This window comes from Camellia sinensis, chromosome 7, assembly GCF_055761805.1.
Source record: "Camellia sinensis isolate YWXY chromosome 7, ASM5576180v1, whole genome shotgun sequence".
NCBI lineage: Eukaryota > Viridiplantae > Streptophyta > Magnoliopsida > Ericales > Theaceae > Camellia > Camellia sinensis.
In genome coordinates this window covers 177,733,929-177,803,679 of record NC_138967.1, presented here as the reverse complement: position 1 = coordinate 177,803,679, position 69,751 = coordinate 177,733,929, and the positions used below count along the sequence as shown (strand labels likewise).

Below are 69,751 nucleotides of genomic sequence, written 5' to 3'. Positions count from 1 at the left end.
GTTACGGTATGTATGGATTTTCAGAATACGGTTTTTGATTTATCGTTGTAAGTACTATTTTTTTATTAAAAATATTATCCAATACATAGTACTTTTAACACAATTCAAGGAGAGTTAAAATGCAATCAAAAGATTAATAAACTAACAATGACCCAATACAAAAAAAAAAAAAAAACAATGAGTACCTAATGTGAACATGTTTCCGTAAATAAGGATCATTTCTTCCGTAGTAAGTAGAATAAAAATGTTATGGACCATGAAAACTTATTTCGAATTTTATCCCAAAGGAGTATGTGTGGTGTAGATTTAAAGTTAGTGGGATGTGGCTCACATTCACAATGAATGTAGACCATTGATTGCTTTTTCTAGGTTTGTAATATTGCTGGTAAGTAGAATATAGTCATCAAAATATAAGAGAGTACTCAAGTGATGCATAATTCAGCAACATCACAAGAAAGCCCAGCCACCTTGTGACATTTTATTGAGTATTTGGAAGACACGAAGGGCATATAGCAGGATTCCCCTTTGGCAGAAGCTAAAAAAACACAAGAAAAGAAAAGAAAAGAAAAGAAAAACAGAGATTCAGAGATACATTTTGCAAGCTTGTATTCCATCCCAAACAGATAAGGGCAAAAGCACATATGAAGAGGAAAAACAAGATGCAACTGAGATTTCATATATCTGTACTTATTCATAAAAAAAGTACCCAAACAGATAGAGAAACGAATTGATGAACGTTGAATGATGTACCCAAACAGATAGAGAACTTAACAGAATGAAATCAAGTTGTCTTTTTATAAAGAAATTTTCTGCAGGTCGTGTACAATAGGATACCATGGAATTCCAGTTTTCTGCTGGTTTTTTCTGGTATGAACGAAACTCACCAGAACAAAGCGAGATTTGCACCGAAACAAAAATGGACTCTGTGTGCCCTATTTTTCTTTTGGTACGGTACGTGCTGTCCAGTACAGAATGGGATTGACAATTTTGCCATGGAGAGTTAAAAAAAAAAAAAAAGAAATGGTCAGATAAGTTAAGTTCAAAACAGAAGAGAAAAGATTCCCTCTTGTTTGAATAAGTAGGAGAGAAAAGAAGAAAAAAGTGGATGATTTCACTCCCCTGTCTTGTTTTGTTTGGTTAATAAAATTATTCATGTTATGTTACCAAAAAACAGTTTACAAGTATCCAATTTTTGTTTTTCTATATATATCTAAAGGGGCAATTTTGATATTATGACAAGATAGTAATGTTTTGATTTTTTTCCCCTCTCCCAATCTTTCTGCTTGCAAGAGATTCAAAATGAGAGTTGTAAGAGAAATGGATTTGTCTCAATTTCTTTCTATTTCACCTCATTTCTCTCCACTTTACTAATCAAAACAAGTGAGATGAACCAAGAGAAATGCATTTTCTTTTTTCTTTTTTTTCCAAATCACGCAGGTACTCTGGCTCGAATAGCTCATGTACTTAAGACTGCTTTTAAGAATTTTACATATTATTTTCAGTTGCCTGATTGCTTGTTTTGTTTTTGTCTTGACTTATAGATGAACTGGGTAAGCAGGTCAGAAGTGCTGTTAGGATTAAGAACACTAGCAGGTCTCATGTTGCTTTCAAGGTATAGATTTTGATTCTTTATTTGGTGTACTCATTTTGTTTATAGATTGTCTACCCATTTTGAATGTGCGTAGCATTTGAATGTTGTGTAAATTTCATTCGTATAACCGTTTTAATTTCTTTTATCGAGAAACATGGATATTTTAATGCAACAGGGCTCATTTCTCATAACTGTATGTTAGATTGCAGATTTTTTTTTTTTTTTTTTCTTTTTAATCCCAATCACAGTGATTTTGCCGTGATAAACTATCAACATGTGTAGTTAGATTTAATTGAAAGCACAACATATTCAGTGAGAAACTGTAAAGTTTGATACCCTGTGTGTCATTGTTCTATTTGTGACCATAAAGCTTTATCATTGAAATTCCTATTCTAATTTGTTTGTCATGTTTTAGTTTCAAACTACTGCGCCAAAGAGCTGTTACATGCGACCACCTGGAGGTATCCTTGCTCCTGGTGAAAGCCTTATTGCAACCGGTAACAGTCTCTTGTTTGATTATCTTTTTCTTCGAAATTTTAACTTTTGTTTCAATGGGTGCTGTATTGGATCTCGATTGAGTTGTCACAGGTGTTTTGCTTTAACATTTGCTGTTACTTAGCGTAGTTAGCACTTAAGAAGCACATATACGGGCACGGACACGTTGACAAATTGACCTGCAGGACACACACAAAATATATAATTTTATATTTTTATTACAATATATATGAATATATTTCATTGAAAGATAGTAATAAAAAAAATGCAACATGACATTAATTTCTATAGTTTAAAGGAGGAGAGAATAATAAGTATGCGTTATTTTTTTCAAACTTTTAATGTATTTAATGTGTGTCTAAGCAATGAACATGTGTGTCCATCGCACTTCCAAGTTTGTTCGAACTTCAAATGGTATTTTGTTCAAACTTCTATGTATTTAACGTGTCAAAACTTTTTGTTCAAACTTTTAAGTTTAAAGGAAGTGTCCGAAGAATGTTCTGGTCTAATTTTTATTTGTTTTTTAAAATAATGACATGTTTAGACATGTGTCTAACACATGTCGGGAAGTGTCCGTTAAGAGTTGGTGTGAGTCTGTCAGACAATTGTTGAACATAGACACACACCTTCTTAGAAGTTTCCATGTTGCACTTTCTCTAGTGAAGAAGAAAATTTTGAAGACATAGTTGTTAAAGGCTCAAGGAGCACCAAGGTCCCAAGATCTTCTAAAGCCAACAGCAATCTTATCGTAAATGGAAGATTTACGAGTATATTCATAACTTTCTATATGTAGTTAGCTGATGAATATTTGACTTCCTTTCTGTATTGGAATTTGATTGGCAGTGTTCAAGTTCATGGAACATCCAGAAAAAAATGAGAAACAAATAGATCAGACGAGCAAGGTCAAGTTTAAAATCATGAGTTTGAAAGTGAAAAAAGGGATGGATTATGTATCTGAATTGGTGAGTCATATGGCCCCTACAGTATTTTACCTATCTGATGAACTTGGATATTTGATATCTATCTAATTGTAGAAATCCCTATGTTGTGTTTAGTTTGTGATGCAAATTATCACAAGAGGCCGATTGACTTGCACATCTTTTAAACGACTAAGAGGCTGATTGTTTCCTTGGGTAGTAGTTAGGGATAACAATGCATGTAGTGCCTTACTAGTCAGTATGCGGCCTAGTTAAGCATGGTCAAACTGTAGAAGTAGAACCAATTCTCTAATTTCATAATTTTGTCGATATGTGGTGTTGTTTACCAAATTCCTTTCTACTTGCAATTGTAAATCGTTGGCCTAATGGATGCCCAAGGCACAAAACGGGCTTAGCATCTAAGTAATCCCTCTTTTTTTGGATGTTAATGAAGCCAGCTTTCTCTGAAAGTGATTATAATTGTGAACTACATTTAATTTGTAGGTTTTCTGCCAAAGTAATATGCTTGACTTCTTAACTAAAGTCATTTATTAAATTTTAATGGTAGTGGATGTATTTTTCTAGTTTTGAGAGTCACAAACCAGTGCTGAATTTGAATTTACTGCTTGATATTTTTTCCATACAGTTCGATGAGAGAAAGGATCAAGTAACTGTTGAGCAAGTTCTGCATGCTGTGTTTTTGGATGTGGAACAGTCTAGTCCTGTAAGTTTAAATCAAATAATTTTAAATTTTTTTGTGGTTGTGTGAGTTCATTGTGTTCCCATGATGTTTACTAATGTCCATTAACTGCATTGTGGTTCTTTATACCAAGGCATTGGAAAAACTGAAGCGTCAGTTAGCTGAAGCTGAGGCTGCGCAGGAAGGACACAAGAAACCTCTAGCAGACACTGGTCCACGAGTTGTCGGTGAAGGTCTTGTTATAGATGAATGGGTAAGTATGCGTTGATTTTTAAGCAAATGGTTGATTTTATGAATTTTCTGAACTTTGTTCCCTCTAATAATATTCATATATATATATATATTGTTTGTAGAAAGAGCGAAGGGAGAAATACCTTGCTCGGCAACAGGTTGAAGCTGTAGATTCGGTGTAAACTGCAGTTTGCTTTTCTTGTAAGTCCTCCTTTCGTCCAGAGAAGGGTTTCAACCCCTTGTATGTGGGTTCCTTGTGAAAGGTAGAGGGGACGTGTTCATCCAATGCTTAATGTAGAGAACAATAATGTGATTTAATGTTATCATCGCTCATGAGATAAATGTATGTTGACAAGGTTTCGTGTTTGGGCTATGCCTTCATGCTTTGTATATAATGGATTTTTTTCCTATGATAAGAATGTGTTGTCCCTTTTTGGTGAATAATATTTTTCTCTAATACATCTGCTTGCCACATATGCTCTGGAGTAAACTTTTATGTTTTTTGTTATTTAGAAGGAATTGTTATACTCTGGAGTTTTCATTTATTGCTTAAGTTGTGTGAAATTTTCTGTTCGTAAACACTGGTTCATTGTGGAACTTAACATGACTATTCCTTTTGAGTTTAATCGTAAGATTGAAGCGTCATCAATAATCTAGTATTCATAACGTTCCCAATAAGAGAAAGTAACTTCAATTTAGTTGTTCATTGTCTAGATGGTAAAGGAATTGGGAGTGTAGGACTTTTGTTGATCATCTATTGCTAAAATCTTCAGCTTTGTTTAAGAAATTCTAGTTCTCAGACATGATCTATCTTGGATGTTAGAACTCCTCTCTCTGAGGTTGTGTTTGGATCATCTTGGATTTGAGCAGGGATGTGCCACTCTTCCCTTCCCTTTGCCTTTTCCTCCACAAAACCCTATTGTCTTAATCCTAGTTATGAAAAGGTGAACACATGATACCCTGTTTAATATGAGATGATATATTAGTACTCTAAAAACATCAAGATATTAAAAGTTAAAACTGAAAAATTAGAGTACAAATTGTCCATCCTCAACTTTCCACCACCTGAAAATAAATCCAAAGGAAAAATTTAAATCCAGCAAATGCTAGTTTTGCAATCTGATATTCGTGATGAGGAGGAAGAGTGGCTGGGCTGCAACATCGACTCTGGAATTGGGATGGAATGTGGTGCAACAGCAGGTTGATGGGTTGATGAGGGCAAAAATTTGCTCTGGTTCTGCTACTATTGGCGATGGAAAGAGTGGAGTCCGATGCCGTAGAGGTTGGGACTAACAGAAAGACAACGGAAACTGGTTTTGAAGGAGATGAGCCTCCAGGTCCGGGAGAGGTGTCTACTTGGGTGTTGTCACAGATGAAGGAGGTAAGTTCTTTACTTTGGGTGTCATTTGTTAGGCATGAGAAAGAAGCAATGAGGCTGTTTTCGGCCATAGAGGCATCGTGGAGGGGAGTGCTCTTGTAGGGAAATAGATATAAGTTGTTGGGCAGAAGGGAAAGGGTGCTAGAGAGTTGCGGAACTTACAGTGCATTGTTAATTATGATAGGCGGTCATAAGAAGGCGGTAGGGTCGTGAGGAATAAGCGTGCTAGCCATTCACTATTGCCATGCAATTAAAAATCTTTTCTTGGAATGTGTGTAGATTGAATGACAGGGGAAAGAGCGTGACAGTCCGAGCAATATTGAGGAAGGCAAAAGCGGATGTTGTATGTTTTCAGGAGACTAAAATGGAACACATAGATCGAGAGGTGGTTAAGGAAGTGTGGGTTGGTCGTTTTGTGGATTGGACATACTTGCCAGTTATTAGGGTGGTCGAGGGGATTTTAGCATGCTGGGATTGGAGGGTGGTGGAAAGAGAGGACGAGGAGATGGGTGGTTTTTCGTTGTCATGTCTTTTTTGCTACATTGGGGATGAGAGCGGGCTTTCTTTTGGGAAGAATTACAGAGTATTGCTTTTCGGTGGTCGGCACCATGGTGTGTAGGGGGGATTTCAATGTGATGCGTCATTCAGAGGAGAAATTGGGTTTGGGCCCAACAGAGGGATCTATGCGGGATTTCTCTTCGTTGATTGATGACCTGGAGTTGATTGATTTACCGATGCAGGGAGGTAGCTTCACTTGGTTTGGAGGCCAGGTGTTTTTGCGTCTAATCGTTTTTTGATTTCTAGAGATTGGAAGGAGCACTTTTCTCAAGTGGGTCAAGAAAGATTGGAGTGTCCTGTTTCTGATCATTGGCCAGTGTTGTTGGATAGTGGTGGGATTCGGAGTGGTCAGGTGCCATTTCGGTTTGAAAATATATGGTTGCAGTCAGCAAGGTTTGTGGATACAGTTTAGTCGTGGTGGGAAGGTTATGACGTGATGGGAAATCCCAGCAACAGGTTGGCTCAAAAATTAAAGCTTCTAAAGGCGAACTTACGGAGGTGGAATAAGGAGGTGTTTGGTCAGTTGAAAACTTAGAAGACTAATCTTTTGGCGGTATTGCAAGGATTGGATGAAAAGGAAGTTGAAGGAAGCTTGACTGACGAGAATTTGGCGGCCCGTGAGGGGGTGAGAAAGGAGTATGGCCAGGTGGCTCACATAGAGGAGGTTAGCTATCGACAGAGATGGAGATGTTTGTGGTTGAAAGATGGGGATCGGAATACTACCGTATGGCAAGTGCTCATCATCGGGTGAATCAAATTGGGAAGATACGGGTTAACAGTGTGTTGTTATCATCAATGGAGGAGGTGAGGGAGGGCATAGTGAGCTTCTATCAGCACCTGTTTCGGGGAGAAGATGAGACTTGGAGACCGAGTTGGATGGTGTTCAGTTTTATGCTATTTCAGAGGCGGATAGGCAGATGCTGAATGGGCTATTTTCAGAGGATGAGGTTTTAGGGGCCTTGTAGAAAATGTCTGGGGACAAGGCACCAGGTTCGGATGGTTTTACTATGCTTTTCTTCCAGCAATGTTGGGAAGTGGTAAAGACAGATGTGTTAGCTTTGTTTACTCAATTTTATCAGACAGGGCAGTTTGAAAGAAGTCTTAATGCCACTTTCATAGCTTTAATTCCAAAGACAGGAGGGGCGGAGGATATTAGGGATTTTCGATCCATCAGCTTGTTGGGGAGTGTGTACAAGCTTTGGGCAAAAGTTTTGGCTAACAGATTGCAAGATGTTTTGGAGGGGTTGGTATCAGAGTCCCAGAATGCCTTTGTGGGTGGGCGTCAGATTTTGGATGCTATGTTGGTAGCAAATGAGTGTGTTGACTCGCGGATTCGGCTAGGACAAGCTGGCATTATTTGCAAGTTAGACATTGAGAAGGCGTATGATAATGTAAACTGGCGGTTTTTGATGTATATGTTGGAGAGAATGGGGTTTGGGGAATTGTGGAGGCAGTGGATTCAGTTTTGTACATCGATGGCTAGGATGTCTATCCTAGTGAGTGAGAAACCAGTAGGATTTTTCCTGACTGACAGGGGTTTGCGGCAGGGAGATCTTTTGTCTCCATTATTGTTTATTTTGATTATGGAGGCTTTGGGGCATTTGTTATCCAATGCGGTTCAGAGGGATTTGTTAACAAGTTTGTTAACAAGCTTAGTGGTGTCTCATTTGTTTTATGCAGATAATGCTCTTATTTTTTGCGGAGCAGAGGATGGTCAAGTTGGATATTTGAGGTGTGTTATTCTCTGTTTTGAGGCGGTCACGAGGCTTCGGGTGAATTTGGGGACGTCAAAGATGATTTCAGTTGGTGAAGTGGCACGTCTATCAATATTGGCTGCTATTTTGAGGTGCAAGATGGTGGTTTTGCCCATAACTTATTTGGGGTTACCTTTGGGTGCTTCTTTCAAGGCAAAAGAGGCGTGGGATGGGGTGGTGGACAGGGTGTAGCGTCATTTGGCAAAATGGAAGCAGCAATATATATCGAAAGGAGGGGGCGAGTCACACTGATTAAAAGTTTCCTCTCGAGCATTCCGACTTATTTTATGTCAGTTCATGTCATTCATGTGTCTTTTGCAAAGAGGATAGAGAATCTACAGAGGGATTTCTTATGAGGTGGAGGATCTGAGTCTTTTCATTATCATCTTATAGCTTGTGATCAAATTTGTTCTCCTAAGGTGATTTTTTTTTTTGGGAGGGGGGGTTGGGGATTCAGAGTTTGGTTTCATTTAATCTAGCTCTTTTGGGGAAATGGTTATGGCGATTTGGGGTAAAGAGAGAGGTTGTGGGGTGGGTTGGATGGGGGGGATTAGAGTACAGAGGAGGTTAGACAATCGTATGGGTGCAGTTTGTGGAAAGGTATTTGGTTGGGTCAGGAGGAGTTTTGGAAGAGAGTAAGTTTTACGGAAGGGGTGGGGGACTGGGTTCGGTTTTGGCAGGATAAGTGGTGTAGCGAGTCCCTATTGGAGGTGATGTTCCCATTGATTTTTCGTATTGTGATTGATTGGGAGGCGGCAGTGGATTGTTATGCACAAATGCAAGGCTAAGTAGTGGTGTGGAATGTTGGGTTACGTCGTGAAGTGCGGGATTGGGAGGTGGGACAATTGTTGGATCTGTTGGGCTTTTTGTATAGTTTTCGGTTTGGAGGGGTTGGAGAGGATTTTATGAGATGGGAATGCCCGAAGTCTGAAGGGGTATTTTCTGTTTCTTTTTATCATAGGCTTACAGAAGGGGATGGGGTGCCATTCCCATGGAAGAGTATTTGGGTGGTGGGTTGTCCGTCCAAAATCGCTTTCTTTGTGTAGACAGCAACGTTAGGACGTATTTTGATGATTGATAACTTGATTCGTCGTGGGCATATTTTGTTGAATTGGTGTTGCATGTGTTATGGAGTTGCAGAGACGGTGGACCATTTGCTTATTTGTTGTCCAGTTGCTTCACGCTTTTGGATGTCTATAGTTGCTATCTTTAATTTGGCTTGGATTCAACCGGGGACAGTGAGGGCGGTGTTACAAAGTTGGGTTGGAGGGAGGGTTGGGAAGAGAAGGCGGAAGGCATGGATGATGGCTGGTCATTGTCTTATGTGGCTAGTTTGGTTGGGGAGTAATAGGAGGGTATTCTTAGGGGAGTTGCGCACAGTAACTTGGTTGGAACGGCGTTTGTTCATTGTGTTGCACTGTTGGATATCGTTGACAGTGGACCGAGATGTTTTGTCTTTTGTTGATTTTGTAGGGGACTTGATTCAGTACTAGTCTTCATTGCTCTTTGCCTTGATGTTTAGTGCAATTTTGGTTTTTGTTGCTTCTAGCTGTGAGGCTAGTTTTTGTATTCTTTGCGTCGTCTTGATGCCCTCTCAATAAAAAGTTTGCTTATTTATTAACCAAAAAAAAAAAAATTCCAAGTCACATGAAGAAATTTCTTAACATTAAAAACTCTCTCCTCCTAAAAATCAGAAAGATCATAAAATAAATGAAAAAATGCCATTAACCTAATCCTGAAAACATTATGTACATAACAGCTTGAAAGCTTGGCTGCAATATCATCATATTAAAAACAATCAAGCTATTCAAACCTTTTTTTTTCTTTTCTTTTTTTTCTTTTTTTTTGGTGGGGATCAACAACAAAGATTAATTTTATTGATTAATCAAAAGTAAGAAATGAGGAGAAGACATCCTCTAAAAGTAAGAACAAAACAAAGTAAAAATACAAAACCCAAACACAAGAGTGCACCAAAAAAACTCTCTATGTCACACCGATAACCAATCTTTAGCTAACAAAAACAGTGGAATCCCCCTAAAGAGAGGAGTCACCGAAGCCCAAAATGAAGGTAACTGACAAACTTTTTCTCACAGAAAATCCATATCTCGAGATTTATCTTCGAAAACCCACGCATTCCTTTCCAACCATAAAAACCCAAAAAGTTGCAAAGACGACACAATATCAAAGTACTTTGGCCCTCTTCGATCCTCCCAAAGCGCAAAAGTCAATTAATAGCATGTGCCCACCACCTTTTGGGGCTACCCACATAACATTTCTCAAAAGAAACAATCTTTGCCATAAGCTCAAAACAACTAGAAAATACAAAACTAAGTGATCCAAGGATTCACCATCCTTACAATACATAATGCACCATTGAGGATTCAGAAATCGATTGTCAAAATACCTTCGTGAACCAAGGACCACATGAACACCTTCACCTTAAGAGGAACACAAGCTTTCTAAATTCTTTTACAAAAAGAAAACTAAGAACTTGAGGATTATTAATGATTTTATCAAAAAAGGACTTTCAAGAAAAGATACCCGATGAATGAAGAGCCTAAATGCTCTTATCTTCCAAAAGAAGAACCAAAGAAAAAAGATCAAGTCTTGACAAGAGAGATGTCAATTCAACTGTCTCCCTATCATTGAGATTTCTAGAAAAGTTGAAATTCCAAGAAATTGGAGCAAAAAATGAACAAGCCATGGAAGCAGCGAAACAATTGTGAGATCGAGCCATTCTATATAAATGTTGAAAATCTGAGGCAAAAGAAGAGGATCCCACCCAAACATCTTCCTAGAATCGAACAAGCTCCCCATTACCCACCCTCATTGAAAGATAAGAAGACCAAAGTGGATAGATGTGAGAAATTGACTTCCAAGGAGCACGACAAGTACCCCTCATAACCATTTGTGAATCCTTATCAGTATCATGAATCCCATACTTGCTTCTACTAACAGAATACCATAGTGAATCATTCTCAGTTAGAAATCTCCATAACCACTTGCCAATTAAGGCCAGGTTCCTAGTCGAAATATTATCAATCGCCAAACCCCTCTTCTCTTTTGTTAATAAAACTATCTTCCAATTCACTAAATGATCCTTCTTCCGTTCATCCTTACCTTCCCAAAGGAAATCCCTCAACAACTTTTCTACTAACCATGCCCAGAATTTTAATCATTAGAACACAACCTAGTAAACCTTATAAACCCTCCGGCAGTTGAAAGTTCTGAGCTCCGAGAATATGATGAGAACCGTTCTGTTGAATGAAGACAGCGACGCCACATTTGTTGCTGTTGAAACCTTCCCATAGAAAGCAATTAACAGTTCCTGAAACTGTTTTCTTGGCAGAGATGTCTTTAACAGAGCAGAGCTTTTCAAGCTTGCGAACAACGAAGTCGTTGGGTAGGACTTTGCCTTTGTTCTCCCCCTTGGTACAGTCAGTAACCAGACCGTTCTCATACAGAGCCACCATGACATTGGCGCCATTGCTGTCCACCTTGGACCTTAAAGCCCCTGTTACAGAGACTTGCAGGGTCTCTGCTGAAGGCCTCTGGAATGTTGCCTGTTCATATCATATCCATACAAAGGTTTGTTTTCCAACTTAGGTTTACAAGTTTTTTTGTTTTTGTTTTTGGTTTAAATGCAGGGCATGAGAATAGCTAAAAATAATAATACTAACCTGTAGCGTGGGAGCGGGGAATGGAGATACGGACGCGATGGTGGAGAGAATGGCTTCCTGATCGTTGGCAACGCATTGGGCCGCACCTTGAACCACAACTTGAGGTGTGAAAATAGTGTCAAGCTTCAAGGCCTCTACGTAAGCCTTTTGCCTAACCGTCCATAGGCTGGACCCAAATGGGTCCTTCCACCCCACATGATCCCAATAGTCCACATGGTAGGCCAACACGATCACTGGCACCTCGAGGTTGAAGTTCCCTTTCCCAAGCCTCGACAGCACCCGTTCTGCCTCCGGGGAGGTGCCACAGCCCTGTGACGAGAAGAGCTCCACCACCACTGCACCTCTCCTTCCCTCATCCGCCGGGGTCATATCCGTAGTGGGGTTCTCCAAGGCTTCCTTCTTTGAGGAAGAGGTCTTTCTGCCAAAGCAAGAGAAGAGGTGGCACGGCATTGCGTCATGCGACGTCGTCTCAGGCCTCAAAGTTGGGAGTTGTGGTGGTGGGTTGGCTCGCTGGAAGGGAGAGGATGTGTCAGTGTTTTCTTTGTTTTTTGATTGAAATGGAGACAAAAATGAAATAAAGATTTTTGGAAGAAAGAGAAGTCCGATATGATGAGAGAGGGATTGGGGCGGTGGTTGTGGTGGTGGGGAGAGAAAGGTGGCAAAGGAAATGCCGAGAAAGGCTTTGAATATTTCTTACTCGATGTGTAATGCAAGTCTCTCTCTGTTTGTATATATATATATATATATATTAAAAAAAATTAACTTATTGATTAAAAAAATTATACTCTTGGGGACTGACTATTTTAGCCAAAAAATCAACTAAAACTAGTTACATCACCTCTCTACTTTTCTGCACATCTTTTCGTAAAAAGCCAAAAAGTTACTAAAATAGCATGCTCCCAAATGAGGCCTTAATCTGGAAAATTCATTTCTCACAAAAAAAAATCCACTTCAACCACTCTAAAAAGATATTAGGAAAATTAAAAAGTTAGGGATGTGCCAATAAACTAATTTTTTTAGCAGTAGTGTTTTTATAGAGTTATTTTTAGTCAATAAGTTAGTTTTTTTTATCTAATTCAAAAAGAAGCCTTGTATTATATATATATATATATATATATATATATATATATATATATTTATTTATTTATTTATTTATTTATCACAAATAATTTTTAAAAAGATGATGGATCAAATTGTTTATGTTACGTATAGATTTAATTAAATTGAAAATTTACTTGTTATTTCATTACATATCAATAATCAATGACTGATTTATCTGGTACTGTTAGATTTAAGAAAGGAAAGTAGTATGACATATAAGTTATAAAAAAAAAAATTAGAATTATGAGAACAACATATATGTAGAAACTCCCAAACAAAATAATAATAATAAACTATGGTAATAATAGTAATAAATAAAATAAAATAAAGAAAAAAAAAAAAGAAGATAAACTTTGATATCTTACCAACCAACAACACATCGCATATAGTCCACTACAGATTAAGGATAAATTTGGGACCAGAAAATCCTCCAAATACAATCATATTCTGTGTTTTATCCCAACAATATAACATATTTAGACCAAAAAAATAATTCAAAAAAATACCTATGGTTTAAAATTTATCAACATGATTCATTCAAGGTTTGACCCCACAATATGAAATTTAAATGTACACCATAAATTTAAAATTATTTTTTGAGTAAATTTTTTGTAGTGCATAGGGTTTTCCTGTTTTACCCTCATCATGCAACAGTTGGCTGCTTCACCACAGCCATGGAAAAGCCCTGAGCCCACTTGACTTGTCTGTACTATTAGATGGTCATGGTCCATCAGTTTCTGAACCTGTGATGATGAACCACAAACAAGACACCCACTAGCACCAACCCTTCCTCTACTAGTTCCAACCAATCATCCTCTCTTTCTCAAATCTTTTTGTGAGTTATCAAAATCAAGAATTTCAAGACACACAAATCTTGAAACATAATTTCAATTTCACAGCTATGAGTATCTTAAAAAAAGAAGAATATTCTCAAGTCAAGACACATAACAGTTATTATATCATTGAGAATCTCATAATAGCACATGAATCTTGAAGCATAATATAAAGCATATAATATATTAACCCCTTAGAACAACTATTTGATTCATATCCACAGCTTGACCATCTCAATTCCATATCCACAGCTTATTCTATATTTGATCTCTTCATTCTTGACTCCCCATATATATATAGTCACCAACACAAGAACTACTACATACAGTTTCTTCTCATATACATAGTCAAGTCACCATGCTTGAAGGCAAGGCAGTCATAGGTGAGACTGACATGCTTCAGACCATGCAACTAGTGGCACTTGAGTTAGCAGCAAAAGCACTTGACTTCTTTGATGTCACTGAGCCCACTCAGATAGCCGCTTCATAAAGCAGGTATAGTACACTTCTACCAAAAACAAATACTTGCTGTAGTGTAGTCTCTGTAGCCAAGTTTGTAGCAGTCTAGGAAAGCTGACCTATCAGCAATGATTGGTAGCTCTAAAAGTAGAGCTCTACTGATCTAGCAATTTCAAAAAAACAAAAAAGTTAAGCCAAAATATCACATCAAGGTGAGATCCACATAGTTGTCACATCATTAGAGCAACTCTAGAGCTCTGAAACATTTTTCATGAAGGTATATATATAATTAACATGTTGAATTGTGTTGATATGCAACTTAGGGAAATTATATGTTGAATATTCGATCAATGGTGAGCTATTTCTCAGACTCCTATAAACACCAACATTTTTTAACTGCCTTTTACAAAGGTTGGGGATGTTTTTGACACTAGCTTTTGTTGGGATTTGTGATACACCAGGAAAAATACTAGGAAGGCTTAAAACCCCAAGGGTTGGCCTGGTGGTAAGGTCTTGATTCTTGGAGATGTACTCCTTCCAAGGTGCTAACAATTTTTTGGGCTGTTAGATTGGGAGAAAACTTTTTAATTAACTATGGTACACTTACAGAAAATTTCTTGTCGATGGCCTGTGCACTTCTGGAGATTAGTCGGGTTTTAATTTGGATACCCCAGTGCCAATCAAAAAAAATATATATATATATATATATATTGTGAAGGCTTATTGTTGAATTTTTTTTTTTTTTTTTTTTTTTTTAACTTTCTTCTAGAATTTTAAAAGGGGAGGCTTTGCTCAAATCCATGAAAATGGACAAAACCGTTCAGTTTACTTTTTGTGAGTCTATCTCGGTAATTTGATCCGTTTATTTTGTATGATTTGCCATCTAAATTTATTATTTATTTTTTTGCATGATTTTGTGATTGAATTATGTAGATATTGATGTCCAACCAACTTCATGTTTTGCACTGATAATTTATTTAGCAGACACTATAAAATGAACGATTTATATTATCAAAGTGAGTCATCCACAGAAAATAAATTGCACCGTCCAGTCCATTTTGATGGATTGAATAGAAGCATTACTTATTTTGAAAATGCCAGGAAGGTCCCTTTTTTTTTTTTCAATGCAATTCAACCATAGAAAAGTAATACACAAAACACTTACAAAACATGTGAGTATTCTGTGTACCTGAGTGTTGTGTGTATTTTCGCTTTAGCTTTTGTGATTGAATTCTCTACATGAGAATTGCTATAGCGTATGGCTTCTTATTAATCTGTGGCCAGGTGTTTGATGCAGGAATTTGATACGACATATGGATCAGGATGGCAATGCATCGTGGGGACAGACTTTGGTTCGTTTGTGACTCACTGCTATGGTTCTATCATCTATTTTTGCATTGGCAGCCTTGCCATTTTGCTCTTCAGGGGCTCGGCAGTGAAAGCATGAAGCTTCTTGTCAATTTTTTTTTTATTTTGCTTTGTTTGCTTTTTACCAGTGTAGACTTGAAAATGAGAAAATTCCAAGTTTCATCTTCTTCCAACATTCCAAGTCTCTAACATTCTTCTTCTTCCAATGTTTTCTACACTTTGCTTGTTTGATCTGTGCTTATATGGGATTGTTCTCATCTATTATTGCATACAAGAATAAAAATGAGTTGAGAAGTTGATGAAAACGAGATGAAAACGAGAAATGTAAATCATGTTATATTATTACATTTTGATGATGATGACCAACAGAGAGACGATAAAGCAGCAACCTAGAGTGCAAAAACACGAGTGCAAGTAGAGGGATTATCATGGACAAAGGGGGAGGAGGAGGTTAGAAGTTGTAGCTTGCTTTTCGTGCTCCTCTCGGATACGATTAGCCGTACAGTTCGGACTCCCGTGATTCTAAATCTGGTTTCACAAATACAATGTGAAATAAATAAACACAAATGAGTCCAAATCTAGCAAATCTTTTGAAAAATCAATTTTGATTCAAAAAGACCAAAAATTGACCGCTTTGCCAGATTTTAGAGTCACCACCTAAATATTTTTGAAAAATTTAGAAAACACGTGACTCGTGCCAAAGGCCATTAGTCCGTCATCACCAAAGTGTCTCAGCTCGAGACCTTAGGTATGAGAGGGGAAGGTAATGAATTGACCACCCCACTTACCCAATCAAAGATCGGCCTTTACTAATCATGATATGATTTTTATTTACATTACATGCTCTTGTTCCGGTTATAGACCAATTTACAAAATTTAGAATGTATGAATTTTATGTTTGTTTTGAAAAAGTGTTTTGCATACGTGTCACTTGAAAAAGTGAGCTCGTATTTACGTTAGTCAAATTATTCTAACTTAAGTAAAAAGGCCTTCATCCACCAGCATTCAAACAGGTATATCACTTAAGCACTTAGTCTCACGAAAAGCATACTCGATATGGCAACATAAACATACATGCAATATGCTAGGGCAATAAATGTTCACCTAGTACTCCAAGACAAGCCAAAAGAAATAAAATGGTTAGAAAAAATGTATGATTCTAACGATGTAAAATGACTAATGCAACGCACATATTATGCAAATAATGAGCTTGGCTACTAACATGGCATGTAATTCAATTCAAGGCATGCAAAAGAGCACGTATTCGAGAAAAAAATTCGAAATTGATATCGGTTAGTATGATGAGCCGAACCCGTATGCATGCAAAACAAATGAATGCAAGCTATGAAAAATGCTAAGTAAACATGATGCTCTATGCTACCCATCATAAGCAAGTAAATAAAAAGGAGAAAGAAACGGAGGTTGGAAAACATACACAATTATTACATATTTTGCTCTTATGCAATAAGGTCCGAATGTCCTAGTGTCCGAATAAACTACCTATTACAAGTCCGACCGACTGAATAATAAATAACTAACTAATTTATTACAACAAAGATATTACAATAATCCAAGAAATAAACCAATGATTGCGCACAATGTTCCTTAGAAACGACTCTGTCTTTCTTGCTGGGAAACTGCCCTATGTTCACCCTCAGCCACTGCTCTGTATTTCTTAAAACTGCTCTGTGTACCACACATTGGAGCCCGGTTGGCCCCTAATGAGACCCGGCTAGGCCCAAACAGATCCGGTCGTGCCTTATTTTGTTGCAAAAAAATATTTTTTGCGCTCTGAGATGAAAATAGTGCAGACATAGCATTTCTAAGCCATGTTTGTCTTTTCTGCTCTTCTCTATCATAGAGAAACTCAAGAGAAGAGCAGATTCGATTCCGAAACCATCAATGGTTGCAAGTTGATTGCGTGATGGCTTTGGACACGATAGAACATAAATTAATGAATACAATGAGAGACACACCACTCCTCCCTCCTATCATGAAGTTAGTTCAAGGAGAGAAGTAGACACGACTCAAAATTCATCAAAATATCATGAATTAATATATGATGACTCTTGACACGATGGACTCGACTTAACATCTGGCCAAATCCAACTAATTTTATTCATCTTCTTTATGTCGGTTTCATTGATTTTAAGCCAATTTTATTAGTCCTTTTTTACTTACCTTTCCATTCTTTAATTATTTTGTCCCAAAGTGATATTTAAGTCCACTAAATGAAGAAAAATGTCAAACGAGAAGTGATCCTTAGCATGAAAGAGAGACTATGCCTTGACAATGAACCTCCGAAGAAATTAAGCTATTAAGCATAGGAGGTCTCTTTCTGATACCTTGAATAACAATCAATCGCTTAAAACAACTCTCAAATAAAGAAAACTAAGAAAGGAGGGAGGGCGCAGAAATGATTATGTGAAGTTGATTATTACCAAAAAATGGAACTCTTTACATGAAATTAAGAAAGAAAAGCTATCAACTCGAATGACTCTATGTCTAAGGCCTAAACAACTGAAGCCATGAGGACTTACAACACTACAAGCATAACATTCAAATCATAAATTTAAAAGACATTAAAACAGCCCACAAATACCAAAAAAAATAGTGGTAAAAGTAAGAGAAGGTAAGTAAAAAAGAGTAGAGAAAAAGTTATGGAACAAAGCCTAAGAAGGGGTGGCTAACCCCTCCACTTTTTGCAATTTTAAATCACATATTTCATCCCCAAAACAGTGGCTAAAACCATGTTAAAAGAGCAGAAAAGATAGGCAAAAACAAAGAGATACAAAACTAGTAAGCAAGACTAAGAAAGGGTGGCTAACCCCTCCACTTTTGGGACATCTAAATCATGTTTTCCAACCTTTTCAAGCTCTAAAAATCAGAATGAAAACCAAAGAAAAGAGTGCAAAAACAAAGTGTATGAGCTATGTGATAAGGCGCAAGAAAGGGTGTTAAGTCTCTTTACCTTTGGTAGCTCTTCAACCCCAAGTTCCAACACTTAGAATAGATCCAAAATAGTAGGACAACAGAAGAAAAAAATTGAAATGAAAGCAAGGAAAAAGGTGACAAGCTTATACCTCTTGAAGAGAGCAAGCGTTAGTTGTTGATCAAACTTGATTCCAAACACCTTCAAGTTTATGAAATATGGTTTGAAACTTCAACAAAAAGTTTCAAGAACAAGCTCTAATGGAGTATGTATTGTGTATGTATAGCTAAAGAAAGTTTGAAGATGAAGAAAAGTGTTGAAGATGGAGGGAGGTCTTTTTAGCTCGTCAAAGCTTTTGAAAAATTTGCTAACCCTCAATTCTGAATGTAGGGGGTCTATTTATAGAATTTGAGCCAAATTGGTCAAAAATATTTTCAAAAAACAATAGCTGGCGAATTCCCGCCAGCTCTCTTGTTTCTCACTAATGAGACCTAATCGGGCCCAAAAACACATGGCTAGGACCAAAAAACCAAAGGTCGGGCCTAATAATGCAAGGCCAGGTCTAAAAAGGCACTCTTGAGAAGTTTTCATTGAAACCCAGCTAAGTCTAAATGGGCCACAGCCAGGTCTAAACAAACCTGGTTAGGTCCAAAAATTTACATTTTAGACCTGGCTTCAAACGAGCATATCTCCTTCATCCGGACTCAGTTTTAGGTGATTCTTGAGTCTAAATTGAAGTCTCGAAAGTCTACATTTCAATGGTGGTGGCCTCACATCTAAATTCTAAGTGTACAAAAAGATATGTCTAATTTAGTGAAGGCTGCTCATTTATTTCGTAACAGTTTGATGCTCAACCTTTCCTAAACTAGTTTTCTTCCGTCCACTCCTATTTACTTCAACCCCAAACCTATAACTAAGATGTTTTTAAAGAGTTTTCAAAGTGTTCACCTCTCTTCCATTTATTTCCACATTGTCTTTACTCGATTTACCGAAAAGTGCAATAGTTTAATCGAAATGCGAGCCTCGGAATATCATAGAAACAATTGGAAAAATATTTTGAAAAAAAGAGTTTTAAGGTCTAAAATATTTTGGCCAAAATGGGGTGTAAGGTTTGGGATTAGAGCTTGAATCCAAATTTCTTCGCTGAGAATTCAAACGATTGCATAGTGTAACTTTTGTCATCGGGTGCTTAGAATAAAACGCCCAAGTCTTACAGGGTGGTAAAAAATGAGGTGTTTACAGAAGTCGATGCTAAGGAAGAGAGGGGGAGGTGGATTGCAGAGGGCATCATTGGCAAGTGGGTTAGTAACGATATTTGTTGATGATATCCCCAAGATGATGAATCCAAAGGGTTTGTTCAATCTCTTCAGCAATTTTGGTGTGGTAAAGGATGTGTTCATTCCGGCAAAAAGAAGGAAAGCAACAGGTTCAAGGTTTGTGGTCATCCGGTACAACTGTCCAGTATCAGCAGAAGTGGCAGTTCAAAATACAAATGGACCCTGGTCCGAGGATAAGAGCTTAAAAGTGAAAATGACAGAATTTAACAGAAATGTGCAGTGGGAGAAGAGAAATGAGGAGGAAGTTAAGATGACTATGCAGATGGATCATCAGGGACTGAACCCATATTTGGCACTTGGGAAAGAGATGTGTCCTACACACCCAAGGAATGAGTCAAAAATCATATGCCGAGGTAATATCAGAAAGAGAGGCACTGGAGATGGATGCTATCATAGTTATGGTGAAAGAAGAAGGAAATATGTGGTTGCGCGATAGTGTAATTGTGAAGCTTAAAACCTTCTTCTCATTTCATGATTTTAAGAAGGAGGTTAGTAGAAGAGGAATGAAAGAGGTCCTTGTTCGTAAAGGAGACGGAAGATTAGCAGTCTTGACATTTAGCTCAGGATGTGCACTTAACGAAGGGACTGTAAACTTACAAGAATGGGTGTATGAGTGGTGTGATTCAATTTCAGAATGGAGACGTAGGTTGTATGAAGATCAGGAGAGATGTGTTTGGATTTACTGTTTTGGTGTCCCATTCAATTTATGGAATGTAAATACATTTAAAAGTATTGGTGGTGTATAGGGTAAAGTTGTGTAGTTAGATGATGGCACCACAAGGATGAATTCTTTTCAGTATGGGAGAGTTAGAGTGGTTACAAAGTCCATGGAGAATATTAATAAGGTCATTTATCTGAGATGCAATGAAAGCTTGGTTCCAGTTCGGGTTTGTAAGGCAATGAAAATTCCACTGCATGATTTGAGCTGTAGTAGTATGAGCAGAGACACTAAGGATAGCACTATTGAGGAGGTGGATCAGCTCTCTAACAATAGAGGCTGTCGGAGAGGTGGTGGTACAGAAGAAAAGGTAAGGAAGGTGGCACAGCTCGTTGGTGGGGTAGGTGTGGAGGCCCAGGTGACAAGCAAGGACATGGACATAGGGGTAAAACATACTAGTGAGATGGGAAAAAGTTTTAGGGATCTGCATGGTGCAGGAAAATGTAACGACAGTATGTTGGAATCAGTGGTTAAGAATACTAACATGGAGTTGGGCATCTCAACTGGTGGTGGTTGTAGTAAAGAGATGGAAGTGAAGGGGGTGAAAAAATTGTGGGTGAAAGACAGGTGTAATATGCCTGAGCTGGATGATACCGTTGTCACTAAAGGTTTCTTAAGAAGTGTTAGTGGACCTGATAAGGATAGGCCTAGTATCAATTTAGAGGTAGTGCTTAGTGGGGCCCAAATGAGGGTTTTGTTGGGACAAGAAGCATGTAGTCCACTAGTATAGCGATCCCGGTTTTGCCCCAACCTTCATTGTGTTCCAGACTTGGGTTCCGTGATTGAATATTGTATCCATGTCTTATTTTTTCCTTTTGACCCTTTGTATTTGAGTTTTTAGAACTTGTTGGGTGAGTTTGGAGTAGGTTGGTTGTTAGTTGGGTTAGATTGTTGTTGCCCAGATTTTGGCCTCTTCGCTCGAGCGAGGCTTCCTGCGCTCGAGCGAGCTTTTTGTAATTTGCTCCTTCACTCGAACAAGGTTTCTTGCACTCGAGCGAGCTTCGTGTTATTTGTTTCTTCACTCGAGCAAGGCTTCTTGCGCTCGAGCCTGTGTGTGCATCTATAGCAGACCTGAAGCTTTGTATTCTACACTTGAGCGACGCTTCTTGCGCTCGAGCAAGTTCACTTGTTATGTCTGGTCACTTGACCGACAACTCCTTCGCTCGAGCGAAGACCGCGTATATCAGTTCGCAGCAGAGATATTTTATATCACTTTTGATCTTCTTTTTCCCTAAGAACCCTAAATCGTCTCCCTCTCTCTCTAAAACTCTCTTTCTCTCTACAAATACTCATTGATCTAAGCATCTCCCAACCTTAGTCCCTTCGTTAAAAAGGTAGAGCGCCTTGAGGGGCTTTGTGCTGATCTGAATGGATCGTGGTTTCTGCTTGTTTGAAGTGTCTCCATCTTCTCTTTTGGTCTCCTAACGTTGAGGTAGGAATATTCTACACTTTGTTATGAATTTTAACCTAATTATTTGTTGTTATGAATATATGGTGAGATTTGGGATGTTTAGAGGAAATCTAGGGTTTACATTCAAATTTATAAAGAGGGGTTTTCATGTGTTGTTGCATATTTGATCATGGGGTTGGGTTACAAGGTTGTTTGGTGTTAAAATGGTGGAATTCAGCTATTTGGCAGAATTTGAGAAAATGGTGAGAATTGCCCTAATTTGAGTTAAATAAATTATTTTGTATAAATGATGAAATTGATATGGGAAATATGAAATTGGGAGGGTGCATGAGTGAATGGTGTAGTTGGATTTGTTAAATCACTCACCTATGGAAATTTGATAAATTATTTGTTTAAAAGATTGTATACCTGTTTAGAAATATCTATTTTGGGCTATCGGTTGAGGATAGCTATGATTGTTGTAGAAACTGCATGTGGATTAGGTGAATTGAAACCTATCATTTAATTTACCTCATTGAATGTGATGGTATCATTGAGATATTGAATATGTGTTGTAGATAGTCATTGTATATAACGATACTTTTAATACATTGTATATAAATCATTGTTTGGGAAAAGATAGGGGGTGTACTCCATTGTTTGGGAGGAGATAGGGGATGGACTCCATTTAAAATTAAGTTGGTCGGAGTGTCCAGGGTGAAAGTCCCGAAATCTTGTTTATACATGGGTGCCGATCCCGCGGACGAAATTTCTGTAAAATGGCAAAATTGAAGTGCTTGTGTATAAATGGGTGCCGATTCCCTCGGATGAGAATTTCATAAAATGGCTAAATTGAAGTATTTGAACAATAGTTGTATTGAGTTGTGAATCACTAAGTTGTGGTCTCATTCGGATTGTTTAGATAACAATGAACTTGTCTCATGAATTGACTCAGAATTAGTTGAACTAATGTGAATTGAACAGATGGAAATGGATTATGATATGGGTATCAGTATTGAATAATCATGGAAAGAATGCAAGTTGGTTATGAGTGTGGAACTTTTGTCTGACACTTATATCTTAGTTAAACTTCATATATTGTGTTAATATATCTCTACTGGGCTTTGGCTCACCCTACTTGGGAAACCATTTTCAAGTACCAGTGACATGTCACCTCCAAGGATGCAGCTTGGGAGGATTTAGGAGCTGAAGGCTCTCTTTTGTTATTTGTTGTTTAGATGTTTAAATAATTATTCGAGCCAAGGGCTTTATATTTAATGAGCTTGTGACTCTCTTTTGTTGTAATCAAATAATGTCTTGGAAAGATGTAAGCCCGAAGGGCATTTGCTTATGTTAAACCCTCTTGTATTATCAACATCATGTAATGAAAGGATTACTGACATTTTGATTTATGCAATTGTTGTTTATGCTTGGGTTATATCTATGGTATTATTTTGGGGGCGTTATAACTGGATAGGTGTATTGGGCCAGGTTCTAAACAGTTGGTGTATAGTAAAAAGAGTAAAGATGTATTAGCAAGGAGGAGAAAAGTGGGCAGAGAGATATTTGAGTGAAGAAGTCTACGCAGAGAAAAATAAACCATAGGGGACTGTTGCGTTCGAGCTATTTTTCCAGAGGGGCCATCTATAAAGCTGCAGCACTTGCAGCTTCATTATCATTACCTCAGACGAGTGGTCCTAGCAGAAGAGATGCGTTGCTGAAGGAAGTTCATGATACAGTTCAGCTGGGTAAGTTGTTGGGGATAAATTGCAAGGGGAAGGAGGAGGAAGTTGTGAATCGGATTGTGGAAATGGAGATTCACGATAAGAAAAAGATTTGAGGAGTGCTAAGGAAAGCTCCTGTTTGAGATTGATGACAAAAGGGTCTTTAGAGTAGCTTCAAGTTTTCCAATGAAGATTATGTCATGGAATGTAAGGGGGTTGGAGAGGAAAGATAAAAGGGGCAAAATTTTGAAGTTGGTTAAAGATAGAAAGTTGGATATGTTGATGCTACAAGAAACTAAGAAAATTAATACCGATGAAATATTTGTGAAGTCAATGTGGCCTCTTGATTCTATGCAGTTTTTGGCAATGGATTTAGTGGGTAGTGCAGGGGGGCTTGCTATGTGATTGGAATCCTATTGCCTTCAAGATTTCAGAGTGCTACAGTATGAGAAATTTTTTACTTCTATCAGGTGTTTTTAAGCAATCATTTGAGTTTGTAATTGTTAACATCTATGCTCCTAATGATGTGAGGAGTAGGGGTCGATTTTTGGAAGTATTGGTCAAGTTGAAGTCATCTTTTCACAAACCTTGGTGTATTGGAGGGGATTTTAATGAAATTCGATTTTTGAATGAAAGAAGGGGTTGCTTGAGGAGGGACAAAGGAATAATTGACTTTGATGAGTTTATTGAGATTATGGAGCTAGTAGATTTGCCATTGCTTATGAGGGGCTTTACATGGTGTAATTCATTAGAAGGTGATAGATGGAGTAGAATTGATAGGTTTTATTGGATTCCTTGTGGTTGGCAAAGTTTAGCCTCAAGCAGTGGGGCCTTCCAAGAGTATTTCTGACCACTGTCCTTTGGTGCTGACGGAGAATGAAAGAAACTGGGGTCCTAGACCTTTTCGGTTCTTAAATGCTTGGAGTTTGCACCCTAATTTTATGTCTATGGTTAAGAAATCTTGGTCGGAGACAGAGACTTATGGATAGGCTAGCTTTAGGCTGAAGAACAAGTTAGCAAATCTGAAGATGGCATTGAAAAAATGGAATGTGGAGGTCTTCGGAAATGTTAAACATCAGCTAAAATCTGCAAAAGAGAAACTTCATGAGATCGACTTAAAAGCTGAAGATGGGACACTTCTGGATACCGAAATTGGTAGAAGAAGAAAGTTAAGAAGCTTAGTATGGTAGTTGAACAAAAGATTAGAGTGGATATGGCAGCAAAAGTCTAGAGTTAAATGGGCTCAAGATAAGAATAAGAATACGAGATTCTTTCATGTCATGGTTAAGGGGAGACAAGGAAAGAATTTAATAGATACAGTTGTTGAGAATGAGGAAGTTATTGGGGAACCAACAAAGATGAAACAAGTAGCGGTAGGGCATTTTAGAAAACTGTATTCTGAGTTGTGGAAAAGTAGACCAAAGTTGGATGGACCTTTTATTACGATTGGGGATGATAGGGTAAAGAGGGAGTTAGAAGCAGAGTTTACAATGGAAAAAGTGTGGGCTACTGTGAAGGACTATAATGGGAATAAAGCTCCAGGGCCTGGTGGATTCAATCTTTACTGTATTCAGAAGAGTTTGAAGGTGATAAAATGTGAGATCCTCCAGTTCATGCATGAATTCCACAGCAATGGTAAGTTGGCCAAAGGGATTGATAGTTCATTTATAATGTTGATTCCTAAGAAGGACAGTCCAGTATATTTGGTGGATTACAGGCCAATTAGTTTGGTGGGTTCAATTTACAAAATTCTAGCTAAAGTTCTATCTCACAGAATGAAGAAGGTCTTGCCTAGGCTGGTTAGTGAGGTTCAGACAGCATTTATTGGAGGAAGGTCTTACCAATGAGGTCATTGAGTGGTGGAAATCAACAAAGCAAAAAAGGGTGATACTTAAGCTTGACTTCGAAAAGGCGTATGATTTGGTGAATTGGGAGTTCTTGTTTTCAATGATGTCTAATTTTGGGTTTGGAGAAAAATGGTTGGGGTGGATTAAGGAATGTCTATCCTCATCTAGAATATCAGTTTTGGTAAATGGGTCACCCACTGAAGAGTTTTCACAGCAAAAAGGGTTAAGGCAAGGTGATCCACTCTCACCTTTTTTATTTAATCTGGTGGCTGAGGGGTTAAATTTGCTGCTAAATAGAGCTAAGATGTTGAGATTAGTTAAAGGAGCCTCGATAGGGTCTAATGGTATGAATATCTCACATTTGCAGTTTGCGGACAACACAATAATTTTCTGCGAGGTAGATAGAGAGAAGTTTCTATTAATCAAAAGGATATTAAGGTGATTTGAAGTGATGTTTGGCTTAAAAATAAACTTTCACAAAAGTGTAGTGTGTGGAGTGAGCATCTCTGATAGTGAGGTGCAGGCTTTTGCAGATGAGTTAAATTGCCACAGTATTTGGGCTTGCCTTTAGGAGCCAATCCTAGTAGGAAATCCACATGGCAGCTTGTGGTTGATAAAGTAAGGAAGAGGTTGTCTCTTTGAAAGAGGAAGGTGTTGTCTTTTGCAGGAAGACTAACGTTGATTAAGTCGGTTGTGGCTCGTTTACCTTCCTATTATATATCTATATTTAAGATGCCTAAGGGAGTAGTGAAGACAATTGACAAATTGCAGGCTATGTTTCTCTAGGGCAGCAGTGATGTTTGGAAGAAAGTACATTTGGTGAGATGATAGGAATTGACTGAGCCTAAAATTCAATGAGGGTTAAGGGATAGAAGTATAAGTGAAATGAATGTTTGTTTATTACTAAAATGGTGGTGGAGATATAGTGTTGAAGACAAAGTCTTGTGAAAGGCTATAATCTGCAGCAAATATGGGAGATATGGTGGTGGGTAGTGGCCTGATGTTGGTGATGCACGCAATTTGTCTCCAATTTGGCAGGGCATTCTCAATATTGTGAAGGACAACCCTCAGGTGCTTGACTTTTATTTCGAAAATGCAAATATAAAGGTTGTGAATGGAGAACGAATTCACTTCTGGACTGATCTGTAGTGGAATAGTTGTAGGCTCAGTGAGAAGTTTCCAAGATTGTTTAGTCTCTCTATAGAAAAGAAAGGCTCTTTGATGCACTACAATTTGAGTTAGGCGAAGACAGGGAAATGGAATCTGGTATTTAGAAGAGGGCTGGGAGCATGGGAAGAAGTGGAGGTTAACAGGTTATGTGAGTGGCTGAGTGTAGTACCTATAATCAGGGGGAATCTAGCTGACTATTTGAGGTGGGAGCTAGATCCATTAGGTCAGTTTTCAGTGGCATTTGTGTGGAAATGGTTCCAAGTAGCTAAGGGATCGAAGTTGCGTGTTATGAATAAGCTGTGGCAAACTCTAACTCCTCCTAAAATCCAATTCTTTGGCTAGTTAACATAGAGGGGAATGGTGAAAACTTCTGATTTCTTGCAGAGAATTGGGGTGTTGGGTGTAAATGCTACCACACAGTGTGTTACAGGAAATTGAAAGTGTAAACCATGTTCTATTAAATTGCCCACTGATTTCGAGAGTTTGGTTTAGAATTGTAAGATGTTGTGTAAAAATTTATGTATTATTGATTGATGTTTATTGATTTATTACAATGATTCATGATTCCTATATATAGAAGAGGGTGAGTGTGTAGTAGGTAAGGAGTAGGTGAAGTGGAGGTGGTAGTGGTGTAGTGGGTTAGGTTTAGTGGAGTAGGTGAGGTGGTAGTGGTGTAGTGGGTTAGGTTTGGTTTAGTGGAGTAGGTTTAAGTGGGTGAAGTAGGTGATAGGTTTTAACAGCCCCCCGCAAACTCAAGGGGGATAGGAACTAACCAACTTGAGTTTGGAGAGAGTTACAAAACAAGAAAATACATAAAAATAAAAGAGGATAGGTGACACTGTATGGTCGTGTCAGACCATTGGTGAAGACACTGGATGGTGGTGTCATAACGTTGTAGAGGACACGGTATGGGGGTGTCATAACGTTGTAGAGGATACTGTATGGGGGTGTCATAACGTTGTAGAGGACACTAGGGGTGGGCGCGGGTCGGTTGCGGCCACGGAACCTCCAATCCGCCATCCGTCCGCTAAATTGGCGGATTGGAGAAAATCAATCCGCATCCGTCCGCCAATCCGGCGGATGTGGATTGAGTGGTTTGGCGGTTTGGCAGATGGATGCGAATCGGTTTGGCGGTTTAAGATTTTATAAATTTTTAACATAATTCAACTTGTGCACTTCCTCAAAAAAAAAAAAAAAAAAGAGAAAGTATTTCAGTCAATGACTTAAAAAACTATTATAATTACTGTATGTCTCATCCAAAAAAAGAAAGTTTGAAACTTTAGAATATCACAATTACTGCATTGCTCATCCACATATTACAATCACAACATGATTCATTCACATAAAGTATTACAATTTTTGGTTCTTAAAATATAATAACAATTCAAACCACCAAAACCATGAACAGGACAGTAGTAGAGATTGTATGTCTCTGTATTGTTACATCTATATATGTTTTTGAAAACAAAAACCAACTAACATATATCATATTTTCTATTTATTATTTTTAGAGTTAAATTTAAAAACCAAAAAATATAGATAAATATTATTTTTTTCAATTCAAAAAATATATTCAAGTTGAAAATTTTTTTCAATAGAATATTTAAACTCTTTTTCAATTGAAAACACAAACAAAATATTTAAACAAATTGAAAACTTAAAGTCTTATAAATTATTACGGGTGCTCGCGGTTAGGCGGTTCGGTTGCGGCCAAAGGAATCTCAAATCTGCCATCCGTCCGGCAAATTGGCGGATTGGAGAAAATCAATCCGCAACCGTCCGCTCGTCATCACGCATCCGTCCAAAATGCGGCGGATCGGTTCGGTTCAGTCGGTTTTGGCGGATCGGTGTATCCGCTGCTCACCCCTAGAGGACACTGTATGGTGGTGTCAGACCGATGTAGAAGACAGTTTATGGGGTCATGTCGGACCGTTGTAGCAGACAATGTTGTGACAGTTGTTGTGACAGTTTACAGAGTCTTGCTGGACCCTTGTAGAAACTAATCGGAATCAATGTCGGGACAGTTTACAGAGTCTTGTCGGACCCATAAAGGAGCTAACCGGAATCAATGTCGAGATAGTTTACAGAGTCTTGTCGGACCCATGAAGGAGCTAACCGGAATCAATGTCGGGACAGTTTACAGAGTCTTGTCGGACCCCTAAAAAGTCGCACCCTCAAAAGGTGTGCCCAATCTTTCAAAAAGCGTGCCATCAAAATGCGTGCCCAATCCATAAAAAGACGTGCCATCAAAATGCATGCCCAATCCATAAAAAGACGTGCCATCAAAAGTTGCGCCCTCAAAAGGCGCGCCCACTTCATCAAAAGTCGTGCCCGACAGAAAGCGTCGAGCCATCAAAAGGTGAGCCGGAGACGCGGCGAGGCACGTGAGCGACAGAGTGGCGTGTCGGCCGCGTCGTCAGTGTCGATATAAACCAATGCGGAGGCTGTGCTTGAGGCAGAAGCGAAGACAAAAAAACCTGGGAAAAAACTTCTGAAAAACTCTTCATTTTTTGAGAGAGATATTCGTTTTTCTGAGAGATTGCCTCTAAGAGCTGCAAATCTTGAAACACTCCCCTTCCGAACATTATCAGTCTGAAATTGCTATTTCGCTGAAACACTCAGCAACCCAAAAAACATGGCCTCTTCTTCCCGTTCAGCTACCCAGAATATGGCCTCTTCATCCCGTGGTCTACTCACTCTCTTTCCCGACCTCAACGAGTCAACAAGAGAGATAACTGGTGCGGAGGCCCGTGAACCTCAACCAAACACCTCTGGTTTTGCTCCGTTGAACTTTCCGATGCGGTCGGTGGAGCAAAGAATGGCAGTGCAGTCGGATGTGGAGGCCAATCAGTATACATTGAAGTCATGTGTGGAAACCATGACTGCGGTTACAAATTTGTCGAACCGGCTGCAGAGTAGGACAAATGAGGTGCAGCAGTTAAACGCCCAACTGGCTCTGCTCCAACGCATGTATAAGGATGCGCGAGCAGAGTTAAGTGTGCTAAAGGCGGAAAATAAGGAGCTGAAGCGGAAGGCCACCGTGATGTTCCGATTTGGAGGTCCACCGTATGCTGTAGTGGAGGAGCAGGGAGGAGGCAACTTGCTTGGTGGTCTAGGAAGCACGGAGGCAACACCGGCAAGGACCACCCAGGACGGAGGCAAGAAGAAAAGACCGGCGGCTGAGTAGAGAAGAAAAATCCCACTGTGGGTGTGGTAGTTTTGTTTTTGTTTGTGTGGTTTTTTTTTTTTTTTTTTTTTTTGTTTTTGATGTAAAAGTGTGATCGGGGTTGATCCCCTGATATGAATAAAATGACAAGGTTGTGGAATGTTGTTGGTGTTATTTTGTGGTGTTGTTTTGTTTAATAAGAAAAATAAAATAAAAGAAAATAATGGATAAAGAAAATAGAGAAAAATATTTGTGGATGGGTGATAAGAAAAACAGCAGTGTGATTTTTTTTTTTTTGGTGGAATATAAAATAAATAATAATAAGAGAATGGAAAACGGGTGATGCTTACTAACAAGGGATAGGGAAAATATATTATAATAAAATATATATATATATATATATATATTAAAATAAAAGAAAATGGTGAAAGAACGTGGATGAAATAAATTAAGAGAAAGGAGAGATATGATTAAAGTGGGTTTGAAAGTGGGAAAAGATGAGAGAGAGGGAGATAGAGTGGGTGCATGATGATGATGTTGGGTCCATGGAGAGAGAGAGAGAGAGGGATGTCCAAGAAGCTTGTGCTTTTGATAGTTACACATTACCCAAGCTGTATGTGAAGATGCATGTTACTGTCTTACACTTCTGCAGGCTTGGTATTCTTTGTGGGGCACTTGCAACACGTGACATTGAAAATTGTATTCGAAAATGATGACATCTCCAACATGAAACGTCTTGGAAGCAGCCCAGGCCTTGTAATCAATATTCCCAATGATGGTTCAACCAGCGGAGTCCCCAACCTTGTACACTGCTGCCATTGAAACCTTCAAGCCAGCAAACATGGCTACCAACAACAGAGCCACAGCTCTACACCCCACACCCAAATCCATGGCTAAGAGAGAGAGAGCAAATCGGGAAAAAAAAAACAGCAGTGATGAGCAGAAAAGCAGCGCCAGAAACGCCAACGACGACGACGAGTAAGAGTACAACCACGGATATGTGAGAGGCGAGGTGAACGGCGATAGAGGCTAGACGATGATGCGGGTGCCGCCGCCGACATAGCGGAGGAGGGGTGTAAGAAAATGTTGAAGAAGTCAAGGTATGTGTAGAAAATAAGCGGAATAGGTTGAGGTCCGGCGGGCGGCCAAGGCGAGGTTGCCGCCCGCCGGTGAAGCGAGAAATACTAAGGTCTTAACCTTGCTCTGATACCATGTAAAAATTTATGTATTATTGATTGATGTTTATTGATTTATTACAATGATTCATGATTCCTATATATAGAAGAGGGTGAGTGTGTAGTAGGTAAGGAGTAGGTGAAGTGGAGGTGGTAGTGGTGTAGTGGGTTAGGTTTAGTGGAGTAGGTGAGGTGGTAGTGGTGTAGTGGGTTAGGTTTGGTTTAGTGGAGTAGGTTTAAGTGGGTGAAGTAGGTGATAGGTTTTAACATGTTGGGATATGTGGCGGGTAATCCCTAGGTTGGTTGAGGCTTTGTTACATTGGTGGGCAGGGGCATCGATTAAGAAAAAAGAGGTGAAGGTGTGGAAACTTGTGCCACTAGTATTATTTTGGTCGATTTGGAAGTTAAGGAATGATATATTGTTTAATGGTGGCCATCCTAATTTTGATGATTTGGAGGATATTGTGAAGACAAGGATAGCATTTTGGGGTAAGAGCAGTTTACCAAGTGTGCATTATACAGTGCATGACTTTGTTCATAATCTTCAACAGGTTAGAAATTTGCTTGAAGTGAAAGGTGCATGAATTTCTTATTGATGTGGCACTGTGGTGGCATTGTTCTGGGAAGCTCTGTGCTGGCTTTTGGTGTCATGAACTGTTGCTGCTGTATGTAGTCATGATGCTGTGTGCTGGTGTTTGCTGTCATGTGTAATAGCAGTGTGCTACTATTGCTGTGTGCTAGGTGCATTTTTCAGTTTGTTTAGCCGCCCTGTTTTGGTTGGTGCCTTATCAACCTTGGTTTTGTGCTAGCTCATAATGGAGCTCGTGTATGGGTGCCAATCTAATTGGGATTAACACATTGGGTTTGACGCTTCAACACTAACCACTTTCTTTATTTATGTATCACTTTGTATCACCTTATATTATTTTGTGGTTATCAATAAAGTTTTTTTGCTGTTCAAAAAAAAAAAATGAGAAATGTATGTGACAATGAAAAATAAGGTAATTGAATTTATAAAAACGAAAAAGGAACCACCATTCAGAATTTGAATAAAAATTATCACAAATTAGAATAATAGGTAAATATTAAAAAAAAAAAAGAAGTAATAAAATAATAACATTTACTACTATTGAATTATCATATATCACAAGAGCAAACAAAGAGATTAGCAAAGGACAAATTTGCCACTCACATTTTTTTACCAAGTTTTCATCTCGTACACTAAACGTTTTTTCTAACCTTCTAATACTTTGGTTTCGTTTGGGGAGTGGGTTGATTTTTTGATATTTTGGCTATTTTAATTTTAGCTAAAAACTTCATTTGAGTTGGACTTTTTGATTTTTTTGACTTTTGTGAGAAAAAAGTGAAATAATTATAATTTGGATGTGACATTTTATTTTATTAATTTTTTTACCTATTTTGTCTTTTTGTGATTATTTTAGTCAAAAAGCCTCCCAACCTAACATGCCAAACGAAGGCTTTACTAACATATAAAGGATTTAGCACTTTGAATTGTATCGAACTGGTAAATTACACTTTGCACCTTTGTATTTTACACCAAATCTGACTTTGACCCTTACGCATGAAATTATGACAATCAACTCTTTACACTTCTAGTCAAATTCCACTTTGGTCCTTGCACATGAAATTGTGACAGTTAACCCTCTATTCTTTTGGTCAAATCTCACTTTGATCTCTATATAAGTGTCAATGTTCATTTTTGTTACTCAATTGTTTAATCTTTAATAGAATTTAGTCATATAATAAGAATATGACTACAATATGAGGATAATAAAGGAAAATCATCTAAATTTTCACCAAAACACACTTTATTCCAAAATTTACATCAAAACATGATTGTATTAGGCTAAAACAAAACGCAGATTGTGAACAATTAAGAAGATGAACTAGGGTTTTGCATAAATTGGAATCACAAAACATTATTTTTTACGGTAACACAGTCTTTTATATATTCATCTTTCTTTCTCTTTGATTTTTTTGTCGCATTTTTTTTATATTTTATTTCAAAACCTCTACCTCTTGCCTTTTCGTATCAATTTTTACCATACATATATATATATATATATATATATATATATATTAGATAACTCTCACATGCTTATCATATAGAACAAAGTGTATTGGTGGTAAATATGAATGATTTTCTCTCTTACCTTTATTTCATAGTCATATTTTGTCACATGACTAGATTTTGTTAAGAATTTAAAAATAAAGTAACAAAAAAGGGGACATTAATACTTGTGTAGGATCCAAAGTGAGATTTGAGTAAAAGTATAAGTGGTTGGCTGTCATGATTTCATATGAAGAAACCAAAGTGGGATTTGACTATAACTGTAGGGGGTTAACTGTCATAATTTTATGTATAGAGGCCAAAGTAAAATTTGGTGCAAAGTACAAGCAATGTGTAATTTACCATGTATCGAACATTTGTAAGGGATAATGTTATGATACACACCTTTAAGACTATGGCCCTGCTTGGTAGGATTTATTTCCAGCTTATTTCAGCTTTTAGCTTAATTTAAGCTATTTTGATGTGTTTGGTTCAACTTAACAATACAGCTTATAGCTTTTTGTAAGTCAAAAATCAACTTATTCTTTGAGTAGGGGAAAAGAAACTTAATTTATAAGTCAAAAATCAGCTTATGTTCATAGTTATAAGCTAGAAGCTGTTAAGGTATAAACTATAATCACTTTCCCACAACTCTACCAAACGGGGCCTATGTATTATATGCAACTAATGACATTTGTAGTATTGCTAACTATAAATGTTATAATTAAATCTTTTTAGTCATAATTAAAAAAATATTTTTATATATATAACCAAAGGTATAACTAAAGATCTTTTAAATCATAAATAAAATAATATGGGTGTTTAGGAAATTGGTTAGTAGATTATTTAGTTTTAGCTATTTTAGTAGGTTAAATTTTTTGTATTTGAAAAAATAATTGATTTTTTTTTTAATTAGATGTAATGTTTGTGAGAAAAATATCACAATAAATTATTGTAACATAGAATACTTTCATTTGTAGACATAATTTCACTGTGCCAAACACCCCCAATATCATAATTAACATTAAAATAAATTATAACTAATATTGCAATTAATCATAACTAATATCATAATATGTCATAACAAAATATCACAAAAATCATAACATAGAATGCTTTCATTTGTAGATATACTTTTTTTTTAATATTTTATTGTATGTAATTTAAAGTTGATTTATAGTGGCCTCGTTTGGGAAGTGACTTTTTTAATAGGCTATTTTAGTTTTTGGCTATTTTAAGTAGGCTAAAATTTTTGTGTTTGGGAAGATGATTGGATTTTTTTGTGGTTGGATGTAATGTTTGTAAGAGAAAAAGTGAAATGATTATGGGTTTGATGTGATATTTTGTCTTATTAGCTATTTTAGCCTATTCTGTTTTTTTGTGATTTTTAGCCTAAATTTGGCTATTTTTTTTCTGCCCAAACACCCCCACTGTATAATTGAGATTTGGCTTCATTTGGCTATATGGGTTGAGTTGGATTGGGATTGAGGCCTTATTTGGCAAGTAATAATTTTAGATTAAAAGTTAAAAAGTTATTAAAAAAATCAAAAAATCTATAATCGATATTAAAAAGTTAAAGATTTTATTTTATCTCTATTTTTTGCACATCTTTTTCATAAAAAATCAAAAATTCATTATAAACATACAAGTTTTTTTTACTTTTTATTTTAGCCAAAAAGTTAATAAAATAGTATGTTTTCAAACGAAACCTAAATTATCTACTAAAAAATAAAATACATTAAAAAATTAATAAGATAAAATGTCATATTTAAATTATAATTATTTAATTTTTTTCATAAAAGTCAAAAAAATAAAAAATAGTCCAAACGAACTTTTTAATCACAAATTAAAAAAATTTAAACTCAAAAAAGCCAACTAAATTTTTAGTTGATTTTTTTGAATTGAGACTTTTTTAACTTGATAGTAAAAAGTTTGTTTGGATTCTTTTTTTTGACTTTTATAAAGAAATGAACTGATTATAATTTGAAAGTGATATTTTATTTTATTTATCTATTTAATCTATTTTATTTTTTATGTTTTTTTAATTTCAAAAACCTTTAGCAAAGTGAAGCCTAAAAGAATTTTGGCCAAACAAGAATTTATTTACCAAAAAAAAAAAAAATTAAAAACCCACCCGTTGCAGAGTAAAAGACGAAGCTATTTTTCGTCTTCTGATTCTGACCCTATAATGCTCTTTTGAATTCCGCGCCACCATTTCGGCTTCGTCTCCACTGGTCTGCTCTCTCTCTTCTCCACTAGATTCTGCAGACAAAGGTAACCCTATTCTCTCCAATTCTCTACATACCCTTCACTTGTGTTGTGCATGTGTTTGGTCTCCGAGAAAATTACTGAAAAATTCGGATTCAGTGCTGTATTTTGGTTGTTAGTGGCCGTACTGATGTTTCAAATTTCCATTTACTCTTGCGATTTCACACCGATCAAACCGAGTATACTGCGAACTTGTACTCATCTATCTTGCTTACCCCTTGCTATGTCTTTCACTTTTGTGCATATCTTTTTCTAGGGTTTTTTTCCCTTCTTATTATTATCTAAAACCCTTCACTTCTGTTATTTTATCTCTCCTTGTTACTTCAAACTCCTGAAATTTTCCGAATTCAAGATTAATGAATTCAGCAGATAATTGCATGTTTGGAACTGTCTAACTCCAGTCTGGAGACAAAAAATACAAAGAAAAAAAGGGCTTCTGAGCTGCGTCTAATGATTTTTTTTTTTTTTTTTTTTTTGATGTGTTATTGTAGGTTAATTGAAGTGAAACTTTGTTGGCATGGCTGATTCGTCAAGGTAAAACATGTTCTGTAAATATATGCACACACATTATGTTGTAGACGTTTGCTGTCGAGCTGGCTATTGCCAGGGGGAAAAAAAAAAAAAACACTGCACCCAGTTTAGTCCCCGTTTGATGGGAGTCTGGGAGGAGTAGATTGGGTATAGACCTAACCTTTGGCTATTGCAGAAGAAAACTAATGTTGCACTTCATTTTTTGTGGTCATTTCAACCTCTGAAACATCCCATTTGTTAAATAAACGCTTGCTATTGCGTTAATGTAGTGTGTTATACTTTCGCACATGCAAGTGACATGACTGGAAGCAATTTTTCCTTATCTGGGTTTCTCTGGATAATGAACGGACAGTTGACATCGGGTCAAATATTCTTTTTGGCACATTAAATTAAAAGATTACTGTGGTGTGGCCTTTTAGTGATCTGTGTACTATATGTAGTCCAGTGAATGATAAGTTAGTAGATCTGTCCTATTTTCCCTGCAATAGCTCTTGTACCTCCGTCTCTTATGTATGTCTCTTTTTTCAGTTAGTACATACAAGGGAATGATGCCATGCCATACCAGGAAATTTTTATATGCTTGTTTTTTATCGACCACTTTTGTTTCAGATGGTACCTAGGAAAGAGTTCTTACATCATATGGCATGTTTCATATGTTGCACCAAAAATATTGATTGTCTAAAATAATGAAAAAAAATCAGGGATGATTTCGGAAATACACTTCGAGTACTTGTTGCCACGGACTGCCATCTGGGCTATATGGAGAAGGATGAAATACGTCGGCATGATTCATTTCAGGCATTTGAAGAGATATGCTCAATAGCAGAGCAAAAGCAGGTGATGGATTTTTCTTTTTATTTTTGCTTTGATATGGTGGTAGTATCTTTCATGTGTATTTATATTTCCAATCTTATGTTTTCCTACTGCTAGTTATTCTCATTCTTCTCTGCATGCATCTCCTTGCCCACAGTTGCAGCCCGTAGCTGTTAGATGAAATCCGCCTAAAATGCCTGATTCTATTAATTCTGTGCTTTCCCCTTATTTCTTCTTCATTCCGACAAGCTTGTTCTTATACTCTAGGTGCATGTTCTGATGTACCTAAATCTAAGTTCAATGAGTTTTCTCGGCACGACTTGTTTCATTTGAACAAGCTTGTTCTTATGTTCTTAGTGAGGACAGGTTCTTATGTGTCTAAATCTAAGTTCAATGAGTATGAAGAGCGTTGAAATGATTTCTACTTCATTTTCCAAGCTAATTATACATAGAACTTGCTGATTATCCACACATTGTGAATATTGCATGGTGCTGTACACTGACTCAAACCTGGCACCAGGTGGATTTCTTGCTCCTTGGCGGTGACCTTTTCCACGAGAATAAGCCCTCAAGGTCAACATTAGTGAAAGCCATTGAGATTCTGCGTCGTCATTGTCTTAGCGATCGACCGGTGCAGTTCCAAGTTGTCAGTGACCAGACAATGAACTTTGCAAACTTGTAATGACTTATTTTGCACTTGATAGAATTTTTGCTTACCATTTTTTTTTTTTTGCTCCTTTTATGTCAGGTTGAAATTGATATTCTGATATGGGGTTGCTAAATATTTTTTTGACTTTTTTTTTTTTTTTAATAAATTTTTTAAAATTATTCTCAGACAGTTTCCCAATCTGTTTAACCCTGCCATGCTGTAACTCATGCAAGAATTTCATCATCCCGGATAGAGTGCCTGGATTTATGATTGTGTAACTATTTTATTTAGAGTATATTCCATGGTTACTTTTTTTTCAACTGCTCCATTTGAATTTGGGGAAATTTATAAGCTTAACCCCTCCCCCCTCTGCCCCCATTCTTCCCCTTCCCCTCCCTGGATTTAATTTCTGTATAAACTTGTTTAAAATGTTTTTTAATTTCTTTAGTTCTGTAACTGTTTCAAAAGAAAAAGAACAAGAGAACCCCAAGGGGTTGGCATAATGGCAAGGCCTTGGATCTTGGGGGTGTGCTCCCTCCAAGGTTCAGGGATCAAAACCTCTTAAGTGCTAACAATTCCTTGGGGCAATCGGACTGGGGAAAAATCCATGAATTAACCATGGTGCATTTGTGGGAAACTCCTTGCCGAGGGCCTGTGCACCCTTGGGGATTAGTCGGGCTTTGATCCGGACACCCCGGTGCTAATCCAAAAAAAAAAAGAAAAAGAAAAGAAAAAGAGCAAGAAGCTCGCTACAGTGGAAACAGTATGTGTGTGTGTGTGGGTGCATAGTTGGTATAGTTGTAGACAGTTGTATGTATACGTTTATATCTTTAGGTAAATGTTTGCGTTAGTATATGCACTTATGTTTGTGTGTGAAATTTTGTCAGTCGTGGGAAAAATTTGGAAGGCACTCTTCACTTTGTAATAGAATTTTTGATCTTAACAGGTTTGGTCATGTAAATTATGAGGATCCTCACTTCAATGTTGGCTTGCCGGTGTTCAGTATTCATGGAAATCATGATGATCCTGCTGGAGTGGTATGGATTGTGCAATTTTATGCTGTATATTTGTTTAGATAGATTTTCCATACAATCTATACTATAAGTCATGCTTCTTATCCCTCCACTAAATTATACTTATTCTTAAGCTTCAAGAATTCTTATGTGGTTTAAACTAAAAGCTTCAACTTCTTTCAAACACGGGAGTGAATATCATTACAGTGAATAAGGCAAAACCAGAAACTATTCAAGATTCAGTTTGAAATTTTTAATATTGAAAGCAACAAACCTCAGTGTCCAAGTCCTTGCCATTGTTATCCAATATCAAAAGCAACAAACTTCTTTCAGTTTGAAGTACTTTTTGATCAAAACATGATTTCTGACCTACCATATTGAAAAAGTTTTAGTTGGTTGTTTTCTATTCTTGTGACAGGACAACCTTTCTGCAGTTGATATCCTTTCTGCATGCAATCTTGTGAACTATTTTGGGAAAATGGTTCTTGGAGGTTCTGGTGTCGGGCAGATCACTGTCTATCCCATACTCATCAGGAAGGTCTGTCATTAGATCTCATTAACTAGATGTTCTGGATATCGATCATTTAGTAACTTGTATAGAATGTCTTTCATTTTGAATCGCAGGGTTCAACATCTGTAGCTCTGTATGGCCTTGGAAATATTAGAGATGAACGGCTTAATAGAATGTTTCAGGTATTCATTTGGAATAATTGCTTTTTGGACTGTTTGATTACTGGCAGGACTCACATTTTTTTATTTTTGAAACTTCAGACGCCACATGCTGTACAGTGGATGCGACCTGAAGCTCAAGAAGGCTGTCAAGTAACAGACTGGTTCAACATTCTAGTACTTCATCAGAACAGGTTCTATTTATTTCTCAGATATGGTATTAAATTGTTCATGAAGAGAGAAGTTCTTTGTTTATCTTGAAAATCAATTAACCGTATAGCTTTCAGGTGCTTACATGTTCTTTGATGTAAAACTTCAGAACTTCATGTTTCCAGTTACAGATCTTGCTACTTATGTTATTTGCAGAGTGAAGACAAATCCTAAAAATGCCATAAACGAGCATTTTTTGCCACGGTTCATGGACTTCATTGTGTGGGGGCATGAACATGAATGTCTTATTGACCCTCAGGTGCCAATGATGTAGTTGTTTCTTTATCAGTTGAAGTTCTTTTATGGTATCTTATTGAAGGTCTGTTGTGATCTTAATAGGAAGTTCCAGGTATGGGTTTCCACATTACTCAACCAGGTTCTTCTGTGGCAACATCGCTAATTGATGGAGAATCAAAGCCGAAACATGTACTTCTTTTAGAGATCAAGGTTGGGCAATTTTGACAAGAACCATTCTGGCTATTATTTTATGATTTATATTTTAATCTTGCAATAGCAGTTGCTTTTTTGTCTTCTTCAATTAATTTTATTAGCTACCTCACTGTTCATTTATTGCATATCATTTTTACATAGGGAAATCAATATCGTCCAACCAAGATACCTTTAAACTCAGTGAGGCCTTTTGAATATACTGAGGTAAGTCCAGTGTTGTTTATGCTGATCTCAGAAATAACTTCTGTTGACCTACTCAATGTTCATGATGCAGTTAGTATTAAAGGATGAATCCGACATTGATCCTAATGATCAAAATTCAATTCTTGAACATTTGGACAAAGTGGTAAGCCTTTCTTCTGCTTCTTCTTAACATTTCATCCTTGCATTGGCAAGAAATTTCATAAATCCATTAATGTCTGCCATCTTTTTGCTGCTTATGGTGGCATGTTCTGCTGTCAGTGTTCTATTCTTCGCCATATTTGTATTGCAATACCTTTACCTTGTTTTAGGTCAGAAATCTGATAGACAAGTCTAGCCAAAAGGGTACTAACAGTTCAGAGGTCAAGCTTCCATTAGTCCGAGTAAAGGTAATATTTCCTATTTTTGTTTCAAATGCTACCGTAAATGTGATGTTCACATTTGGCATCTCTGAGTTCTCTGCTTGTTCTCAGCATGTCTGTCTGATGCATTTCCTAATCAGCTGTGCTGTTTGATTTGACAGGTTGATTACTCTGGATTTATGACAATAAATCCACAAAGGTTTGGGCAAAAATATGTGGGGAAGGTATTTTTTTATCATCTAATAATATTGATTAGGAAGAGAAAACTTTTATTTTTCCTTTCTCTTATTTAACTGTTTCTTGATCTTGTAGGTTGCAAATCCCCAGGATATTCTTATATTCTCAAAAGCTTCAAGAAAAGGTCAAAGTGTAGGTATTTTCAGTGCTCTCAACTCTGTTGGCTATTAGATTCTACTTTCTGTTATGGGCTGTTTGGTTCAAGTGGACCATTCAAAGTATGTGTATCTTGTACTTCTGTAGTGGTATGTTTCTTCCTTTAATAAGGCTTGCTTTGCATGTGACACTTTTCTGGTCAAGCACATACTAATTGTCTAAAGGCTTCCCATCTTTTCACTTATTAGGAGTGTTTGGTTTAGCTCTTACATGGTGATGGAATAACATGTGTTTCTTTTTTGGAATGTAGCTAAATTCAATGATTCTGAACGGCTTCGACCGGAAGAATTAAATCAACAAAATATAGAGGCTTTGGTTGCTGAGAATAATTTGGTACTCAATCAAGTTTCATTCTTTTGTTTTTCTTTATTTAATTATTGATAATCAATTCATTTGGTACTTTTCATTACAGTGGAACTCTGGTGTACATGATCATAAATGTGAACAGTTATAGCTTTGAACTATTTCCAGTAGGCAACCATTTTTCCTTCTTTTTTGTTTTTTCTCTTTCTTTTCCGTGAAATATACAGTGACCTCATCAAAGAGGCAGCAAACCTTTATTTGTGGATTTTTTCGCAAATTGTATTTAGGTTCCCAATTATGAATTTTCGCCAGCACCATTATGGGTTTCTGGTTTTGTGAAGATATTTTATTTTTTATTTTACGATCTTTTCAGTTCACTGGATCATATGGAAAGTTGGATGTATAATAATTGGAAATGAGAACAGAGAAGTTCATGAGATCAGAATTCTGAACTAAGATGATATCATATAATACATATATATATTCATTTTAGTTGTGTGCGCTATTGATGGCCAATTTTACAGAAAATGGAGATTCTTCCAGTTAATGATTTGGATGTTGCATTACACAACTTTGTTAACAAGGACGACAAAATGGCTTTCTATTCTTGCTTGCAGTATAATCTTGAAGAAACACGTGTAAGTATTCCATCTTGCTTCTCAAGTTGCTGTGAGAAACGTGTAGGAAGTCTATGATGATATTAACTTACAACAGGCATCTGGCTCGTGAATTATAATGGATAAATATTGCTATGATTTTTTGATTGTTTGTGCATGTATCACATGCCTATAGATATTGAATTTGTTTGCTAATGATTAGATTACTTTTCTGCTTTGCAGAATAAAATTGCTCGGGATGCAGATACTCTGAAGGTTGAAGAGGAAGATCTAATTCTCAAAGTTGGAGAATACTTAGAGGCAAGAAGCTGAATTTTTTTTTTTTTTGGTTGCATAGGAGAAGTCATCCTCTCTTTCTCTCTACACCGAGCTACCTTTTCCCGTTTGACCGCAGCCTTTTTTTATTTACATCTTTTCAGATTTTGTATGCATTTATACAATTTTTCCCCCCTCTGCCCTAATGTTACTTTGGCATCACATGGGCATTTTGTGAGGAAGGGCTGCATAGGCGCCCCAACCGTGCAAGAGTTATCTGTAATAGTGACAGTGGATATTTGCAGGAACGTGTGAAGGCAAGGTCAGTGCGTTCTAAGGAACCTGCACAGTTCACTTCTAGTGCACAGTCCTTAGAGGTAATTCTTCCACCTTTATCCTGCTGTGCAGAACTTGCACGGGTGATCTCTGTGCCAGTGGCAAATTTCCATCCATTATATTTGGTTGTCCCACAAGTAGACATGTATCTATATTGAGAATGCTTATTTTTTATTATATCCAGGACATTATGAGTAAAAGTGCTGGAGGAATTGGAAGTGCGGTTTCCTTCAGTGATGATGAGGATACTGCTCCATTCTCAAGTTCGAAGTCTACTGCTAGAGGCAAGAAAGGTTCATCGGTACCTTTCAGGTCCTCCCATGATACTCCAGAAGTGGGTAAGACTTCTTCGAGAGGAAGAGGAAGAGGCAGGGGCAGAGGTAGGGGTTCTAGCAACTTAAAGCAGACAACTCTTGATGCAGCCATTGGGTTCCGCCAATCACAGAGGTTAACTATGTTTCTATCACGTTCCCAATATTTTTGTTGCTTGCTCATTGTGGATATAAATTGAAAAACACGGCTTTATCTTTGCTGAATAGATCCCTTTTGTTCCTCTGGGAGCTCTTCATGATGGTATAATTACTTGTCACCATACAAGTTTTATACACCATATTATGATGGATAAAAGTCAGAACACTTCTATATGTAGTTTTAATCCAAATTCAACACCAGAGATCTCAAATGGTTTCAACATATGATTTAAGCAATGGAATCTAATCATTTTTGCATCCATTTAATCAAGTTCTGTTTTACATGGACTCGTTGGTTTAGGGCAAAGTACCCGTGTCGACATGACACGACATGGGTGTGGGTGTCAGATCTGTGTCAGACTCGGCATGGTTTTCTCGGACACGGCTAACATGAGAGGAGTGAAGAAGGATTATTGAGAAACTTACAAGTTACAGTGGAGAAGGAAGAGAATCTAGTAAAGGAAGCGATCGCCATTGCCATCTCGATCTTTTATTCTCACTAGCGATCTCAATCTCTCTTCTTCTCTTTGTCGGTCTCTCAGTCTTCTTCTCGCTATCGATTGATCTTCTTCTCTCTGTCGATCGATCTTCTTCTCTCTCTCTCTCTCTCTCTCTCTCAATCTTCCTCTCGTTGGCTGTCTCTCTGTCTGTGTCTATCCATCTTCTACTCTCTCTCTCTCTCTCATTTTCTCTCTTCTTCACTTCTCTTTTTCTGACTCTACTTATCTCATTTATAACACACACACATATATATAATATCATTTAAAACAAAAGTTTATATACATAAATTTAAAATATTTTTATTAAATATTTTATTTCTTATTTGTATGATATGTAAGACCTACAAAATATGATAATGCCAATAAAAAATAAAATATTAAGAATTTCTAGTATTACTCATATAAATAATGTATATACATTCTATTTTTTAATTTTATATTGTGATTTTTTTATATTTATATACAAAATAAATAAAAAATTATTATATTTATATAGAATTCATTTATATCTATGTCTTCTACGATAAAATTTAATGGTAATAAAGAAAAATTATTATATTTATATACAAAACTAAATACAAAAATATTTTTTTATTTGGGGTTGATTTGGGAACGTAAAAAATTAGTAAAAATATTTAAAAGACTATTAATATTTCATATGCCGTGTTCCCGCATCCATATATATTTTTTGGATACTTTTTAGCCAAGTCCTTGTATCCTTATTTTTATGAATTGGCGAATTTGACACCTAAACACATACCCGTATCCGACACCTGCACCCGAGTCTGTGTAACATAGATCAAGTTTTCTGATTTCCAATCTGATCTTTTACGAATACAACATAATTGTGTCCACACTTTTGTGTTTTTGTCAGCATTAGCTTTAGCGCTGTTTAAACAGTATTAAGCACCAATTTTCCATATTATGGATTAGATAACTAATAGATCCACATTTCTGCCAAGTACTTGAGTAATAAGCTGCAGAAAGATTATGCTTATTCATGATTTGCTAGAGAGAGAATCTAAACAATTTATATAGTATAGACTACTAAAATTTGTACTTGAAGAGAGGTGTTAACGCATTTGTCTTTTTTTCTATGAGACTGCTAATGTTTATTACAAGAAAGCAAAGGTAATTACCACTCCCTCTCAGCCACTCTCCTCATCATGTGTAACTTTGCTAATGCAGATCTGCATCAGCTGCTGCAACAGCATCAGTTCAAAGTATCGCTGATGATGAGGATAATGTGGATTCTGGTTCAAGTGATGAAGCAGCGAAAAATGCATTAGATGAGGTCAATGACAGTTCGGTATGGATGCTTGTTTTAATTATTTTGTTTCATGCACCAAGTTGGCTGTATGAGTTAACACTACAAACACATGTTAGAATTGAACTAATGAAAATACTCAATGCTCAAATGTGCATTTCGCAGTCCTCTTTTTGTACTTCCATGCATCAGTTTGTGTCTACTATAGTTGAACCACTTACATACTAATCCGTGCACGCACCTCTTTTACCCTTCAGTCTGGTATCCAAAAAGTAGGGTGAACAAGAGAGAATGAGAATTACTTCTGTTATCTTCGTAGTAATCAAATCAATTAAATGTGTAACATGCACACTTTGGTCTAGTCACCTTTTGGTACACCATCTTTTGTATCACAGTTGTTTTGCTTTGAGGTAGCCTTGTTCATGCTAAAAGCCTCTGTTGGACATGAACACTTGTCTCAATATACTTGCTACACTTACTAAGTCAAATATTTTATTTTTACTCTTTAAGGACAATGATGGAAGTGTTCGAGGCAAAGGACGCAAAAGAGCTGCTCCAAGGGGAAGGGGTAGAGGTTCTACAACATCTAAGCGGGGAAGAAAGTCAGATAATACTTCATCTTCTATTCATAAAATGCTCGCAAGCAAGGATGATGAAGATGATGATGATGATGATGACATGCCAAGGAGAGTAAACAAGTCTCAAACACGGGTAGGTGATTTTTTTTTTAATTTTTTTTTTATAACAAATATGTTTCTTCTTGTACATGTTCTCTCTAAAGAAATTTTACTGAATGTACATTATAAAAATGGCTTATATTAATGCTGCTTTATAAATGAAGAACGGAAGTTCCCACATTTTTAAGACTTATCTCAGAAATTGATTTGTTTTTCTTCTTTCTCTGCTGCTACCAACTTTAGCTTGAAAAGCGTACTGCTTTTGTGACGTATGATGTTACTAATAAACTGTCAATAGTAGTAACCTCGTCACTTATGGTTTCATATTGTGAACTGTTATTAGAATGTACTATCTGGAATAGAAATAAATGACTTACCATTTTCTGAGATGATCATATACACATATTGATATGCTTCTTAACTATTGTTTTGTAATTATCATTGCTGGTTATTTTCCGATTGATTTTTCTGAGCCTCCCTAGTCATGTGCCAGCACCAGAATGAGGAAAAAAGAACCTGCAAGTCTAGTGTCACTGTTGAAATTAAAATGAATGAAAGACAAATTCAATGATGATGTTGATGTTGATTTTGCACCTCGAAAATATTAACATGTAGTTTCATGTCCTCTTTAAATTTCTGTTTGGAAAGTGGGATTTTTTTACTTGCAAAATATTTGAAGTTTGACTCGCATGACTACTATTTCTGTGTAGGTAACAAGGAATTATGGTGCTTTAAGAAGGTAACCACCCTGGCGGTTTCATGTTCCTTTTGCATGGTTTTGTATGGATTATAGCGCTTCTGAGGAGTCATTTTCTTTGCGTTTTCTGTGTGATAAGAACAGTATATTGATGTATGTATTTTAGGACTGGGAACAATTTTGTTAAGCATCGATTTATAACATCTGTACACATTTCTCACCAGAGAAACTTGTAAAGAAATAATGTTAATGGCCTGATTGTCTACATTTTTTTCCAGTGATTTGATGCCTTATTACTTAATGGCAATGCTATGATATTGAGGTTGGTGGATTTGTTATTATGCACTTGCTATGATCAAGTACATGCAGGAGGTAATCATTTTTACAATGGAGATCTGTTAGTTTGATAATGCAATACTGGAGCCGGCTCGGAACATGTTTCCTCTGCGATGCACTTTCTCTTGTTGCTCCGTTCACATTCACATTGCCCTAGGAAAGAAAAGAAAAAAAAAATTGCAGTAATTTAGTTGAAATGTGTGAAGAGGCTGTCCGATTTAGTTATCAACAATGATAGAGATCACTAATTTTGGAGCTCTAAAAGACCACTAATGATATGACACTCAATAAAAAAAGAAAAAAAATACAACACTAAGGCCAAAACATCAAAATTATTCTTGGTGGGGCCTACTGCCACATCATTAGTGATAGTACTAATTAGTGCTCTCACTCATTTTTCTTTAGTTATTGTAAGAATGCCTGAAAGATTGGGGTTAGTTTCCACCGGTGACTACTTATTACTTTGAATTGTGTTGCTAAACTTCAAGTATTCACTAGCTACTCACGTTTGACTAGTTAAAAATTTATTTTATTGGGTTATATATCATGCAGACAAATTATGACTTGTATTTGGCTCATTTAAAGTTTATTTGGGATTATGTAGACATAATAAAATTTTGTTAAGTTTTTAAACTTGGTTTGATAAGTTTTAACTCACTACAAAATTATATTTAAAAAATGAAGTTACTCGAGTTAGCATTGATTAAAATTTGTTTGAAAAATAAACAATACAAGTTTGAATGCATTTTTTAAGTTCATTAAAGCTTTAAAATAAACTAAGCTTGAACAATATGGACTTGAGTTACAACAAATTACTTCAAACTTAACATAATTTTTGTTTTTGTTTTTTAAATTTTGTGGAGGGATTTTTTTTAAGGAAAATGAGTTGGACCCCTCCCAAGGAGGCACTCTCTTTGATCTCCTCTCTCTCTGATTGGTCAGTTTCTTTTTTTTTTTTTTTTTTTTCCTTCTCCTCTAATCACTACCCGCCATGTGTGTGTGGGGTGGTGGGGGTGATGATTAGAGGGAGTCTCAATCACTTTCCTTTTTTAATTAGATCTTCCTGACTATTTGAGCATGGATTTGATCATTTCTTTGGGAGAACACTAACAAATTTTTATTCTTTGAAAGAGATAATGAGTATTGCTGGAGATCAGCAACTATAAGACACTGATTCTAATTTTAAAAAATAAAAAATAAAAAACAAAGTTGTAAAATGTTAAAAAAGTAAAAAAATACTACACTTCTAGTTTGATTTTTTAAAATTACGTTTTAACTGAAGCTAGCACAAGACCCAAAAAAAAATTAAAATTAAAAAATCAAGTCACCAAAAGAAAAGTGATAAATCGGAATATGCAAAGTACTTGATTAGACTAATTATTTTGAATGGAGAATGGATAGTTTGAGCTTTATACAAAAAGAGGAACTATGGCCAGTGAAACTGTGAAGGAAAAAGAAACTCAACAAATTCAGAATTTAAACACAACCCTATCTCTAATAGAAACAGTGTGGAGGAAAATGTATCTCTAGATCACATAAAGTTGGAGACTAACAACCAAAATTTACTCCAACTTCACTAAGTGTATGCCATATAGCTGCTCTGCTCTCTTACCGAAAGTGCACCTTCTGAATTACATTTGTCAAACTTTTCCCTTCGCTTCGGCCACTGATTTTTCCCTGTTCACAGTAAGATATAATACAAGATCCCAAGTGCAACAGAATAATAATGCAAAACTCTCTGGATGAATTAAAAATAGTGTTGGATTATTTGTCAATAACATGATCAATATCATATCTGTGATAAAGTTGTTTGCACTGGAAGATAATTTGAAGACGACTTTTTCGCTAAAAGTGAAAGGAAAACATGTAAAATTGAAAAATGGTGCATTACAAAAGGCTCTATTTATTAAAATCCCATATATATATATATATGATGAATAATGAATGTCCTTTTATTTTATTTATTTTTGGCTAAGCAACAAGAATAGGGACTTAAAAATCTTCCAATAGTAACTCTCCCCAACCCATTCCAAGCTCTCATAGTTTCTGTGTTAGTGAAACAAAATCAAATGTAATGAATGCAACTTCACGAGGTGAAAAATAAGGACTATTTGGTTGAGTCAATATCAAAGAATTATATTCCTAAGTTATATATTCAGCTGGCATGGCCATTTCTCACCCTTTCATTTTATTTTAATGTTTAATAAGTCGTGGAATTCTGTAATTGTGTTCTTCAAATACATGTATATATATATATATATGGTTCTTTGGCTCTGATTTTTCTTGTTTAAATAAAAATGTTTGTGGACTTAATATGCCAAGTGTTTAGTCTGCTGAACTTATTCAGGATTGAAAACTAAGTAGCAGCTTGAAGGTGAATAGATGGATTAAGTAAATTATATCGAAAACAAGACATGAGAGATCAATTAACTGACAATTGATATACCTTTGGAACAATACTCTTTTGCTTTGTCACTTTCTGAACCTGCTGAAAAGTGCCTCCAGCTCCGGTGTTGGATCTCTGACTCGTAACATTCTCTTTACCATTTCCGAGTCTATTATACATGTTGACTCCCACTTTGTCATTTGCTTTTGTAGCACCAGTCACAGAATCTTGTGCATTGACTCTATGTAGCCTCATGGCTTTAGAATGCACAACCTTGTTAACCTAAAAATTTTATGCACAATTCAGGTGACTAACGATGATTCTGGTGTCAAATTCAAGATTCATTCATTGCGATTATCAAACCAGAATCCAAATAATTAGCAAGGAAAATTTTTAATGATATGATATCAGCCTGCTTTGGGAACTTATTATTTTAGCCAAAAAGTTACTACCAAAAAGTCAACTATTCTCTCTACTTTTTTGTACTTTTTTTTTATAATAAAAAGTCAAAAGGCCAATAAAATAATCAATTCCCAAAACAAGAAGAATGAATTTGAGTAGGGTATTTCGCAAATCACATTTATCATTGAGAAGTAACTAACTCAAATGAGAAATTTTCTCGACATTCATGATATTTGCCACTAATCCCAAAGTTTAGAATTGCATATAGTAAAATTGTACCATGTTTGCTCATATGTAAGTCAACAGTAATTCAAGATTTCTTCAAGATTTTGCACAAGTTTGGTGTCATTAATCAAAATGTTGCAGCTTCTCACCTTTGATTTTGCAGTTTCCAGGTGGGCTGACTTTGCAGCAGCAATGGTTTTACTTCCACATCCAGATTTAAAAGTCAAATCCCGAGTCTTAGCAGTAGATTCCTTGGACATATTTGACCTTTTTACTTTGTCGCAGTTTGCTTGAGGCGCTTTCATGGCATTTCGATTATTATCAGGTGTTATATCTTTGTTCAGTGATGCACGAAGTGTCGTGTTCTTAACATCATAACCGGGGTGTGAAGAGGAGCCCACACTGGATTTTCCTGAGGAAGATTTACGCCCTTCTAATTGCCTCCCACCAACTATTTCAACCCTCAATGCTTGTCTTGTAACACAACTTTTTCTAAGAGTAACCACCTTTAGAGATGACAAAAGCCCACTCGTGTGACTAATTGTTTGACTAGATACATCCAACAAATTCCGATGTTGTTGCTCACCACTTTCAGATGTAATCGTGCTTGCTGATTTGCTCTCAACTTCCTTAATTGCTGCAGGACTCGAACCGGTTTTTGAATCCCCAAAATTTGATGATGGTTTTGGATAGCTGCAAACTGAATTTACTTTTGATCTAGCATTTCCTTTTCGATTTCCACTGCTTGGTTTGGGTTTTATTTTCTCATTGGAATTCAACCGTGAAGATTTACTGATTAAATTCTTGATTGGGTGATGCTTATTTGATGCAATGCCACAACAATTGCTCTGTCCCCAATCCTTGATTCTGTAGCTTTTGCCTCTTGATCTTGAGACCGCGTGTGGAAGCTTTGGAGAAGATGTTTTGTTTGCATTCCCCTCGCCAACACGAGAAAAGGCAGAAGTTAATTGTCGGGAAGAACTTTGATGGAACCTGAATGCCATACATTTAGTCATTCTCATTTAATTGACCACAATTAGAAAACTCCCCCAAAAAATTTACAATACAGCAAAGGTGAAGTACTTACAAATGACTTATTTTGAACCAGTTATCATCACTGCAATGTAACAGGAGAAGATTACACTTGCATTCAAGATGTGGAATCTTACTATTGACTTACAAGCTACAACTTCACAAGAACACATGGAGGAACCATTTTTAGAACCAGTTGTAAAGAAACTCACTTGTCTTTGTAACCAGACGCAGCTTCTAGATCGAGATCTACCCACATGGGAGCTTCGATTTCATCCTGTATATGTGAAAATCAGCAGTAATGTAACACAAGACTCTCTGGGAAATTAATACAAACACAAAAGACGCATTTTAGATTCTCACAATTATTGGATTCAAAACAAGATAAAATGCAAATCAGACATGATGAATATTAAAGCAAAAAGGAAGAGAGATGAAGAAGAAAAAAACAATTCATTAAAGGTTGGAAAAGAAAGGGGGAAAAGGGGATCAATAGTATGAGATTAAAGAAAGAAAAAAAAAAGATTCAAAGCAATAATTGATCCCAAGTAGATCAAAACCCAGCTTTAAACATGAACCAAAACCGGCCAAGATCAAGAATCCATAACATATTGAAGTGAATATACCATTCCCAGATAAAAAATTAACCAATCAAGTGAAAAAAAAAAAAAAAAACCCATAAATTTTTTTCTTCAAAATCATAAGAGACACTAGTGAGTTCAATCATTTCCAAGATTTAAACCAACCAATAATCAATGTGGGTTGAGATTAGCGAATCAACAAGTAAACCACGAAGAAAATGAAGAACTAGAAATTACCAGAAAAGCCCAGTGATCGACTGGTTCAACAACGCTCGTCCTGGGAGGAGCAACTACAGCATCTCTGTTTTCGGCGATTTCTGGGTCTTCTTTACCCATTGAAAGATAGGGTTTATTAGTTTTTCTTGAAACCATTTCAGACAAAAACAGACTTCAAAGACAAAATCGATGGGCAGAGTTAGAAACGATTATTGATAGATCGATTGAGGGGGTTTGAAGAGCAGCTCTCGAAATCGATCTGCTTCATTGCATTGGATTTTCTCTCGAAACAAACAGGGTAAGCAGAGTTTATTTGACCGTTGAGAAGAATTCAAAAAGTTGGTTGTAATAACAATTAAAGATAAACTAGTGGGAATAAAACCTACCAAAGCGGGGATAGCTCAGTTGGGAGAGCGTCAGACTGAAGATCTGAAGGTCGCGTGTTCGATCCACGCTCACCGCATTTCTATCTATTTTTTTAATTTTTATATCAAATAATAAACCCAGTATATTGGGAAAATGAGAATTGTCAGCTTGTTTGGTTCTATTTTCTCAAAAATATTTTTCAAAAAAATTTACTTTCTTATTTTTAGTATTTTTTTTGTTTTTACAGAATTTTTTTAATATTTTAAATAATTTTTTTACTTTTTAGACACACCTAACATCAATACATCTTACGTACCCAAAAAAACATCAATACATCTAAAAAGTTAAAAAAAAAATTTAAAAATTTACTAAATACCAAAAATACAAAAAAAAAATTACAAGAATTCAATATATTTTTTGTATTTTTATGTATTTATGAATTTTTTAAAATATTTTTTTATAAATTTTTTATTTTTTAGATACATCTAAGTAATGTGCATCTAAAAAAGTAAAAAAATATTTAAAATTTAAAAAATATTCACTAAAAACAAAAAAATATAAAAAATCAAAAAATTTAATTTTCAAAGAATTTAATTCAAAAAAATCAAACCAAACACGCTTATATTTTTCTTTTTCCAATTAAATGAGTCAGAAAAATTGTGGATAGAAGGATATGAGTTGGAGATTTTAAAAATCTTTTGGAGCCTTCTGATTGGTTGATGAGAGTTGGTATGAGTCACCACCACAACTTCCCAATCATGCAATCTTGACCACCCATCTTTGATTCTCACCTCCTTCACTCATATATACCACTTCTTTCTCTTCTCCCCACTTGAAGATTTGCAATTCTCATTAAAACAGTTTACTACAGAATCATCAATTCTAAGCTTTCAGAAACAAAAGCATGGCTTCAATGTTAATGGCAGCTACTGCAAGCACTAGCACTGCCCTCAGACCAACCCCTTTTCTGGGTCAAACCAGGGGACCTAATGCCAACCCTCTTAGAGATGTTGTCTCTATGGGCACTGGCAAATTCACCATGGTACCTCTCTCTCTCTCTCTCTCTGTCTCTCTGTGTGTTTGGTTATGTTTCTGTTTTTTATTTTCATTTTCAGGATATAAAACTTGTTTGGCGAACTATTTCTGAAAACAATTTTCGAATTTTTTTTTGTAAAAGCAAGCCACTTTTTTAGGACATAGCAAAAAGTTACTTTTGAAATCTGTTTTCGCATAAAAATGAAAACGATGGAAGTTCAAGCTTCTCATTGTTTTTCTTTTTGAAAATACGAAAACAAAATGAAAACAAAAACGAAGGAAATGAGAATTTGACCAAATAGGCCATTGAAGATGTGGATTAATGGTTGTGCATTGAATAGGGGAATGAATTATGGTATGGACCGGACCGACTGAAGTACTTGGGACCCTTTTCAGCTCAGACTCCGTCGTACCTCACCGGAGAATTTCCCGGCGATTATGGATGGGACACTGCTGGTTTGTCTGCTGATCCTGAGGCCTTTGCCAGGAACAGAGCTCTTGAGGTAATTTGCAGTTTTTTTGTTTTTTAAATTTTTTCATAATTTTGTATGACAAATCTATGTAATTTTTTCATAATTTTCGTAATGATTATTTTAAAATAAGAAGTCAATCATGATTATTCACATATACAGTGATATAGAAACTTGAATTAATTATGTTTTGGTCATTATGGGAAGATTAGGACACTTCTAATATGAATTATGTATCCAATACGCAATGAAAAATGTAAAAGTGCACTCAAGAAAGTGTTGGGAAAATAAAATATACAGTTTAAATTTGAATTTGGTATAGTGTAAGTCATATTAAAAATTAATTTGGTCCAAGTGTTTTATTCTGAACAATTTTTTAATAGTTTTTCATTGTTGTAAATTATAATGGAAAGCAGGTAGACATTTGCTATTGGATTGTAAATTAGTCTTAATAGAAACCATATTCACCAAAAATATAAATAAATCAATATTAGCAAATAGATGGTTAACCAACACTTCTTCTGAATCATCATAATCTCAGATTTGTGGAGAAAAAAAGATAAGAAAATAAAATGAAGTTGCAGCATTTTTTTTTTAATTAGAAAATTGAGAAACCTATGGGGGGAAAAAATGTAAAAGTAATTCTATTTCCTTTTCATTTTATTTTCCTTTAAAAAAATTTAAGATTCAAACATAATCTAATCATATAACGATTTTCAGGTCATCCACGGGCGATGGGCCATGCTCGGAGCCCTAGGCTGCATCACCCCAGAAGTCCTTCAGAAATGGGTACGGGTGGCCTTCAAAGAGCCAGTATGGTTCAAAGCCGGAGCCCAAATTTTCTCTGAAGGTGGCCTAGACTACTTGGGCAACCCTAACCTAGTACATGCCCAAAGCATCCTCGCCGTGCTGGGCTTCCAAGTTGTTCTAATGGGCCTCGTTGAGGGCTTCCGCATCAATGGCCTCCCCGGAGTAGGAGAGGGAAACAATCTCTACCCTGGTGGCCAATACTTTGACCCATTGGGTCTTGCCGATGACCCGGTCACCTTTGCCGAGCTCAAAGTGAAGGAGATCAAGAATGGGAGGCTAGCTATGTTCTCAATGTTTGGGTTCTTTGTCCAAGCTATTGTGACTGGGAAGGGCCCACTTGAGAACCTCTTGGACCACCTTGAAAACCCTGTGGCTAACAATGCTTGGGTCTATGCCACCAAGTTTGTGCCTGGGTCATAAGTTCATTGAGAATGGGTGATTGTGTAGATAGCTTGTGTTGTGCAATTATGTACTATGGATTTGGTGGTGTTGCTAGTTTTGATTATGATGAATTACCTAATTGGTGTTGAGATGACAAAAATCGAAGAGAATGAATGAGAATTTTATTTTCAAAAATCGCATTATTAATAATAAAATTAGTGTCAACATTATTCAAATGTTTGAGTTAGTTAAGAATTCTACAGAAAAATTTGATAAAATTTTCAATAGTATGTCCATCTCTTTTATTATTATTATTATTATTATTATTCACATTTTCAATCCCCCAATTCCTACCATCATAACCGAGTTAAAATAACATTCGTGTTCCATGTTGATAATAGTTGTTGGGTTTGTAAAACCTGATACATTTCACCATGTGGACCAAAAGGAAAGTTTAAGAGGTCGTGCCCCCAAGGCGAATTGTACTAAAGGTATTATAGTAATTTGTTGATGTCAAACCCTAACATATTGTTGTCGTTACAACAGCTACATTGTACTCTTCTTTCAAAGTAAAACTGATGTGAGTCATAAGGCGAGTAATTTGTCAAACCTTGTAAATTTGTAAACTTCCAAGTACTGTTAAACGCACATATTTAACACAAACCTTGCTGGAGAATGTAAGAAATAACAGCTTTTGTATAAAAGTTTCAATATACATCCTATAAATCAGTCAATAATATACAATTTATACTTAAGAAGAACATTTCTCTTCCATGTTCTCAGTACCAACTTCTAGACAACAACCTATTCACAGACTCTACAATGAGGTGAATCTTGAACCCTTTTGGCTATACACAAGCTTGTAAATCCTTCCACCATGTAATAGAGATTGGCATGACATAAAAACACAAGAATGTTCTGGAAGGTAGGGTTTCAACAACATTTATTTTTCGAGGGTACTACACTACTCTTGTTGTCTATGTCCACACCCACAATAAGATGATGTGTATAATCTAAAGCTAATTCTACATAAATCTCAAGCTTTTGAATCCCCACCAACCTTTTCCCCCTTCAGAATACCCAAGTTTGGTTATTTTTGCTTTTGCCTCTCTTAACTGAGACTTGTACTCATTCTTCCACGTCTCGAACTTGAGTCTCAGCTTCCGAAGCTCATCGTGAGGAGACCCTAATTTGACAACGGCTTTGGCCTCATCATTGAAATCCTGCTTCTTCTGCTCAAACTCCTTTGTCAGATGAGCGACAACCTTCAAAGCATCATTAGTCTCTGGTACTTCAACATTTTTAGAAGACTTCATGGGGGTGTCTCCACCGGGAGTTTGTGCTCCCATGTACATGGCATCCTCGGAATCGTAATTGCGGGGTGAAGGGGAACCATCTAGCCTCCCGAGTTGACCTGCCGTGATGGCAGCAGAGAAACTCTTCTTTGCTGCATCCAGATTTGCCTGAAGAAGATATTACAATGGTTGTATTTAGTCACGTCAGAAATTCGATTGCATACAACGGGATTCCCAAATGGTCTGAGGTAGCTAATACAAAAGCACTACTTTTTTTTCCCCTCACAGATTAGATTAGCAAGCTTTACAAAATAGATGGTTGAAACACAACTGCATCTATATGTTGTCATTCTCAGCTAAAGATACATTATAAACATTAGATATTCTTCTCTCTTCTCAGAATTCAATTTCCATCGTGTTTTGAAGATTTTTTTCTAATTTTTAGCATCGCACAATAGTCCAGGAAGCAACAGAAACAAATCATGACTGTGCTAAAAGAGAATTAACAGCCTATGTGCTAGTTGGAGATCAGCTAACACCATGTCAATGTAAATGTAACAGAAAATCTCCATATCACTTGACTGTTATTGGTTGCTATTAAGTCCTAATTTCTCTTTGTTTGCTTGGTCCTAGTTCTAGAATAGCTCGTAATTCTTTCATTGTTTCCTTACAGATTTAGCTAAATGTGTTTTCACATGTCCCATGACACATGATAATATATGTTCACATCTGTCCACACGTGTAATGTCAGTCATGAAAAATGATCAAGATCCACCATCGATGGCTCCTATCCAATAGTCCAGTGACCAATTTAATGAGTGAGTTACAATCATCCAATTTACTTCTCTTTTCAAATTTTTACTCTCTCCCAGTATTAATATTTTCATTTGGCTGACTAACAATATATATATATATATATATGTACACAGTGCCAACCGTTTACGTATTTATAAACATGCAAACTTACTTGCAAAGATTCAATCTGATTCTTCCACATCTCCTCCATCGATTTCATCTTTGCCTCATGCTCTGACCATTTTGCCTCAAATTGATCTAGCTGCTCCAGTAATGCATCATTTTCCTGTTCCTTTTGCTCTAGAGTAGCTTCTGCCTTCGACATGCGCTGTTGAAGCTCTTCTAGAACTGCAGGCAGAACAATACCATCCTCTTGCAACACCTCCTGCTAAATGTCCAAAACATTTACAAAACATTAACATTACTTGATTTTCCATTCATAACCATGTTCTTAACTTAAATTTTTATACTCAGAAGATGTATGTGCATGTGGCTGTCTGCAATCAATACTAATAAGGAATGAAAAGGGGGAGAAACTTTCAGAGTAATGGGTGCATCTTAATGAGTACCTTAACTTCTGAAATCTTGCTCCTTTGCCTTCGTTTTGCCTTGTCAGCATTTGACTTTTTCAATCTCTGCAGGTGAATAAAATGCCTTTGGGCCAACCACCCACGAATTACTGCAGAAACAAAACACAAGGATTTAGTATAAAACTAAGCAATTAAACAGCCAGAGACTTGTCCAATGAATACCATGAATTTTACCAGATTGTAAATGGATGATCGCCCTCCTCTGTTTTTCAAGTGTCTTGAGAGCAGCCTGATCTCTCATGTTTTTCAACAAACCATACTCCCTTCTATAATTTTCACCACGGATAACTACAAAATTAAAAAACATTTATTAAATAATTGAAACCTGTGTGATTGTAAAATACATAAAAGGCGGAGGCTCTTTTGAATCAATAGAATCCATATAACTGAAAGATATAGACTCCAACCCAAGATAAGTAGGTCCATTTGGAACTTCTAAGCCTAAACATGTTTCAAGACACAGATCCTGAAGAGATTCTACATTACAACCTTTTATTTTCCTAGAATGGAGCACAGACAAAGCTAAAATAAAAAAAGTAGCAAAATACCCTCTTCTATACAAAACAGCCAAAGAAAATTCATATGCCTTACATGATTGCAGTGCTGTCACTCCTTTCTTGAGTTCATGGAATTGATGACGAACACGTTGACCACGAAATCTTTTCTGCACCTCGAGTGTGCCATGGAGAACTTGTTTTCTTGTATCCTCTAATGCAGCAATCTATTAAACACACCAAAGAAAACCAATGTGCAGGGAAATATTGCTTCAATTAGAAAGAACTATTTTATAGCTTAGCAGGTCAACATAGAATTTGTTTGAAGTTCTGAGTTACCTGTAACTAAATACTACTCCAAAAATTCAAGTAGGCGAATTTCTTAGTCAGGTTTAGAGCAGGATTTCTCCTTCATTCCTTTTTTTTTTTTTTTTTTTTGGTTGAAGTTTTTGTTTTTGAAACACAACCCATAATTTCCAGGGCATTTCATGTAATGAAAAGTCCCATTGATTTTTCTGCCAAAAATAATGTTTCCAGCATGCTAATGAAAATATACCAATTTTGCGACAAATTATACTTTCTAATATTGTTTTCCGGTACAAAGAATACATTTTTAAACTGCAGAAAGATCCTTGATCACCTAAATACCTTCATCCTTTTTAAGTTGAAAACCACAGTTATGATGCAGTAATAGGACTAATAAAGACAACGTTAAGGACCTCTTGAAGATATATATAAACTCACCTGTCCTGTTCTAAAGTACAATTTTGTATAACCAACTTGGTACATATCAGGGAGGATGTCAAATTGCTGCAGTACGGCCACTGATATGCTTAATGGATCCTGACAGGCACGGTGATCCTCTGAAAGTAGGAAACCATATCTTCTGGCAAATTCTTGATGTGTCACTCGAGTAGGATAGCCAGATCTTGAGATCCGGACAACCTCCAGAACTCCACAACACCTGAGTTGCTCTAAGACAAGATCATTTTCAAACATGCCCGGAAGCTGCTTATTATTTGGTTTAATGCAACGTATGAAGTGTGGTGTGGAGCTCTCCAACTGCTGCATCAATTTAAATAATTGACCCTACAAGCATACCAGAGAGGCAAATTTTATTTTGCATAACATAATTGATGCAATAAAGCATATTCCATTGCACTGAAACACACTATATCTTTTTTATTTTTGTTTTTGTCTGTTTATTATTAATCCTGAGATATTCATGTCATTACAGAAACAAAAAGGACCTGGCCATTTGACCCAAAAACTTGTGTGCACTCAAGAATGTTTAAAAATAACCACATCAACAAGTAAAAGCTTCTACAAGTTCTCGTAATCTTCAAATTTGGTTTCAGAAGACAGTTGCTTGAAATTTATATGACGCAGTAGTTTTAAGTAAGTACAGCTGCATATATACCAAATTCAAAAATAAATAAATAAATAAATAAATAATCAGAAGTATCTACCTTGAATTTTGTGCCAACGCTTTGCTTCTGGGAATCAGAAACACCCATATGGTGGAAAGGGCTGGCTGGTTTCAAAAATTGGTTAAGCATATTGGAGGCAAACAACTGAGGTAGCCGGCAACTGCATGATGAAAGGAGTTGAAGGGTATCAGAGTGCAGTGAATCTCTGTTCTTTTCCAAGAAGCCACTTGTGCCATACAGAACCTAAATAATATTTATAAAAATAAAAAATAAAAACACAGTGTAAGTATTCATACTGCAAAGGTCCAAAGTGCATTTTGAATATCAACTTTATTGTTGCCTCAAGTGCTTTTCCCATTCGTTGGACATTTTCTTAGTAATTACACTAACATCATAATTGAAAAGAGACACCAATTGAGCTGTAAGTTTCCGATTAATTCCAGCTAACCCATATCTAAACGTACCTCTCCAGCATAATGGCGAATACTGAAAGCTCCACCTCTTTCTCCTTTAAAGCAAGGATTGCCATTCAAGTGTTGCTTAAGCTTATTAGCAAAGGTCAAATCAGTGGCCTTGGGGAAATTTGATTCCTCATCCAACAAAGATATTAGCCCTATAGGTTTCTGCAAAATGCATAGCAATGAAGCCATGAATACACAATCCACCACACATGAAAGAGTGACTTGAAATATGAAAATCTATATTTAGGTTTCATATGATAAGATAGTATCAAAGAGATGAGAACTTATTATATAATTAGCGCTTCAATTGACAATTGGGAACCAAAATTTTCCATATTTTATTCTATTTGCAACTTCAGTTTACAATAAACAGTATTACATCAACAAGAACATGGCTTGAATTAGGCAAAGAGGGCTTAAAAACAGAAATACCTTCTCAACGAGATCCAAACAGACTTGGTTGTCTTCAAAATCTACTTTGGTCCAATCAATACCATCCGATTCATATTCCTAGAAACAAAATAAACAAGTTTGAACATTAATATTCTGATATATTTAGTTTGCTACAAGTTCTTTGAAGAGTTTCAAAAAAAATTGTTGTCCTCCTAAATTGACTTCATGAGCAGGAAGAATTTGATACAACCTTGAAATCCACCAGAAGTGTCTTCAACTGTGTTTCCCATTAGGTACATCACATTCATATTCATTTTTGTGGTTCTTTATATACTAAATTCAAGTTGATCTTTTCTTTTAGAAAAATTTTAAGGGGGGAAAATAAACTAATAGGAAGAAACTCTTGTTAGATAATTTCCTCAAAAAGTAACAGCGTAGATATGAGATGCTCACCTCCTGCTCCAGTTTAAACAGATGCCGATTGAAATGCTGTTGCAGTCTCTCATTCGCATAGTTTATACAAAACTGTTCGAAGCTATTCTTCTGTACATTAGCAGATGAAATTATCCAATGTCAGACAATTGCATTGTGTTTATAGATGTCAATAAACATATAAATTCAAATTACAAACCTTAAATGACTCGAAACCATAGATATCCAGGATACTTATGGATCTCCCAGTACACCGTTTTCCCAATGCAAGCAACTTATTAATTCCTTCAACTAGCCAGTCAAACAAGCTTGCATAGATGAATTTCGCCAAAGCATCTCTTGTCTCAATTGCCTGAGTAAAAGAAAATAATGGGTTCCATGTTAGAAGTATGTGGACCAACTACCAAGAATTTGTGTGCGCATGTGAATGTATATGATTAGGCACATATATAATATATGTATCTAATACTATGTATACATTCAGAATCTCAGACACAACATAATTGTGTGTGTGTGTGTGTGTGTGGGAGAGAGAGAGAGAGAGAGAGAGAGTTATAATACAAATATTTTGCAGACCTTCTGCAACGTTAACTTTTTGGAGAAAATATCCTTCCCAGCTTTGATTCTATGGGTAGATAAAGCTAACATCAGGTCCTCAGTGCTGCAACCCATCAATCTAGCAGCACTGGTAACAGCTGCCAAAAGAAAGAAGAAGAAATAAGCTTTGGTGCTTTAATATAAAGTCCGCATTTTTTTTTTTTCTCCAAAAAAAAAAAAAAAAAAATTATAATGAATCTGTGCATTATTGACAGGTAGACATGCACAAGAAACATACACAATAAGATTTTTCATTAGTAGTCAGGGTTGAACTCTATATGGCAATCAAAGACAGATTTGCAGGACTCCTTGCCTGGAGGAACATGCACAGCTTTTTACATATATCCAACAAAAGCTGACACTGAAAATTAGTGCAGTACATATTTTCCACCAAAACAATTCAGTCTTGCACATCTAACTATTTGAAATTATCACCTACAAAACTTGTAAGAAAAGTTTTCCAGAACCCACTTTAGGGTTCATTTGGGAAGAATGTTGGCTTTTGGCTTTTTGGCTATTTTAGCCTAGGGCTAAAAAGCCTCGTTTAAGATGAGTTTTTTGGTTTTTTTGACTTTTGTGAGAGAAAAATTGTAATGATTATGGGTTGGATGTGATGTTTTGTCTTATTAAGTTAAAAAGCTTATTTTGTTTTTTTATGACTATTTTAGCCAAAAAGCCTGGGGCTAAAACTTCCCAAACGAAGGCTTAATGAGATGAATGCAGGATTTGTTACTATTTGTTAAAAGCAAAGTGAGGAGCTATTAGAGGGTATGTCTTCAACTTTGCGGCAATTGCATTTCAGTGGGACAGTGAAAGAATAATTGCACTACAGATGGAATCTTCATTGGTGCATGTCTTGACATACAGGAAAGACTTGTGCCATACACAGGAGCGACTTGCACCTCATGAAAATGGGGGGCAAAATATAAAAAAATAAAAAATTCCACTGTCCCACTTATTTGAGATTTCCCCAATAAACATTTAGAATACCAAAATATAGACCTTACCTTCATCAGCCACTACTTCCACATGATTTTCATTGTCAATTACTTGAAATGATGTGTTTCCCAGCCATAACACTGCAGCAAGCATTTCAAAGGCATTTTCTTGATCTTCTTTGCTAATTTGAACAGTATCAAAGGCTTCCTGTAAAAAATAAAAAATAAAAATACTTACAGTTAAAATTTCAGTAAATGGAAGACAGAGAGAACCAAGAGAAATTTCAATCTTTAGTGAAGTCAAATGGTTAAGTTACCATAAGCATTTGAAAATTCCGAGCATCATCAACATCATCGATGACCAAGCAGTCACTCTGATTTAGATAATTATACACACTTGCCGTTTTTAGGTTCAGTCTATCTGCAAAAACAAAAAAATATACATGATGCTAAGTAAGAGGCCATAAATTCTCTCAGGCTTTAATTTAAAAGCTAATATAGAAAACCCTGCCATATCTGATTAGAAACGCACGGTGGAGAGCTCTAGCTTAAACCAAACCAAGCCTTAAGTCCCATCAAATGGGGTCGGCAAACTAGGATTCATTATCCGGACGGCTTTTTTACGCATTGGTTGTCGGCTACCTAACACACAACTCTCCTCCTTTACCTAGGCTTCGGACCAGCGGAGTTGTTAAACAACCCCAGCAGAGAGCTCTAGCTTCTCAGCAAAAAATATATTTGTGGACCAAAAATCTGTGGTGCAAATTCCAACCATCAAAGTTGCAGCCAGCTGCTATATATATAGCAACACTGCAGGTGGCATAAAAAATCCACCAGTCATGATTTCAGAACTTCATAAAGCCGAAGTCTAATTTGCCCATAAAATATATGAATATATTTAGAGGCTTTAGCTACATTTCAATGACACAACTAATATAGACACTTTCATTGCATCAACAGATGCAATATGAATGCTCATTGCACAAGTGGTGCCACACCAATAGTCACATAACTTGTAACTTTTGGATATCCTGGTATTGGAACCCAACATGTCTATCAAAAGCCATAACTGTAATACCCATTTCTAGTTAAATAGAACTAAAGGCACTGCACAAATGGAATAATTATGGGATGTAATGAACAACCTTTGAGGCTTGATGGAGCACCAGCACAAAGTTGGTAGAAGATATGGTACGACCTTTCTTCATGGGTGAGCTGAACCACTCTTGACTGCTCAAAGAAAGCATGAAAAACTTTCAAAAACAAAACCAAAAAAACAAAAAAAAAAAAGGAAGACAAAACAAAAACAAAAAAAACAAAAACATCAAAACATGAAAATGACATCAAACAGGCCCTTACCTTTTCGAGCAGAACTATCCACAGTTATTGTAGGAGTTGATGTTTTACAGCAGATTATGCCACAAAATAAATCAAGTTAGTAAACACAATTGAAATGGTGCCACAAGATCAAGTTTGTTTTTAGCAACTTTCCAATGTAAACATGCTTACAGGTCTGGATTTGAGCACCACATATTTTCCCTGTTGAACTAAAATGAATCTCAATCAACTTTCCCTGCACAATATCAGGATCATGTGTGAGTGGGTTGATTTGTATATCTTTTGAAGTATTATTCAAATCAAGGGGTAGTACTCATCAAGAATGTTTAAATTACAATGCACAATAAATGTAGGAGTGCATCATGTTTGGAAGAAGGGAAGTGGAGGCTGGAACACAGACAGAGAGAGAGAGAGAGAGACTCACAAATCGGCTAGAGTTGTCATTCCTGGAAGTTTTTGCATTCCCAAATGCTTCCAGTACAGAGCTTGTCTGGAGGATTTCACTTTCTACCCCACCACTGCCACCACCAAGAGCAGCCAGGTATTGCATTGCAACTTTTGCTGTTTCCGTTTTCCCAGCTCCACTTTCCCCACTATAAGATAGATATCAATGATTTCTCAGGGACATGCTATGTAGAATTAGTGAAACACAAAATCTCATGGTACATGAAAACTAAACTATAGAAGAGTGCCACAAAAGGAAAGCATGGGAAGCATCAATACAGCATCAAGAGGAGAGTCTCCACTTAATGGACCTCGAACACACACAAAAAGGCATTTCAACTAACCTTATGATGATGGATTGGTTTTTTTCATCTGCAAGATCAATGATAAGAGTAAAGTAAGAAATGAATTCTTTAGTAACAAGTATAAATAGATTAATTTCTTTCTCAAATTCCTTCAAGCATGGTTTAACTCACCTCTCATCATCTCATTATAGGCAGTATCTGCTATAGCAAAAACATGAGGCTTGTTAAGAAGCTTCTTCCTATAAGCCGTGACAAAATCCTTTCCATAACATTGGACAGCTTTGAAGGGATTGACTGCTATTAAAACCGGTCCTGCTTTACTCTACAAGAAACAAGCACAAGCATGGGTCAAACAAAAGGAAAAGGGAAACTCAATTTGGTTGGGATGGAAATAAAATGTCATAATTATGCATACATAAATACTATCATGAGAATATCTGTACTGAAGGTTGTGAAGAACTGATGGCTCATTCAAATAACTGAGCTGTATGAGATCATCCACGCCCTCAAGGATGTCTGGATTTGCAGGATGGAGCTCTCCTGTCGACACTTTCACAACCTGTAGTAATAACAAGATGTAAGTAAAAGTGTTTTAAAACAGTTATAAGATTTAAAAAGGCGTGCAGAATTTATGAACTCACAGTTCGATCTAACAGCAAAACAGTTGCTTTTGCCCCTAAAGTTGATTGTATATGTCCCAACTGCCACTGCCCCTTTGGGACCCGACACCAAACACGAAGTTTCTGAAACAAATTATTCATAATGTCAGTGATTGTCAACTAAATGAATAATCTTTAGGAAAAACACATGTACCGTTGTGAGCAATATTGAAAACCAACTACACAAGCAATGGGAAAATATGCTATTGCCGGGGAAAAACCAAACAAAAAATAAAAATAAAATAATCACACAAATTATTGTCCAAGACCTGAACACCTATCCTGTGTCCAATAAAAAATCAAGCACATAGATATAATATTCCTGACACGATTAAAATCGAGACATTTACACATATTGAAAGAGGTACAATATATACAAGGTCTCAAAGAATTTAATTTAAAAAACAAAACAAAACAAAAACAAAAACAAAAACAAACAAACAAACATTCTTTGAAGTGTCCTAATTAATGTGCTTTATAAATCTTTCACAAAGATTCTCATAAAGAAAGAATTGAAGATGAAATAGAGACTATGATTTATAGACTTTTTGCAAAACATAATGAAAGATAAGGGGTTTTGATTGATCAAAAAAGAAGAAGAACTAGTCAAAAACATGATATGGGTGATCAACAATTGAAATCTTGAATGAACATGTTGGTATATCACATAACACAAGCAAGTAAACAGATATGAGAAATGTAACAAAACAACACAATTTGATCAAGGGTTTTTACCTCTAGATGGATATGAGATTAAATCTAATAAAAGAACACAATTTGACGAAGGGTTTTTACCACTAGACAAAAATGAGATTAAATGTAATAAAACAACACAATTTGATCAAGGGTTTTTACCTTACCTTTAGACAGAAAGGAGAGTAAATGTAATAAAACAACACAATTTGATCAAGGGTTTTTACATTCTATGGGTTGTTTGGGATGATCTAAATAAGTGTACTTTTGGATTTTTTACGAAAAAACGTAAAATATGGGTTGGATTTGAAGTGATGTGATAGAGAGATGATGTATTTTAAATAAGATGATGTGACTTAAATAAGATAGTGACTTTTTGACTTTTTAGCTTTTTGGAGTTATGCCAAACTAAAGCCTAAATGTTATAAAACAACACAATTTGATCAAAGGTTTTTACCTCTAGACAGAAATGAGATTAGTGTGATAAAAAAATAAATAAATAAAAAAACACAATTTGATCAAGAGTTTTTACCTTTAGACTGAAATTAAATTAAATCTAATAAAAGAACACAATTTGATCAAGGGTTTTTACATTTAGACCGAAATGAGATTAAATGTAATAAAATAACTCAACTTGATCAAGGGCTTTTAACTTCAGACAGAAATGAGATTAAATGTAACAAAACAACACAAGTTGACCAAGAGTTTTTACCTCTAGACAGAAGTGAGATTAAATGTAACAAAACAACACAATTTGATCAAGGATTTTTACCTTCTTAATAAAATAACCAATGTTGTCATCCCACTCAGACTCCCGAAACCTCGGCATCGATGGCAAATGCTCAGTCGCCAAATTTGCACGGTTTGTTTCCTCTAACCTCACTTCACCTTCCTTCTCTTCCGCCACCGTAACATACGGCGATTGATCGGGAAGCTCTCTGTACTTTTTACTCCCAAAACTACAATCCCTAGCTTTTTTAACCTCTTTCTTTTTACTAGATTGTTTAGACAAGTTCGCCGGAGATTCCCCGCCGGCGATCACATCAATGTTCGCCGGCAAGATTATTCTGGCGGAGGGAAGCCGAGCCCTAGAAATCGGCCTCACCGGCAACGCCGGCGGCGAGTCCTCCTGCCGGTCTTCCTTGTCCCTCCGCCGGAGCGTATCCAGCATTTCCTCTAACAAACTCAGAGGCTGCGGCGACACCGATAACATGATTGGTTGTATAGTATCTCAGTATCTCAAATTTCAACCGATTGAAATGAGAAAAAATTTATAACAATTAGAGATTTTGAATTAAAAGTGTTTTTTGAAAACAAAACTATGAAGTATTGTCAAATTTGAGTAATGTATGATGAATTTAGGGGATTTGGATTGAATGAGTGAAGTTTGTGATTGTTGCGAATTTGGTGAGTCTATCTATATGAGTTTTTTTGAAAGTGTTTTTTGAAAACAGAACTGCAAGTATGAGCTGTAAAAGGATGGGTATGTGAGTTGATGAAAAACGTTATGTGAAAACAAGTCTAAATTGGGAGGTTTACACGTCGGAGGATTGATGGATTAATGGCAGAAACAGAAATTATCTCGTTAAAATGAAGCTGGTTGGTTGCTGTGGCTGTTTTTTTACAACAAAGTTAGTACTTCTGTTTTCCAAAAAAACAGACTGGTTTGATAGTTTTGTTTCTTTTATAAAAGTTTACTAAAAATGCGAAATTATTTATATGATTTTAAAAATTACATCTCACTCATTAAATTTTTAATTTTATAATAAATAATATCTTTTATAAATAAATTATTAAATTAATTAATAATTTTTAATAATATTACAAATTTATTTAAATTAATAATTAAGTTAATTTTATTATTACATAGAAGAATAATGAGAAATTTTATTTTTCCAATAAACCTGTTAAATAAAGAAATCTGACAATGGGATATTTATAGTTTTTTAAACGATATGAAACAATTCGTATTTTAAACAAATATTAAGAGGAGTATTTGTATTTTTTTTTTTACTTATGTTTTTTTGAAAATAATTTTTAAAAAGGGTAAATTACACTGATACTTCTAAGATTTCTTTTAATATAGATTCTTTCTTCACGTTTGAAAAAATACACTTATCTCCTATCAAATTAAAATGACATATTTGCCCCTTAGTCTTTATACATATAAAATAATATTGATATTTTATTCATGTCAGTTCAAAAGAAATAATAATCATCTTTTTTAGTTTAACTCACACAAAAAAATAAATTTTTTATTTTTCGTGTTTTTTATTTTTATTGATTTTTTTAATATTTTAAGTATATTTTTTTATTTTTTAGATGCACCTAATCTATATATACTTGAGAAATATAATATTTTGTGATTTTTTTTTTAAATTCACCAAATACAAAATTACAAAAATTCAGTAATACTGTAATAAATGTGAATGACGGTATTTGATAATATAGTAATAAATGCGAGTGAATAGACAAGAAAGGAAAATGATGATGGAAATAAAAATGAAAAATTCTGTTCGTATATAAAAATTTATACAAAAAATATCATAAAATATTATGATAGTGATGTTATCGTAAATATGAATCATGTTTATGAGTGTTTTATTTAAAGTGAAAAGTCGCCATTAAACTATATCATTATGTTTGAAAATTTTATATAAAATTTATGTTTGTATATCATCCCTCAATGAGAATATGTTCATGTAGAATTTAATAATAGAAAGTTGTAGAATGCAATCATGATGATAAGAAGAAAAAATAGTAAGAAAAATGGTAAAATAATAAGAAAACTTTAAAACATGACATCAACAATTCAATAGGTAATTTGCAATGAGATTATAAATCTCAAGAAGGAAAATACAATTTTTCAAACGTGAGGAAGAATCTGTATTAAATAAAAATCTTAGGAATATAAGTGTAATTTACCCTTTAAAAAATGAAAACACTCGTTATTTTATTTTTGTAGGAAAATAGTTCGAGAGAATTTTCAAAATAATTTTTATTATTTACTGAAATTGTTTTTTTTAAATATTTTTTAATGTTTCTTTTAAAATTGTTGTTTTTAAAATATTTTCACATTAATATTTTTTGAAACTTCATTTTAATAATTTTACTAAAAGGAAAGAAAATAAATCTAGAAACCCGTAAATTAGTCACATAGGTGGGTAAATTTTTCAAAATGGGTCATGCTTACAAATTTTATATTTTGTTTTGTATATCTTTACAAAAAAAAATAAAAAATACAACCAAATAAATACATAAATATCTATTATGAATACATAAATTAATCATAGAAAAATAAATAGAATATAAGCGAATGAACAAGATTTTACAAAGTTTGTTAATAAGAATTCACTTTTAAAATAGAATAGAATCAAAACGAACAAGATCTTACAAAGTTTGTTAATGAGAATTCACTTTTAAAATATTATCTGTGCATATATGTTTTGTGTCTCATTTTATGATCAATTTCTGTTAGTAGACTTATTCAATAAAAGACTCGATTGTAGCCCAAATGATCATAGAGATGGTATTCAAGTGCCATAGTGACATTTTAGTTTCGAGTCTATAAAAAGTTATTGGATTGCATTATAATTTCACTACTAACATACTAATGTTATGTTTATCAAAAAAAAAAAATATATTCTTGAAACTTGCATGGTCAAGTACAAAAATATTAGAGCTAATGTCTCAAATTCAAATCACTCTATGAGGCTATTAAAGGTTTGTATAAATTTGAATTTTTTTCTGGGTAAGGATTTGTTTGGGAAGTGATTTTTTTAGTAATTTTTAAACTTTTTTTAATTAGAATATAAAGTGAAAAAAAATAAAAGTGCTTTATAATAATTTTTTAACAAAAAAAAAAACTACAAAATATAGAAAGTTTATATTACATTTTTAATTTTTGAATAAATTAACCTGTTGCGAAACGACCGGTCAATATATTTGTTGAGATTCCTCTGATAGGGAACAGAATCTAATAATTTAATGTAACAAATGTGGATAATAAAATAAGTAAAATTAACGGGCACAAACACAAGTACTCCGGAACTAGACCAAATGGCGGGAATCCCAGACTAGCAGACTTGTGTGAAATTACTTTCCTAGTTTCTGAATGGATTATTTTAATAATTTTTAATTTTTTAATTAAAATATAAAATAAAAAAAAATAGATTTGAGATAATTTTTTAATGTTTTACAAAAATATATATAAAAAATAGAGGAAAAATTATTTTTTTGACATTTTTATATAATTCGTTAATTTTTTGCCTTTTAATAACTTTTTAATTTTTAAACTAAAAAATAATATTCCTAAAGGAGGCTAGACATGCCAAATATCCATTTTCTATTTGTTTTGGCAATAAATTATTAATACACCCATGAAGTTTTTTTTGAAAATTACAAATACCTCTATGTTAGAATTTTTTATTTTACAAAATTAATAAAAAAAATTAAAATTTTAACTACTCTTCTACGCAATAATAAAAGTGCTAGAATTATTAATTGAAATGTATTTATAAAATCATTAAAAATTATTAACTGACTTAAGATTTATTAATAAAATAAGTCATTTATTCTGATATTAAAATTTGAGAGAACGGGATGTAATTCTTAAATAATTCATATTTTAAGTAAATTTCAATAAATATATTTATAATTTATTCGTTTTTTTAAATCCTAAAAATTCTCATTGCCAGTTTGGATGGCAAGTTTATCCAAAAACAGAATATATATATATAAAAACAAAAGAAAAGAAAGATATATTTTCCTCATCAATAATTGTTAAAATTTCATAGACATAAAAATGAAATTACAACTATTATTCACTCTCTGGAAAGAAAAAAATAATGTTCAGGTAGTGAATACTAGTGGTATTTTCTTTTTGCAACTATTACTAACATTTCACCAAGTTTTGTGGTATTCTCTAAACCACATATATTTCTAGATCTTATAATTCCAAACTTTTCAAAATACCTTGATTGCAACTCAAGGTTTGTTTTTTTGTTTTCGGTACATTGGTGTAAGAGGGGCTAATTTGAGCCCACTAAATTATTTAGGCCCAATAGCCCAAGATTAGTGGGCCCGAATTCATCGCAAGTCCAAGAATCGGTGGGCCCAGATTTATCGCCATTAAACGGATTGAATCGCTCTAAGCCTCGAAAGGGTTCGGATCCACGAACCTAGAGACTTACTCGGGCCCGGACTCGAAAGGGTATTAAGCAAGCCTAGAGATCCGAGGCACTCGGACTCGAAAGGATTCGGATCCACGAATCTAGAGATCCGAAGTACTTGGCTTCGAACGGATTCAGACGCAATCTAGAAGTCGCTCCGTTAATGAGTCCCAGAACACTTGCGGGCTCGGAGCTTTCCG

The 69,751-nt window shown here is 35.7% G+C and overlaps 6 protein-coding genes, 2 long non-coding RNA genes and 1 other non-coding gene across 15 annotated transcripts in view; 6 read left to right on the top strand and 3 right to left on the bottom strand.

Annotated features, from left to right (window-relative positions):
* Positions 1-4,370, top strand: part of LOC114265243 (vesicle-associated protein 4-1) — a 7,736-nt gene extending 3,366 nt beyond the window's left edge. For 3 of the 5 annotated variants that reach the window (XM_082879969.1, XM_082879970.1, XM_082879973.1), the window contains exons 3-9: positions 816-951; positions 1,542-1,612; positions 2,007-2,088; positions 2,930-3,048; positions 3,650-3,727; positions 3,837-3,956; positions 4,057-4,370. In XM_082879969.1, coding sequence (XP_082736095.1) covers positions 816-951; positions 1,542-1,612; positions 2,007-2,088; positions 2,930-3,048; positions 3,650-3,727; positions 3,837-3,956; positions 4,057-4,116 — 666 coding nt within the window. In that variant the 3' untranslated portion in view covers positions 4,117-4,370. The remainder of the gene's footprint in view (positions 1-815; positions 952-1,541; positions 1,613-2,006; positions 2,089-2,929; positions 3,049-3,649; positions 3,728-3,836; positions 3,957-4,056) is intronic. The other 2 variants (XM_082879971.1, XM_082879972.1) reach the window with 1 other exon arrangement.
* Positions 4,371-8,884: 4,514 nt separating this feature from the next.
* On the bottom strand, positions 8,885-12,025 carry LOC114265244 (uncharacterized). The gene is made up of 2 exons (XM_028206011.2): positions 11,305-12,025; positions 8,885-11,187 (listed from the first exon to the last, which is right to left on the bottom strand). Exons 1-2 carry the CDS (start codon positions 11,752-11,754, stop codon positions 10,825-10,827), a joined length of 813 nt encoding a protein of 270 aa, XP_028061812.2. The 5' UTR covers positions 11,755-12,025; the 3' UTR covers positions 8,885-10,824.
* A 633-nt stretch (positions 12,026-12,658) lies between these two features.
* LOC114265242 (uncharacterized) lies at positions 12,659-15,249 on the top strand. 2 transcript variants are annotated; one of them, XR_014336475.1, is made up of 2 exons: positions 12,659-13,733; positions 14,995-15,249. It is a non-coding gene; the product is annotated as an uncharacterized LOC114265242 (long non-coding RNA). The 2 variants fall into 2 exon arrangements; XR_003630225.2 differs by having other exon boundaries at positions 14,982-15,249.
* Positions 15,250-26,694: 11,445 nt separating this feature from the next.
* LOC145795477 (uncharacterized) lies at positions 26,695-27,083 on the top strand. Its single transcript, XR_014336472.1, has 2 exons — positions 26,695-26,840; positions 26,888-27,083. It is a non-coding gene; the product is annotated as an uncharacterized LOC145795477 (long non-coding RNA).
* Positions 27,084-34,684: 7,601 nt separating this feature from the next.
* MRE11 (DNA repair and meiosis protein (Mre11)) lies at positions 34,685-45,553 on the top strand. The gene is made up of 23 exons (XM_028206008.2): positions 34,685-34,869; positions 35,355-35,397; positions 36,096-36,231; positions 36,728-36,885; positions 37,803-37,893; positions 38,288-38,407; positions 38,494-38,562; positions 38,641-38,732; positions 38,905-39,007; positions 39,088-39,195; positions 39,340-39,402; positions 39,473-39,544; positions 39,711-39,788; positions 39,923-39,985; positions 40,074-40,134; positions 40,405-40,487; positions 40,982-41,095; positions 41,297-41,374; positions 41,635-41,706; positions 41,850-42,112; positions 43,824-43,944; positions 44,413-44,613; positions 45,290-45,553. The coding sequence occupies exons 2-23, from the start codon at positions 35,381-35,383 to the stop codon at positions 45,320-45,322; spliced, it is 2,196 nt and encodes a 731-aa protein (XP_028061809.2). The 5' UTR covers positions 34,685-34,869; positions 35,355-35,380; the 3' UTR covers positions 45,323-45,553.
* A 1,401-nt stretch (positions 45,554-46,954) lies between these two features.
* Positions 46,955-50,799, bottom strand: LOC114265240 (uncharacterized). Of its 2 annotated transcripts, none has more exons than XM_082879951.1 (6): positions 50,476-50,799; positions 49,870-49,934; positions 49,713-49,742; positions 48,775-49,618; positions 48,059-48,280; positions 46,955-47,289 (listed from the first exon to the last, which is right to left on the bottom strand). In XM_082879951.1, exons 1-6 carry the CDS (start codon positions 50,608-50,610, stop codon positions 47,221-47,223), a joined length of 1,365 nt encoding a protein of 454 aa, XP_082736077.1. In that variant the 5' UTR covers positions 50,611-50,799; the 3' UTR covers positions 46,955-47,220. The 2 variants fall into 2 exon arrangements, with proteins under 2 accessions (XP_082736077.1, XP_082736078.1); XM_082879952.1 differs by having other exon boundaries at positions 49,870-49,975; positions 50,476-50,608.
* Positions 50,800-50,844: 45 nt separating this feature from the next.
* TRNAF-GAA (transfer RNA phenylalanine (anticodon GAA)) lies at positions 50,845-50,917 on the top strand. Its single transcript has one exon. It is a non-coding gene; the product is annotated as a tRNA-Phe (tRNA).
* Positions 50,918-51,623: 706 nt separating this feature from the next.
* On the top strand, positions 51,624-53,752 carry LOC114265239 (chlorophyll a-b binding protein 13, chloroplastic). The gene is made up of 3 exons (XM_028206006.2): positions 51,624-51,862; positions 52,197-52,358; positions 53,046-53,752. Exons 1-3 carry the CDS (start codon positions 51,725-51,727, stop codon positions 53,553-53,555), a joined length of 810 nt encoding a protein of 269 aa, XP_028061807.2. The 5' UTR covers positions 51,624-51,724; the 3' UTR covers positions 53,556-53,752.
* A 466-nt stretch (positions 53,753-54,218) lies between these two features.
* LOC114265238 (myosin-2) lies at positions 54,219-65,726 on the bottom strand. Its single transcript, XM_028206005.2, has 23 exons — positions 65,153-65,726; positions 63,670-63,771; positions 63,444-63,587; positions 63,200-63,350; positions 63,068-63,095; positions 62,704-62,872; positions 62,451-62,514; positions 62,301-62,314; positions 62,087-62,171; positions 61,259-61,362; positions 61,011-61,149; positions 59,983-60,101; positions 59,606-59,758; positions 59,428-59,517; positions 59,014-59,091; positions 58,585-58,743; positions 58,160-58,363; positions 57,435-57,779; positions 56,788-56,917; positions 56,371-56,484; positions 56,176-56,285; positions 55,779-55,991; positions 54,219-54,979 (listed from the first exon to the last, which is right to left on the bottom strand). Exons 1-23 carry the CDS (start codon positions 65,591-65,593, stop codon positions 54,542-54,544), a joined length of 3,594 nt encoding a protein of 1,197 aa, XP_028061806.2. The 5' UTR covers positions 65,594-65,726; the 3' UTR covers positions 54,219-54,541.
* Positions 65,727-69,751: the final 4,025 nt, after the last annotated feature.

Coding starts and splice junctions, on each gene's coding strand:
- LOC114265244 (XM_028206011.2), bottom strand. CDS start 11,754: ATGCCGTGCCACCTCTTCTCTTGCTTTGGCAGAAAGACCTCTTCCTCA. Junction 11,188..11,304: donor TCCCCGCTCCCACGCTACAG/GTTAGTATTATT, acceptor TGATATGAACAG/GCAACATTCCAGAGGCCTTC.
- MRE11 (XM_028206008.2), top strand. Junction 37,894..38,287: donor ATGATGATCCTGCTGGAGTG/GTATGGATTGTG, acceptor TTCTTGTGACAG/GACAACCTTTCTGCAGTTGA. Junction 38,733..38,904: donor CTAGTACTTCATCAGAACAG/GTTCTATTTATT, acceptor TGTTATTTGCAG/AGTGAAGACAAATCCTAAAA.
- LOC114265240 (XM_082879951.1), bottom strand. CDS start 50,610: ATGGTTTCAAGAAAAACTAATAAACCCTATCTTTCAATGGGTAAAGAA. Junction 49,935..50,475: donor TCGATCACTGGGCTTTTCTG/GTAATTTCTAGT, acceptor TCACATATACAG/GATGAAATCGAAGCTCCCAT. Junction 49,619..49,712: donor TGGTTCAAAATAAGTCATTT/GTAAGTACTTCA, acceptor TATGGCATTCAG/GTTCCATCAAAGTTCTTCCC.
- LOC114265239 (XM_028206006.2), top strand. CDS start 51,725: ATGGCTTCAATGTTAATGGCAGCTACTGCAAGCACTAGCACTGCCCTC. Junction 51,863..52,196: donor GCACTGGCAAATTCACCATG/GTACCTCTCTCT, acceptor TGCATTGAATAG/GGGAATGAATTATGGTATGG. Junction 52,359..53,045: donor CCAGGAACAGAGCTCTTGAG/GTAATTTGCAGT, acceptor AACGATTTTCAG/GTCATCCACGGGCGATGGGC.
- LOC114265238 (XM_028206005.2), bottom strand. CDS start 65,593: ATGTTATCGGTGTCGCCGCAGCCTCTGAGTTTGTTAGAGGAAATGCTG. Junction 62,515..62,703: donor ATGACAACTCTAGCCGATTT/GTGAGTCTCTCT, acceptor GATATTGTGCAG/GGAAAGTTGATTGAGATTCA. Junction 54,980..55,778: donor ATCAGATTGAATCTTTGCAA/GTAAGTTTGCAT, acceptor TATCTTCTTCAG/GCAAATCTGGATGCAGCAAA.